The sequence below is a fragment of the Artibeus jamaicensis genome, unplaced genomic scaffold, assembly GCF_021234435.1.
Source record: "Artibeus jamaicensis isolate MK-2021 breed Jamaican fruit bat unplaced genomic scaffold, CSHL_Jam_final contig_585, whole genome shotgun sequence".
In the NCBI taxonomy this organism is placed as follows: Eukaryota; Metazoa; Chordata; class Mammalia; order Chiroptera; family Phyllostomidae; genus Artibeus; species Artibeus jamaicensis.
In genome coordinates, this window is record NW_026521894.1 from 16,793,121 (window position 1) to 16,865,209 (window position 72,089).

Genomic DNA, 72,089 nt, shown 5'->3' on the forward strand with positions numbered 1-72,089 from the left:
CCAAAGCACACAAAGGGCCAGAAAAAGTTCGTTTTCAAATCAGTGTTTAAAATCTCATAAATGAAGCCTCATTGGGTAGATTACTCAAATTTTAACTCAGTAGTTGAAAAATATTAGCCCTGAATTAAACTGTCTCTGGTCCTACATAACAAATCTTAGAAATAAAAATAGACACCCTCAATTGTACCTGAGTAAAGGGAGAAACAAATGTAACAGGGTGCAGAGCATGGGTGACCTGACATTAGAACACCCCCCACAATCCTGCCTTCAGGCAGGATGTGAGGCAGGGTTGGAGGCAGGAAGAGCAGTATTTAGGTACAGTATTTAGGATACATTGCACAACAAAAGGCAAGTTAACAAACAGCTTGCCTTCCTGAAAGGAAGAGGGCTGCCACCCAGGGCTAATTTTGTAAGTGACTCTGAGAACCTCATGCAGTGACTCATGACATAGCCAGGGAGGAGCTCATACAGTCCCTGTGTGAGAGATGGAAGGGGAGATGCCCACCACAGATGCCCCTGTGTCACCAGGAACTCCTGCCATGACAAAAGATGGCAGTCAAAAGGGGATAAAAGACAATGGAGAACTGACAAAAATGGTGGACACTAATGCACCATAGGAGTGGCCGGATGTGAAATCACATAGGAAGTTTTGGGCCAATCATTCAAATTAGGGCAGGATGAAGAGCAGGAGTGGGAGAGCCACAGGGTCTGCAGTGAGAGAAGAGGTCTGTCTGGAGAAGATGATGGCAGAGATGATAGAATTTCAGGAGCCTGCCTAGCCACCCAACTTGTGAGAGATGCTTAGAGCTGAACTGTGACCAGAAATGCCGAGTTGCAGACTTCTGCTGCTCCGAAGGACATGTGGAGAAGTCACTCTCTTGGGACATGAGCCTCTCTGGACTCCTCCATGATCCAGTGTAACACAGTGCATGTTTTCATCAACCACTACATGGAAGCTGAGAACAACTCATCTCAGATTGTGAAGGAAAGAGCAGCTGTGAGAGGATGGTGACTCTGAAACCCACAAGTACACATTCCAAAGGGGATGGAGGTCTATTTGCATCATAAGCTAATGGACAAATAAAGATATGGGGAACCTCCAAGCATAGTTTAAGCTTATACCCTTTTAGGAAGTAAGGAAAGTTCTGGGTCTAATGAGAGAGGAGGGTTCTGAACAGGAGTGCTCTCAGCACCACCTGGTTGGAACCCTGTCAGTAAAAACCTATTTCCCTCAACACTAACGGTTGGGTCATGTGTAAAGGCTCCAGGTGGCCAATCTCTAGTTTGCTCGGTAACACAAACATACAAAAAAAGCAATAGGGATAATACTGGTGAAATTTGAATACTGCTACGTTTAATTAATACAAATTTACAAATCTTATTTTAATTTTTATAATTATGTAATCATTATGTAACATGTTATTCTTGGAAAATAAATTAGAACTAAATAGAAACACTATTATAACTTTGAAACTCTTTAACAAATCTAAAATCATTTATTTAAAAAGTAAACAAAATAAAAAGATCCAAAAAACATTCTATTTCTAAGTAATTGAACTGAATTCTTTAAAAAGCGTAATAATATTTATATAAACAAAATATATTGTACCTAAAAAAGCTAAAACAAAGATGAGCATCCATGCAAAGAAGTGGAGAAATATCACAAAATCCATACATAGGAGAATTATAAGAAGCTCAGAAATTTCACAAATAGAATCACTAGACAAGGATGGCGATGGTTATAATAACTCTATTTTATATGTTTAAGAATAGATGGAAAAATCTGAATATAAAACTTTGAAAGTATAGCTCTGGATGGTGTGGCTCAGTGGATTGAGTACTGGCCTGTGAACAGAAAGGTTATTTGTTCAATTCCCAGTTAGGGCACATGCCTGGCCTGTTGAGGGTCAGGTCAATGGTTGGGGACATGTGACAAGCAACTAATCAATGTTTCTCTCACACATCAATGTTTCTCTCCCAGTCTTTCTCCCTCACTTGTTCTCTCACTAAAATCAAATAAGTAAAATCATTTAAAAATCTTTGAAAATGTAAAGATTAACCATTTCACAATTCAATGGATTAAAACCTGTCTTAGTTCAGACTGCCATAAAAGAATCTCTCATAGGCCAGTTTGCCCAAACAACAAACATCTGTTTATCACAGTTCTGGACACTAAGAAACCCAAGATCAAAGTAATGGCAGATTCAGTGTCTGGCTGGGGTTATAGTTGGCCACCTTCTCACTGTGCCTTCACATGGAGGAAACAGAGCAAGAGAGCACTCGGGTTTTTCTTAAAAGTGCACTAATTCCATTCATCGAGCTTTACCTTGTATCTAATTTACCTTGTATCACTACCACAGTGAGGATTGGGTTTTGCATATGAATTTAGGGAAACACAAACATTCAGTCCACAGCAAAAACTAAAATGTCTCAGATTAAAAATACACTGAGTTCAATTAACAGTTCATTTAGATTTGCAAAGGAAAAGATTATACATTAGTACCTAGCAAAAACAATCCCAAATGGAACCTAGAGGAAAAGAGAATTTAAAGAGAAATGTTACTAGAACATCAGTGAATGGACAAAAAAATTAAAGCAGCCTAATAAATTCGTCATGTGGGAAATGACAGGATAAATATCTGAAACAAAATAACCAAAATTCCAAGGATCTCAGCCAACCCAAAGCTCTAGACTTAAGGTGAGGGAAAGAGGAGGATCTATAATAAGACATAGGACAATTGCTGAAAACTAATGATAAACAAATCTAAAAAATAGCAAAGTGGGGCAAGGCAGCCAGAAGGGTAAACACAGAATGTGTAGAAACTCCGAGATAAGCAGTAGAGTTGACTTCTTGCTGGAAACTATACAAACCAGAAGGCCATGGTCTTTAAAGTGATGAAAAACAAACAAACAAAGTCAAACTGTCAACCTGAATTCTATACAGTTAAGATATATTTCAAAAAAGCACAGAAAATAAAGTTATTTCCAGATATACAAAATCTGAAAACATAATCACCAGTATAATCCCACTACAAAAAACTTTTAAAACAACTTCATAGAAAACAAGATGACTGATAACAAATAGAAATCAGAATCTACATAAAGAAAAGAAAAACAACAAAGATAGTTACTATTTGGGTGCATATAAAATAATTGTGAATGTATAATTTAAATCTCTTTTAAGAAACAACTGTTTAAAATAAAAGTAATAATAGTGTACTATGGAATTTATATGACTTTGAAATGATACATATGACAGTAAAAGCACAAAGTCCAAGAGGGTTACAAAGAAAAGGAACTAACTATTGTAAGGTGTTCACACCATGTGAGAGATGGTATAATATAACTTCAAGGGAGACCGTGTTAAAGAAAACATGTGCACCATAGACCCAAAGCAAACACCACTAAACCAGCACAGCAAATGTCCTTACCTAACACTCGAACAAATGAGATGAAAAAAATTATGAAAATACCCATTTAATCAAAAGCAAGGCAGACAAAAAAACAAAACAAACAGTTTTGACAAATGAAAAACAAATAGCAACATGGTAGATTTCCATCCAGCCATGTTAATAACTAAACAAAAGAGAATGGCTACATTAATATCAGACAAAATACATGCTAAAGAAAATAATATTACAAAATAAAAGAAGGTTATTTAAATGTGATACAGGAGTCAATTCATTTAAATGACATTCATCATAAATACCTATATACCTAGTAACAAAAACTTAGAATACATAAATTAAAAATTAGATATGCATAAAAAAGAAAATTCACCATTGTAGTAAAATATTTCAACATTCTTATTAAATAATTGATAGAAGCAGAGAAAATCAAATGTATAACACTATCAATCAATCTGAACTAATGACATAATATTTTCTGTGTCATTTATAACATGTTATATATATTTATAAATATTTTACCCAGAAACAGTGAAGTAAACATGATTTTCAATATTTGGAACATTTTGTAAAATATTCTTGACCATGAGACAGGTTCAATGAATGAAAATAATTCAAGTCATACACAGTAAATGTACATCTGACCACAATACAATTGAATTAGAAATAATGTAAAATTATATTAATATTTTCTAGATACACTAAAACTAAACATACTTCTAAATAATTTATGTAGAAAAAATAAAAATATTACATTGTAAATGAAAATAAAACATCAAAATTTGGGACATTTGACTAAATCAGTAGTTAGAAGGAAATCTATAGCACCACATTTATCAGGGATTAGTTTGTTCCTTAAGAACAATCAAACAATAGAAGCAAAATAAAACATAAAAGAAAATATACCCCCCAAAGGAGAAGAATATGGTAAATATCAGAGTAGAAAGTAATATTGTGGAAAACAAGTATTAAATATGGTAATATAGTACCTTCCAAATCATTCTTTAAAAACAACATTAGTCTAATACCCAATCTAGATAATACATTAAAAGAAGAAAGAAAAATAACAAACCAATATTACTCATAAACACAGCTGAAAAATTTGTATGAAACTTTCATCACATTGAACCCAGCTATACAGGGAAATGATAACTTGTCATACTCAAGTGTTGTTTGCTACAGTTTGCAAGTTGGTTTAACGATAAAAACAATAAAAATAAATCACTTATTACCAAATTTTTAAAAATCTGAGTATATATTCATAGTCGTGTAAATTGACATAAACTATCATTTGATAATATTCAACATATATTTTGGATGAAAAAATTACAGAAACTAGGAAGAAAAGGCAATTTCCTCAGCCTTAAACAGGGCATCTACAAATAATCTAGAGTTAATATCACATCGAGAGGTTAAACACTGTGTACTTTACTGATAAGATCAAGGCAAGGATGCCCAATTTCATCCTTGTAATAAGCATACATGTCCACTCACACACATGCATGTAGAACGGTGGATGAAAATAGAGATACAGATACATACATGTAGATACATATATAGTTATTTATATATAGATATTTTAACTAGTATATTTGTAATATATTTGCCATATTTTTCATAAAATACACGTCATACAAAATATTTGTATGAATCAAATATTTCTAAGTCATGGTTTGTTTTCAAGCCATGTCCTATTTAATCATCCCATTTTTTCCTAATTGGAGTCAGAATAATAAAATTAATAACCATAATTTATATTAGCATGCATTAAAACTTCCTTGACATTATTTATGAGAACTTTTTTTCTAACAACCATATAAATACCAGATGTAAATTTTGCCATGCTTAATTGGATTTTTATACTATAAAATATCTGCTTCAACTGGAAATTTCAAATGAAAGTAATAAAATTTAAAAAATATATATGTGTATACTGAACTTCTTAACAAAGGGAGAATGGAAAATTAAGTCCACAGCATTTGCATACTTCTTTTCTTTTTCTTTAAACTTACAGTATTGAAGATAAATGTGATGCGTATGAAATTATAAGGCTAAGGAAACAAACAAACAAAAAACAAAACCCTCTTTTTGATTTCTTTGAAAACCAGGTCAGAAATGTCAAAGGTAATCAGTACTTCGCCAGAACTGAAAGGGAGTGATGTCACTTGCAGATTTCAATAGTGAACCACCTCCTGGAAGTGATAGGTGCCAGATTCTAGGCCTATTGTATTACTGCTCAAACTCCAGAACAAAAGCAATGAAAACAATGTATTTAGTCCTCTTTGGAAAATGTGAGTACCTTTAATTATAAAAGAAAAGAAATGTCAGAATTGAAACCTGTTGCCTCTTTGGCAATCGCAACCTTCTGACCATTAGAGAAATAGCAGACTTATAAGAGCACACAGTATCTATGGCAACAGTGGCTGCAGTATTTCACTTTCACGACATTTGCAAAGGTCATCCTTTGCTTTCATCATTTTATAGTTTGCATTAATTATTTTTAAACCAAGCATTTAATAGTTATTAATGACAAGCCAAGTTCAGTTTGTTTCCACATTGAATATTTGCTTTTTTTCTAAATACTATAGTGTTTATTTTAAAATTTTTAGTTTTATTTATTTTATTGTTTATGCTATTACAGTTGTTCCACTTTCCCACCTTCAGCCTCCTCCATTTATTCTGCTCCCCAACTTCCAAGAATATTTCCTTTTTTTATTGTATATGACACAAGTTGTTTTATAGAAATTAAAGTTTAACATTAAACAAATGAAGATAATGTAAATATTTGCTTTCCAGGTAAATGTTTTTATTTACATTTTGTATTAAGCACTACATAAAAGCTGATTAAAAATATTTTTAATAACATACTTTAAGAATTGTAATCTTAGTCATTGAAAGAAAATAACACAATAGTTTAAACTATCGGGCTGGCCAAAAGTTTATTTGGTTTTTCTACATGATGGATTTAGTAATGTTTAGTTGTCTTTAACTTCATTCAAAACCATTTTGTTAGATTGCATTGTGACAGCTGTCATTTCAGGGTACATTAAAAAAATCTAACGGCGAATATTTGTGCAGTCATTTTAATATTGAAGATGGAAGAAGATACACAACAGTTAGGTATATTATGCTTTATTATTTTAATAAAGGTAAAAATGCAACTGAAGAGCAAAAAAGGATCTGTGCAGCATATGGAGAAGGTGCTATGACTGATTGAATGTGTCAAAAATGGTTAGCAAAGTTTCTTGGTACTACTGCCAAATAACTATCTGCTGTGGGACTGTCTTAAGCATTGGAAGATGTTTAACAGAATGCCTGGCCTCTACCCACTAGATGCTAGTAGTGGGAGATAGCCAACATACTCAAATATCTAAATCAATAAAGTTATTGGTGAAAATGAAAAATATGTCTTTTATTTTATGGAAAAAATATGGACTTCTCAGCCAGCCCAATATTAATAGGATGTGAAATATATTGAAAGATCTAACTTCAATTAAGCCAAATATGTTCATGTCATTCAAAGTGACTAAAATGAATAAAGCATTATTCAGAAGTTAGGAAGTCATTACCTTTATGGAAATTTATATTTGCATTGAAATTAATTTTTGACAGGAATCATTTGGGATCTTATCACTACCATCTGTTGAACACTGGTAATCATTTGAAGTGTCAACACATACTTTATCTCATTGTAATTTATCTCATTGTACATTATCTCATGTAATTTCCCTATAACCAACCTTGTTCGGTAGATACTCTTTAGCCAATGATGAAAATGAGGCTTAGCAAAGGCAAGAAGGTGGGTCAATATAAAAAAAAACAACAGATAAAAGTAATCAAACTATGATTTACAATTCTGATCCATGGAAGTAGAATCAGCAACTTTTTGCCCCTTTGCTTTCTTTACTCAGCTTCTTATTCAAAATAACTTTAACTCTTTATTCCTCCTTTCCTTAAGTCTTCCTCATTCAGTTTCAAAATATTAACTCTCTCTTGGTATTATTTTTCACTGTGATGATTTCTCTAAACTGTACTACTAAATCAGTCTACATTTCTTTTCTCCTTGAATATTGAAATGTCTTTCTAAATCTTAAATCATTTAATTATGTTTCCAATTTATCCAAACTATTGTCTACATATTTTAAAGCTTGATTTGGTCATTTCTCTTTTTTTCAGAGAAACATACTTATCCTTAGTATAAAATTTATGTCATTTATGACATAGTTAAGTGTATAAAGGAGAAACAAAACAGTCGCAGGATTTACAAATTTTGACTACACTGACAATTGTGAAGAATCTCTTGTTAATAAGCAACATAATACATATTTTATACACATTTCAAAATATGATAAACACTGTAGTGTTAAGACTTTAAATTTAAGATCATGGTGTCTGTTTTTTTCTTTTCTTTATTGTTCAAGTACAGTTGTCTTCATTTTTCCCCCACTACTTACCCCACCCAAGCCATTTCCACTTCCCACCCTCAATCCTACCCCCATTTGGCTTTGTCCATGTGTCTTTTATACATGTTCCTTGATGACCTCCTCCCTCTTCTGCCCTCTTATCACTTCCCATTTCCCCTCTGGCTACTGTCAACTTGTTCTTTATTTCCATGTCTCTGTTTATATTTTGCTTGCTTGTTTTTTTTATTAGGTTCCACTTATAGGTGACATTATTTGGTATTTGTCTTTCACTATCTGGCTTATTTCACTTACCATAATGCTCTCCATATCCATCCATGCTGTCATGAAGGGTAGGAGCTCCTTCTTTCTTTTTGCTGCATAGTATTCCACTGTGTAAATGTCATTTCTAAACACACACACACTCAAAAATGTATTCCTTCTGATGTAGGAGACAAAGTACATAATGAAGAAAAAGAAGTCAGAAGAGAATATTGTGGAGGAGAAACAATATAAAATTTTAATAAAATTTTAGCATTAGATACATTTTGAGTAAAGGAAGCCTATTTCTTACTCTGAGATACTGTGTGAATAAATTATTGACATATGTCATGACTACACAACATTGCTCTCTGCCCTTTCCTATTTCTATACTTAAGAAAAGATTTTCCAACACTATTTCCTTATTCTATTTTCTTATTGTGTGTTTACCACAGTAGAGCTATACTGAACCTCATTTCTAGGTAGGTCATTCTCATGGAGTTGTAGACAAATGATGAAAAGCTAGAAGAGATAATTATAAACTAATGGCACTACACAAAAATTTTACTTTGATTAGGAATAAAATTTCATAGGGTCAATATGATACTTACAAGGGGAGATACCTTTTGTAGAATTTATGATGAATAGATGCTTTGGAATGAAAAGGGAAACTAATAGAAGTATGGGAAAAAGTGAATTGTTTACAATCTACTTTCTTCTATGGCAATCAAAGGAGGAATTATAAGTTCTATTTACAGTGTTATCATTTACTTTGAATATAGAGTTTTAATCCCTCTTACCTTAGCCTTACCACTGATTCCTTTTAGTGAAATAAAAATAGCTACCAAAGAAAGGAAATTATGAATATGCATTAGTTTTGTAATTGTACATATAGGAATGTGGACAGATACTTACTAGAATTGTCTTTAAAAAACCATGAATGGTCAAAATAATATTTGAAAATAAAAATACTTTAAGCAAAATATTTAATATGTAGGAAATGATAATCATCATTAATAATATTGAATATGGATTTAGTACTTATTATATAAATGATAATATTTGGATATAGCATTTGAAAAATGTCTGTGCATATGTGTGTGTAATTATAAGACTGAAAAAATAAATAATTTTAGTTACATTTAAGTTTTTGGTATGTAAAAATTGTACTTGAAACTGACATTTTACATAGAATTTTTCCAAAAGCTACCTGTATAAAATTTACTACCAAATATCAATTTTAGATAGCATGCATTCTAGAAAACAATAATATTAACTATTGGGAATTATATTCATAAAAATATTCTACACACCAAAAAGTAATTTTATAATTTTTATTGGTTATCAAAAATAATCTTAGAATTTTTATTGTTAGTCTTTATGTAAACATTTTTCCTTTTAGTAGAATTTGTCTGTTTTTGTCCTTTCAGCTTTTACTTACTACTCTATGCTTTTCATCTATGATGTTTATACTCAGTGGGATGTGTTACTAATCTTCTTCAATTCCCCCCAGTAACATTGATCATTAGCTCCTCTGTCTTTTTGTTGTCCGCTTTATCTATAAAGTACTTAGAGTTGTTTACTAACCTGCTGAAAGGCAGAAATTATTATAGACATTCAGAGAGCAATATGAATAGAAGTCATTTAGTTTTTCACTCCTCCAGTGTCTTCAAAAAATATTTGCAATAGTATTTGTCCTAAATACTCTACAACTGGTATCCCAATGATATATCAAATTAAAATAAGAAGCTAAAGTAAACTAGCAACACAGGTAATACCACCTATACAAAGACACTCTTTATGTTACTATAAAGACTAAAGTCTTTATTTTACTATAGGGAAGCAAATATTGAACTGTGGTTATTTACTTCACTTATTAAAGTAGTATATGTTATAAATTATCAAATGAATAGGTTTTCTGTATTTGAGTAAATGAGTAAATATATTGTACATAAAGTTAGTCATATTTCTCACTACTGGGAAGGGGTATTGTAATCATGGGAAGGAGGAAGACTAGAATATACCTTTAAATACTGAAATGGAATTGGATGTATTAGAATAACATCATTTTTTAAAGATTTTATTTATTTATTTTTTAGAGAGATGAAAAGAGAAGGAGAAAGAGAGGGAGATAAACACCAATGTGTGATTGCCCCTTATGCACCCCCTACTGGGGATCTGGCCCACAACCCAGGCATGTGCCCTGATGGGGCATTGAACCAGTGACCCTTTAGTTTTCAGGCCCTCACTCAATCCACTGAGCTACACCAGTCAGAGCACATCATAACTTTTAAGGAATATATATTAATTAGTCTATATCTATCTGTCTGTATTCATCTATCTATTTTCTAAAGACCTTGGATCAATGCCATACCAGGAGTAATGGACATACCCAATACCAATAACCAGATTTATAAATATCATTCTTCATGAGAAAAAACAAAACAAAACTCCTGGGGAAAGAAAAGGATAATTTGATATACAAGAAAAAAATGAGACGTGTCTGGAACATACTGCTGTGAAGTAAGATGAAGAGTTCATAGAATATGGGGATTTGTCAAAAGTGAACAGAGCCAGACTACAGAAGCCCCCATTGCCCACATCTGGAACAACTTGAGCATCCAAGTAATAATGGTGGTAATGGATTATAACAAACTGAGTAAAATGAAATTGCATATTTATATATGAGGGGGGAACTCACAAAGGCCCAGAATTTATTCATAAAAATGTGTATTTATTCTTACATGTTTAAACTTTGGTTACCTTCAAAGTACTCTCCATTTGACGCAATACACCTATTGAGATGTTTCCACTGCTGAAAACAGTTTTTGAATTTTTTTACTTTGATGCATTTAGTGTTTCTGCCATTTTTTGTTTCATCTCTTCCACATTGGCAAAGTTTCCCCTTGAGGACTTTTTACATCAACTGAAAAAAAAATTACTCAGGGTGAAATCTGGTGAATGGGGAAGGTGGGGCACAGGGGTCACAGCCATTTTTGGTCAAAAACTGCTGAACACTCAGTACAGTGTGGGCAGGTGCACTTGTTAATCACCAGCATGAAATGGGCAAATGCACTGAAAGAGTCTTCAAAAAGTATTCACTGAAGCCGAACATAGCCTTTCATAACAATGCCACCTGGCACACTGGTACAGATGGGTTCCCAGCACACTCAGCTAGTGAAGTGGGGAAGCCTGTACTACAAGGGGCCCGCCCGCCCTCCAGAAGATAATTCTGTTTTGGGGGGTCCCCCATTGAAAAGAAGTAAATGAATCAATAAATAGATGAGGAAATAAAACTAACTAGGAAATAGAATAAATGATGGAGTTTAGTGTTATTAATGACTGTTAAAATGGGTTAAGGATTTGATGAGGAATTGGACATTTATATAATGTTAATGTGGTTTACCTCAAATAATAATAAAAAATAATAGTAAAAAATAATTATTTACAAATAGAAATAGTAGTGGGAAATAGAGTAAAAATAGAAAGCAAGTAAGTGTAAATATAAATAGTTAGTCTGGGAAATAAGATATGCTTATTTTAAAAATATTTGTCTTTTTACTTATATCAATAAAATATTAGACATTCAGGTTATGCTAGTAGTCAATTACTTATACCAGACAATTGCTCACTTAAAGCAAAACTAATAATAATGAATTTAATGTTTTGAAATAAATACAATTATAATCTAAAATTTCATTATATGAGAAGTAGTAGTGTAATACTAATTCATGATAGATTATGATAAATTAAAAAATTTATTTTGTTCATGATACATTGTGATAAATTAAAAAATTTATTTTGTTAACCCTATAGCAATCACTTTTTAAAGGAACAAAATGATATGCTATAAAGTTAATAGTTTAGTTGGGATGGAATTCAAAAAGAATACACGATTAACTAAAACAGAAAGAATAACAAAAAAAGCAGAAAGCAACTTCAAAATTTAAAGATTATTTGGGTCAAATATAGAAAATCTAGTAAGATATTATATTTAAACCTAAATGTATCTCTATTTGAATTAAATATATATACACTAGCTATTTTAATTTTAAAAGACTGAGATTATCAACTAAGGATAATTGCAAGCCCTAAAATACATGATTACTACCAAAGATACTCAATAAACACAGAAACAGACTATTTAAAATAGAAAAATGAAAGATACTATCATGTAAGCACAAAGTATAAGAAAGCTGAAATGGCTCTATTAACATTGGATTAAGTTCAAGAATACAGTTAATACTAAAGCTAAATAGAGTATTCTCATAAGGATAAAAGATCTGGTTGAGCCAGAAGCTAGTACAGTCTTAAATATGGTACTGCTTCATAACAGAGCTTCAAAACACACAAAGTTAAAACTGATAGAACAAAGGATAGAAATAAAAAAAAATTATCCATTCTCTCTCTGAAGTTGATAAAACAAATTGACAAAAGTGAGAAGGAATATAATATAGTTGAAGAAAACTAGCAATTCTAGTAAAGTGAGGCAAATAATAAAACTAACTAAGTAAATAACTGCATGGTAGAAAATGCTAGAAATAAGTCCTAGAGAGAAGAAGTAAAGGAACAAAGGGGCATGGTGAATACCAGAGGGATTAAAGGGGAGCAATTTTTATAGCAATTGTTATGAAAGACAATTGGAAAGGAAATTTAAGCAAAACTTTAATGAAGAGAGATTGTGTAGCTATATGAGGATTTAAAGAAACACACCACATTCAGAAGAGAGAGTAAGTGCCAAGGTCTAAGAAGAGAATATGTGTGGTGCTGCATTTCAGTCACAGCAAGAAGGAGTCCCATGTAGCAGGAGTAGGTGAGAAAGGGGAGAGTAGTAGAAAATATAGTCAGAGGGGTAGAAGGGGCTGGCTCTCAAGGTCACAGACTATTTGAAGGTCTTAGTCTTTCATTTTAAAAAAGAGGAGAACTCTGGGGGAAGTTGTAAGCAAAGAAGGTATCTTTCATCTCTAGAAGATGATTCTGGCTCCAGTGATGAGAATAAATTATAAAAAGGCAAGAACAGAAGAGAGGAGACTGTTGGGAAGCTATTATATTAATCCCAGTGATAAATCTGGGTATCTTGGACTGCCGTACTACAGTGGAGAAGTTGAGAACTGGTCAGATTTTAGATATGTGGGATGTTAAAGAAAAAATAAAATTTTAATTCAGGCAACTGTACATAAATTTGCTAATGACGAAAATCGGAAAAATTACGAGGCAATCAGGTTGGCAGCTGGATCAAGAATTCAATTTGAACAGGTTAAATTTGATTGCCCATTATATAGTCTAATGGCAGTTACTCCTGTGGTACTGGATACAGGAGAAGAATGAAGCAAGTGGTATGTTTGGTGTACATGCACATATGTGGTATTTAAAGCCATGGGGGGGGATGACATATTCCAGAGGATGATCGAATATAGAGAAGAGAAAAACTCTGAGGACTATGCAAGGAAATGAACATCAAAAAGGAAGTGAAAATGATAAAAGTGGTAGGGGATAGTCTTGGTAGGGTTAAAAACTTTTGATTGGATTATTAGAAGTAGTGATGGAAATGGGATAGTGTGTTAATCCAGACAAGCATGCAAGACATTTATCGTGGAAAATGTTTGCTATGGAAACTAAAGAGGGAATTGGGGGAGTCCATGAGAGTGACGAAAGCTCAGTGTAGCTCCAACACGTGAGAAATAGAAAGGGAAGAGAAAAGACTGGATGGGAGCATCACAGACTCCACTGCCATTCTAAGAATACGTAGCTAAGCTGATGGGGAATCCTCCTGCTGAAATTACTCTTTAGAGGAATTCCCATGATGCTCTGGAAAGGGTCTGCCTTGATATCCCTGGTAGGCTCAGTTATAGGCTGGAAGATGCCTATGGCCTTAGCCAGACATGATGATGGTTTTGAGACGGTGGCAGTTGGGGCCTTAGATCAATTATACTTTTCTCACTTGGATATCAGAGAGGTCCTGAGGCAGAGAGTACTCCTAAGTAAATGACAGAATACTAGGTTTGTGATATGACAGAAATAAAGAGCATGAAGAGTGTTCTAGCACAGGTTTTCGGGCAAGGAGAGCCTTAGGTAGAAATTCTATGCGATAGGCATATTGGGGAAGACCCTTGGGAAACTAATCTATACAAAGTGAGGGAAACAGGGCTGGGCAGGAGGGTGGTTGAACTACTATGCACTTGCCACCGAGGCCACAGTTGATCTTACAGGAAGTTCTGGAGCTGGAATATGCCTTCCAGTATCATCTCAAATTGAGGCACAGTGGAGAGGGCAGGTCTTTTCAGAGGAGGAAAAACTATGAGCTTAGGGAACAGAAATCATTAAAATAAGCAGTGGACATGGCTGCCCATTGTTCCAGAGGGAAATTCAATCTCTCTTTTACAATGGCCTTTTACAAGGCCATTCACTTTACACATATGTTCAGACTGGAACAAAGGCTGTCAGTACCTGTTCTCATAAGACTTATAGAATTGTGAGAAATCCATAGAGAATTGTTTTTCAGAGGTAGGAAAATCAAACCCTATGTAAGCTGGCTAAGGCCCTAGGGGGAGAAAGTCCAATTAGAAAATCCAAAGTGCAATTTAACCAGTCTGCCAAAAAAAAATGGCTCTTTTTTTTTTTTCATGTTGTTCTTTTAGAATCGGCCTCTGCTGGGATGGATGGAGATTCAGCAGCATCGACATCAAGATCCACCTTGGGGAGCGGCAGCCCCGGGTACCAGGCCTCTGCATACCTTCCATTCTTTGCCACAGTGGCCCCTCTTAATGAGCTCATTTTTTTCAGCTGCAGGTGGTTGTGTCTTTGATTGTCCAATGACTCTATCATTGTGAATATTTTCTAATAGTCTTTCCATGCCTTCTAAAGATCTTCATATTTCATAGCCTTTCCCATAGGTCCGTCCATATTCCTCTTTCACAGATTTTTGTCTCTGGTGTCTTCCAATATTTTTCCTTCTAGAATTTTAACTAAGCAGCAAAGCTATTTCTCACTTCCCCTGTGTCGATATATATTATGACCTTGGAACACTTTTCTTTCTACATACTGTAGATGGACATATTCATGGCTCCCAGACCTCTACACATATGGAAGATTCTGCCTGATCCTTGGTTGTGAGGTCCACATTTTGTGGAACTGAGACCCAGAGGAAGTACATTTTTTATCTTGTATCCATATAATGAGACACTCCTTGTGTGAATCAAGTAGGACCTTTTCTTTTCTGCCAGCTGGTGTCAAGGAGACTTTCATGTGACTGTTAAGTGTTAGTGATGAGAAAGTTACAGTTGCATGAACAGTGGATGACTTTGGGATCTGCCCAACTTCCTCATGAAGTTCTGTGTTACCTTCCAGCTCTTGTGCCTGATGGGGAATGGCTAACACTCATAATGGAGTGAATTTCAGTTGCCTGAAGTTTCCACTTGTGTTTGAGAGACACAGCACACTGAGTAGCTCTGACTGTGTGGTTACTTGATATCTCATGATCAAGTTCTCCATCTTAATTGAGGTCCAGTAGCATATCAAGGCCGAGTTCTATGATTATCTTTTTGCTTCTTTACAATAGTCTCCCTTTGATTCTCCTATTTTGTTTGCCACAACCTGCTATGACACCTATATTTACCATACACACTTTTAGAGCCATAGAGTCTGCAAGGTAACATTGCCCAAACTACAGGCTACTTGTATCACAAACTAGCCTGCACTAGAGTTTTCTTCCCTTGTCCTCATACAAAACGAATAAATGTAAGTACAGATTGATAAATAAGTTAGCGGTATTTAACCAAGTGTGGAATGTGCCACCCTCAGAGCTCAAAAAGTTCAAGATGGCATTGTATTTATTGTATATTATTGGTAGGAGTGATAAATACAATAGTTTTGTTACTATTGCTGTTGTTTTTCTTTGGACACAATGTTCTGGCATGCCCCATTAACCCACAAGACTAAAACCTAAAAAATTATTTTAACTAATAGATATTGCCCAACAACTTTACAGAACACAGTTTTTACTCTATCAAGTACATGTGTATTACAAAAGACTCTAGAATTCTTGCTATAACTTGCTCATACAGCAAAATGTCATTATCTATCAAATAATGTTAGCTCTACAAAGTCAAGCAATGTTCAATGTGTATAGAATGTCTAAGTAGTTGAATTCTTTTAGTGCTAGCTTATTACAGAGTAGGGCTGTAAATGCATACTGTGGTAAATACCAAATGTACTAGGTTGAATAATGTCCCCCTACAATTCATATCTACCCTGAACATCAGAATATTACCTTATTTGGAAATGGAAGAGCCCAATCTTTGCAGATGTAATTGGTAAATTAAATGAGGTCCTAACTGGATTAGAATGGGCTCTAATCTATGACTGCTGTGGGTGTGAAAACAGAGACACATGGGAACTGCATGTGAATGGGAGGTCGCCTTGGCAAGACTGCAACTACCAGCCAAGGAAAGCTAAGGCCTGCAGTACCCACCAGAAATGGGAGACAGGCATGGAACAGATTCTGCTTCAGAGCCTTCAGAAAAAAACAGCCCTGCTGACACCTTGACTTCAGACTTCTGGCCAGAACTGTGAGAGTATACTCATATATTTCTATTGTTTTGAGCCACCCAGATTGTGGTAACTTGCAGCCCCAGAAAATTAATACACCATGTGGATGCAAACTGCTTCTGCTTCTTCTCAATCACTTGATTGTTATGAGAAAGAATACATAAGTCCAATTAATGGCTGTATACAAACTACCAGAATCTGTGAAAATAATTGGTACTGCAATTGAAGCTACTGTTTGTTTGAGTTTGTGATATACTACATTTTCATCTGCCCAATATAGCTGATTTTTTAAGGTGCCAAACTAATGAACGAAAGGGAATATAATGAGACCACACTTTCAGCATTTTTTAGTTCTAAAAATTGGCTCTAACCTCTCCCATTCACTCCAAGATATTATATTGCTCTTAATTTACTGTCTTTGGGGTTTGCACTGGCTTTTTCTTGGCTTACCTCACAGATCAAGGAATCAATGTGGGGATTCTGCAAATAAACGAGAATACAAACCACCAAGTATAATGCATTTGAATAGCATAGAAATTACCATCAAATTATTCTGTAGCCCTATCAGACTATTAGCCACCAAGAGCCATGCCTGGTCTGGGGCTTCATTTATTATACAGCCTCCTATGCCTTGGGCAATGACCTTTGCCAATATTCATGGGGAAGATAGTTATGATAACAACAATTCACTTCTCCAGGTGACATTTTCAACCAAGGTCATGCTTCTATCAATTTTTACTATGTTTTGAGTAATCCATTTTCCTGTATTATAGTTAAATAATTAAATAGCTATAGGTTCCTTTGAGTGAGACAGAGATTAAGCATTATTACATACTTTTGTTAAAGTGTTCTACTCTTCCATGTAGGGATCCAGTCTCTTCTTCTTTAAGGAATTCTAAATGTTCGTATAGAGCCTATAGTTCCTTTTGGTTTTCAGTCCCTGTACAACCTAAGATCATTCACATTTTTATGAGGGTGATGTTGCAACTTGATTCTAGTTATTATTCTGATTGCCAAGAGGAAGTGGCATTATGCTGAGGAGGTCATATGTGTTCCCACAAGAAAGAGATTTCTGTATGGTCTTCAAGCAATGAAGTAAACAATCTTAAATAGGGAGGAGCAAGCCACTTGTGTAGGCCCAAATGGTTCTGACAAACCTAGAAATTAAAGGTCTTTAAGTGCATGGACCCATAGGTATATATATCAATTCTAAGAGTCCAAACATTTCTTAATAAAGTCTCTGGTCTTGGCTGAGCACATTTTCTGGGGTTGAAATTCGACCTGTGCAGGAGTTCCAATACCCAAATAATAAACTTTTCCTGGCCTCTAGCTATAGGCAGTAAAACTCTTTTTATGCTGTTAACCAGACTCAATGGCTTATTAATCATTCATATCCTTTTATTGTGTTTCTTCAATGAATCAATAACATCCAGCAAATGCCATCCATTCCATATTCTTTACTCTTACTTCTATTGAATCTCCCAACTGTTTGAAATTTTGTACCATTCCACACATTTTCTACTATATGTATTTCACCTTAATTCAACACTGGAAAAAAATTTTAATAATTCCATCTCTACAGCATGCCAAAGAAAATTACTTGATTGGATTATTCATTAGCATATAAAGCTGGCAGTTGATTCAGCTTCAAAATTCCATTTAGGATCAGCTTCCTAGTACAATGTTTAATACCAATAGACTTAGGTCATATTCCCCAGGAAACAGAGATTTGCCTGCCAGGATGTTGTTGATGAATGTTGTTGTAAACACTATTTGTAAAGGGATTAAGGGAGCAGGAATGGGTATAGAGAGACGTTGAATTGGAATTCAGTTGTAATTGAAGCCAATTCTATGGAGACTTTTGAACTGAGATAGTCCTTCAAAGTTACCCTGAATATATATAAGGGGGCTCAGCCTCTGTAATCCCTCATTAGTCAATCATTGGAGGTGAGCTGCCCTAGGGTTGAGGGAAGGTATTAGGTAAAGCAACCAGCTCCCTTTAGCCCAATTGCTGGAAAAGGACTTGACTGAGACATCAGAAAGCAACAATTCAAGCAGCTGCAGAAATTAGTGACTAGGTCTTTAAATGGTGATCTGGCCAGTACTCCATAGCACTCACTAGACAGTACTTAGGTCTGATGCCCTTCAAGTATATGAATATCTATGGGTATTAAGAGAGAGGACACATTTAACCCAGATACCTTGGAATTCTGGGCCCCTGCTACACTCGCACCAGTGAAAGTGCAGGTGTCTGGAATTAGGAGTAATTATAAGACTCACTGTTCCTGGGGGCAAATCCAGAGGCAAGGAAACAAATTAAGATGTTATTGTGATAATCCAGGAAACCATGAAAATATTTTACTCAAATGAGTCCATGAACTTGATGCTGTTTCTCTCTTGATTTAAAAGTAAAACAAAACATAATCATGATGTCAAATATAAATTGTCTATGGAAATAAAGCTCATCAAATTCTCAGAGACAAAATTTTCTCTTTACAATAGTATTCAAAGTAATTCTTAGAGATGTACATAAAACATGAACACACACAGATATATCATTGACTCTGCTGAAATTTATCCATCTAAAGGGCTTCAAATGTACTTGTCAGCTAGCCAATGGTAAAGAAAATATGTCTTACAGCTACAATAAAAATGTTTTAACAGACCGTCTTATTTTTTTCTTTTTTTGAGATGTGACACAAAGTTATATACTATTTTTCCTGTTTATTGCTAAGTGACCACCATTGTGGACTCTAGTTTACTAAAACAGTGTTATGTAATTTGAGTATTTATAGTATACTTTTTCTATGAGTAAGATTAATTCTATGTTTAGTGCACCAGAATACCTGCTTCTTATTTTGCCTGTAAGTTATTAGAATGCAGAGATAGTAGCTGCTTCTAATGCATGGTGATAGCCGTCTCATTTATTACTACTTTGCTAAAGTACTATCCCCATTGTGTTTTATTTCAGGCTCCTTGTATCATTCAAATAGATCTGGGAATTACTGTGGATTTGTTATGTCTGCATGTTTGGAATGCTGTATTATGTAGGTTATTATTATGCTGTTTTATTAGGTATTTTCTTACTGGGGTCAGAAAAGTTGGCACATGTTCATTCCACTCTCAGTGCTATGCATTGGATATGAGTTTGTAATACATTTTTATTAGTCCTACGTTAATTTATTTTGAGGATTTATTTTGTTTATGATGCTTATTCTCTATGAATTGTTTGCTGTGTTGAAATTTGATTAATCTGTACTTCTGATGATGGGCCAAATTATACAAAGTAAAATGCCAAACTCATAAATATATAATATACATTGCTGGAAGACTAGCAAGTACTTTGCCTTAAACTACATCATTAAAAGGTGAAAATTAAAGTTAATTAGTGTATTGATTTGAGAAGAAGAACTGTAATCTGTTATTTGTGAATTTAATAAAGAGGAACATTTTCAAGGTTTTATTTCTTTTTTCTTTTCTTTAAATGATAAGGAAATAATTTCTGAGAATAAGTTGCTTTAAATAATAAGAGACAATGACAGAGGCAGATTCAACATGAAACTAATGAAGTTGAGCCTGAAAATTCCTACTTAGCATGAATTAACATAGGAGGCTCTGGAGGAGGTGCTAGCAAGATGTTTTAAAACATATTTTGCCCTGGCTGGTGTAGCTCAGTGGATTGAGAGCGGGCCTGCGAACCAGAGTGTCGCGGTTCGATTCCCAGTCAGGGCACATCCCTGGGTTGCAGGCCAACTCCCAGCAGAGGATGTATGAGAGGCAACCATACATTGATATTTCTCTCCCACTCTTTCTCCTTCCCTTCCCCTCTCTCGAAAAATAAATAAATAAAATATTTTAAAAAACATATTTTAATGATTTTCTCAAAAGTAAGCTATTTTAATTTCTGACCATTTTAATTCTGACATCTCCTCCACCATACTTTCCCCAGTGCTAGCTAGTGTGAGCTACTAAGTGAATTTAGGGGATATGGCTAAGGGGAGATAAGTCAAGGCTACATTTATTTAAGATTTAGTGTGATGTTAATATGGTACACAGTCACTTCTGATAGAATTACAATATTGTCAGCTATCCCTATATATATTTTAATGGTCTCCAGGAGTACTCCCAAACATGGGTCCAGAAACGTTTTGGATCTTCTTTAGAATCTTTCTGTTCTCGGTGACATTCAAAGGTGGCAACATAAGATGTCACCCAGTTTACGGGTCAGGGCAACACTTCAGGGTGTGGAATCTGTTGCTTTCAGGAGACCATGACCAGGCTCTGAGCTGCTTTCTTTTCAGGAGGAGAATCAGGTGCAAAAATGGTCCCTCCCCTCTGGAAAGGATATTTCAGTGCACTTCCGAGTACCGGTCCAGACAAACGGTTACAAAGTGTTAGGATTATGAAACATCAATAAATTCATCTTCCATTCTCTGAAGCCATTACATTAAGAAAGCTGCCAAAAAATCACTGCTCACTCATCCTGCCCCAGCATTCCTGCCATCAGTGTGATGTATTACTATGACATTCTGCAGAATTCCCGGTAGTCTTGCTCCCCTTTATTTTACATTAGGACAGAGTAGAAGAATTAATCTAGCCCTAGGACATATTCATAAATGAATATTTTGTTTGTTCCATGTGAACTCAGATTAGTTATAATTTAATTAGAATACAAAAGAATACCTATAGCAAGGCCTTAATAATCTAATCCAGTGTGAGCACAACAACTCTCATTGGGACTACTAATTCACTGAACTCTCCATACTTTATAGTAATAATTAAATGGCAAATTAAATGGAGATATAATAAGATTCCAGCCCTTCATTCTTTAGGTCTTAAATGGTCACACTAATCTCTACAACCCCCAGAAAGCAATATTGATTTTCATGTATTATCTTGAGTGGATGTAGCACAGTTTTAGAGACTTCTACTTAGAATTCTTCTCTGTGGCAGCACTTATCCCCAAGGCCAAGGACACAGTGTGGGCTGACTCTTCCCGTCAAGTGTGTTGATCTAGTTGTTTATTTAGACACTGAGAATGTGACCACTGGGCAGGTTTGCTGATCCGGAGAACCCACTACAAATTAAATGTTATCCAGAACTCATTGCATTCCCTGCCACTTACAAGAAATGCTATTTTACACCTCTGAGTATCATTGTGAACTGAGGCACTTTGTCCAAGAGTCATCCAAATGCCTGTATATTCACTCTGTCCAGTGTACATTCAGCTTTGCGAAGGACCCTGTGTACTTTTGTGAGAATTATAGGGTGCATAATCAAAACATACACTTATGGTGATGTGGCATGGTCTTTTCTCCTATAGGTTTGCCCATTTCGTTAGCCAAAAGATTAGAGTTAGAAAAGTAACTCAAGTCCAAGAATTGAGTAAGGAATGTGACTCTTATTGGTAAAACTGCCTTCTTCCATCCACTCCATTCTGGTCTTCCCCTAACTGTAAATGTATACTAGAACCCTCCGTGACTGCTCATGTGTTGTCACTAAGAATGTCGTGTTATATTGGCCATCTCCATAACTGCCTGTGGGTCAAGTCCCCCCAGGTGACCCCTCTGACCTTGCCAGCCATCGTTGTAAATGTGCCCCCTTGCCTCTGGTGGTTAAGCACTGCTGTCTGGCTTCTATCACCTCAGGGCTTCATCGTTGCCATTGATATTAATGAGCGATGATACCTGCCCCCCTCCATCCATAGCCCTGGGCTGCAGAGAAGGGCCAGCACTGAAGGTCTTAGTTTGTTGGGACTTCAGACAGCTTGCTTAGAAGATGCAATCTTTGACTTACGGTTTGATTCTTTGAGTTGTACTTCTAATACTGCTTTACAGGGAACTTAGCATACTGCTACTGAGAAGAGTGGCAGCAGTCTTATTCTCTCACTCTGATAAATAACCTGTGCTACTTTTTACCTGGAGACACTGAGGATTTTTATCACGATGCTAAAGTCTAATATTTCTGCTAGGTTTGGTATCAAAGTGGATAATTCTGTGTCAGTTTTCCCATGTATGGTGTAACCTTTCAGAATGTGGATTTAAATTTACTCTTATTTTTCCGATTTTCCTTGAATTCTGAGTTTAAATATTCGATTTCTTTTGTCATTGGCTTTGGCCTTCTTGAAAGGACTTCAGTAACACATATGCTGGATCCTTTTGGACTATATTCCTCATAACTGCTTTTTCTCTGACCCTTTTTCCTTTCTGTGGCACATATTCATTTTCTTGGTAATTTTCTGACCTTTCTTCAATATCATGCATTAGATATTGATTGCAAATTATTGTTCATCTGAAACTTTGTAATTTTTTCTTATTCTGCAATGCCTTTGTCTTTTTTTAAAAAATGTTTTTGTGACTTTTTTTTTTTTACCTCTCCTACTTTTAGTTCATGACCTACATCTGCCCTTAGTTCTGATTTTCTGGTTCCATTTTTAATCTGCAACTCCAAATACTGTTTAAAAATATTTAACAAATATTTGTTTGGAGCGTGATGTCATACTTTTATTCCTGAATTATTTTCTCTGGAGGAGTAGGGTTCTAAACTTGTTTTAATTCTCACTTCCTTTTTTTTCTTTTAGTTTTATATGAAACTGGTCTCTGTTTTTCCTTTTTCCTTTTTTTTTTTTTTTTTTTTTGCTCCTTCATTTTAGGCATTGCATGAGCAGTATTCTTAGTTTAAAAACATCTTTCCATGTTTCCCTAATAGCTGATTTGCATGTGGATGATAGTGATGGCAGGAGGTTTGAGTTTATGTTACCAGACTGCAGGGGGCCATCTGCCTGCATGTATCAAAGCCCAGTAGGAGAAAAACAGGTTTGCTGCCAAGAAAGAAAGACTTTTATTAAGGAGGTGGCAATATACAGGAAGTCACAGGTGAGCAAATGTTTAAAGACCTGGTTCTTGAAGGCCTCCAGGGCATGGATTATTTAGAGGGAAAATATTAATGGTGATTAATTATTTTTTCTGAAATAATTAGGATTGTGGTCTCTATTGACTGGTTCATGTTAGGGTAAGGGGTAATTGATCACTGCATCTGGTCTTGCTGTCAGCCATGAAGTTGTTCTTTTTCATTTTGCAATAGTTTTTTAGTGGGATAATTCATCTTTCTTGAGCCTGGAGCTAAAACACAACTGAGGCCAAGATATTAACTTTAGTTTGATTGGAGACTCCTGTCTCATAGTCAAGACACCCAGGGCATTGTTCCTAAGACTCCTGGTTGCTGATTACAGCTTCAGTGCCCTGGGGCTTACTGATCAAGCAAGTGAGAAGACAGTGGAAGAGTCAGGTCACTGAGTGAGGCCTATCTGAGTCAAAGGAAAAAAATCAAAAGAAAAGGACCAGGTGAAACAAGATAAGATTTCTGAGCCATTATACTTATATTAAGACTTGTTTTTGTCTTTTATTACCTGGCTTATTTCACTTAGCATAATGCTTTCCAGTTCTATACACGCTGTTGCAAAGGGTAGGGGCTCCTTCTTTCTTTCTGCTGAACAGAATTCCATTGTGTAAATTTACCAGAGTTTTTTTAATACAATCATTTACTGGTGGGCACCTAGGAAGCACTTGGCTATTGTAAATTGTGCTGCTATGAACACTGGGGTGCATAGGTTCTTTTGGATTGGTGTTTCAGGGTTCTTAGGATATTATACCAGCAGTGGAATTGCTGGGTCACCTTTAACAGGAATCTAATCAAGAAAACAAACAAGCAAAATACAACCAAAGACACTGAAATTGAAAACAGGCTGATAATGACCAGAAAGGAGAGGGGAAGGAATTTTAGGGGAAGGGGAAGGGTTTGAAGTTTCTTATAAAGGACACATGGATAATAACAAGGAGGGGGGTGGAAATTGGAGGGAGGTTGGAAGAGCTGAGGGGTTGGGCTGGGATGGGGGTAAAAGGCAGAAAACTGTATCTGAGCAACAATTAAAATAAAAAATATATAAAAAGAATTGTTTTTGTTTGTGCCAAATACTTAGCTTTCTCACCTTATTTTATTTTTTTCTGCATTGCAAAATCCCCAAGGGGCATTTCTTCTTTATCTATCCCTTTATCTTCTCAAAGCAATACTTCTGGAGGCTGGCTCTTTTAGTTCCTCCTTCTTTTAAGTTCTTCCCTTTACTTAATGCTATGAACTGGCAGATGCCTCACTTGTCTCTATTTTTAGCACATCATTGACTTTCTCTTTCTTTGACTGGTTTTGTTTGCGCTTCATCTAGAAACCGGTCTTTCTTCCTTTCCAGGGAGTAACTTTGGAGCCCCTCTTCCTTAGTTTCTGCATCCATCTTACAACAGCAGCATTTCCAGTGATGACTCCGTTAAAATTTGTCAAATCGTTCCACTTACAAGTACTTTGAAAACTATGGCTTCTCTCTTTCTCTCTCTATATATATCTTAATGGTGCTAAAGATTTTGTTATTCATGGTTTTTATATGCAGTTCTCATTCATCATATATTTTTAGGCTGTCTGAGAGATGCCAATACAATCAGTCAATATTATCCTAAAGTCCGTTTAGTCCTTTGTACGTTTTTAAGTGATAACTGTCCTAAAATAACTTTTCCTAACAAACATATCTATGTTTGTACTTACACTTACATGTATCTATATCTAATCAATATTGTAACAGAGGGCTCAGGCCAGATCTCCAGGAGAAGGCAAGAGGTGAGGAGAAAACCCCAGCTGGACCTGATGATTAGAAGTGACTTGTCCTCCCCATAAAGGGGGCCGCTGCCAGAGAAGGGAGATTGTTACAAGCAGCCGGACAGCTCCAAACTCCGCTGAAGGAACATTGTACAGAGCATGCCTGTGACTGGCGACTTTACCCTCTTAGGCAATATGGCAGCTGAAGTCCAGCATAGGCAAACATAGACAACCTGGCACACTTTGGTTGTAAAGCTGGACACTCCAAGTGGCTTCCAGCACGCACAGGATTTTGGGAGAAGACTTTCAAACAGGAAGCAGGCAGAAGCTGCCTCTCTTGATTTGCCCCACATGGGTGGGAATGGCAGATGCCAGGACTTCTCCGAGCTTAGGTCCCACATGGTTTGAAGTCAGCTTTCAGAGGCAGGGTCCCATGCTGGGGCGCGACCCTTGCTGAGCTCCGGCCCTTGGGATGCTACAGCCCACTGCAGCTCGGCACATGGGTCCCAGACTGCTTCCTCTGTCTCGCCCAGACGGCAGCACATGGAAGCTGAGAGCAACACACAGAGGTGGGGGGGGGGGGGCATTTCCCCACCAGCGGAGCTTCTCCTGCATGACCATCTGGAGTGATTTGGCAGTGTACCCCAGACCCGGGACAGAGGAACAGCTGCTGTGAGGCGATGGTAACTCTGGCATGGACGGACAAAAACCCGTTCGAGTAACATCCTTGAGCTACAGAGAAGCAATAATGGGAGATTTCTGGGCATGGATTTGGACTCTAATCTTCCTGGGGGTGGTGGTTTTCTCTGCTTTGCAGGACAGATCAGCTTGGAGCAGGAATGCTCCAAGTCCCCTCAAATTGGGAAATTTGTTAATAAAAAAACTTATTTCCATTACTATAAATCTTCGTGTTAATGCACATACACGGCAACAAGTGGCTGGATCCCATGTTGCCCAATTACAATATGCTGTTCTAAGTAATTTTATTAAAAATAAAGTATCTTGCTCAGGCTGGTGTGGCTCAGTGGTTGAGTGCTGACCTGCAAATCAAAGGGTCGCAGGTCAGATTCCCAGTCTGGGGTGCAGACCAGGAACACAGTAGGGGGCCTGCCAGAGGCAACCACACACTAATGTTTCTCTCCCTCTCTTTCACCCTCCCTTCCCCTCTCTAAAAGTATAAATAAATAAAATATTTAAAAAACAGTTTTCTTAATTAAGAATTAAGAATAAAAATTTCTTAAGAATAATATTTCAGATCTATGTAGTATACACATAATCTGTGTGTGCTCGTTTCTGTATACTTATGTGGACCCCAGAAAGGGTTCTATGGGAAGTAATCTCACAGGGTGGTGTGATAATAAATTCCTAAATGGGGGGTCGTGGTGGGTAATCATACCCCTGGCACATAACTTTCTTGGTAAAAGGCTTATCTTTACCGTAAGCAAATCCTGTCCATCCATTCTGTGCATGTAGGTTAATGCCTCTTTGAAATGCCCCTTTTCAGACCTCTCATTCTAAAGGCTGACCACCCTCAGGACAGCACAGAATCTCATTAACCATCCTGTAATGCGATCATCACCCAGCTTTCTTTTACCTTCCTCCAATTTTCCTTGTTTCCCACCCTGAACTCCAAGTACATAAATGAAGCACAATGATATTCTCCTCTTCCCTGGAAGTATTTGAGATCTCGCTTCCCAGGACATATCATCAGTTTGGTCCAAATAAATTCATAAAAATTTTCTGTAGATTTGAATGTTTATTACAATACATAATATATACACTGATCTAATAATAGTTTTCCAAATATATAGGTGTATTTTTATACTCATTTGTCCTCTGTGATGTGAACAGAGAGGTGTGAGAATATTATTTTATGTATTATGCAACTAGATCGAAGAGTAACTACTACAGGTAAAAAATAGGATTGTGTATAATTATCACCAAACATTTTTTTAATATTTCTTTTTTAAGTGAATTTTTAAATTTATTTATCTTTAGAGTTGAAGGGAGGGAGAGAGGGAGAGAGGGAGAGAAATATCAATGTATGGTTGCCTATCATGCGTCCCCAGCTAGGAACTGGCCTGCAACCCAGGTATGTGCCCTGACTGGGAATCGAACTGGGATCCTTTGGTTCGCATGCCCATGCTCAATCCACTGAGCTACACCAGCCAGGGCACCAAACATTATTTTAAATTTACACAACAAAATTGAATGGAGCAAATGTTAAAAAAAAACATCATCTACTGTTTTATTAACTGTTTGTGTGCAGTATTTTGTCTGCCAGACAAGTATTGCATGGGATGATTTATCATCAGACATTTAAATCTGAGCCCTGGCTGGTATAGCACAGTGGATTGAATGAGGGCCTGAGAACCACGTGATCACGGTTTGATTCCCAGTCAGGGCACATGCCTGGGTTGCAGGCCAGTTCCCAGCAGGGGATGCACAAAAGGCAACCATACATTGATGTTTCTCTTCCTCTCTCCTTCCCTTCCCCTCTAAAGATAAATAAATAAATAAATAAATATAAATTAAAATCTGAAACAGAGATTCGAGATAAATATATTTCAGTTAGTCTTATGTAGATAATGTCTGAACTTTTTATCATATACTTAACTTTTCAACTGCCTTGTGGCCAGAAATATAATAATATATAATTCTTAAAGGATTTATTATGATGCAATATTTGCCATGCCTGACCTTTAGGTAGATATGAACCTTTCCCCAAATAAATAATTTTTACTACAGTTAATATACTCATCCTAGTAATACTGTTGAAGAAGACAACTGTACATTTAATATATATTTCACTCATAACTGAACATTATTTAAATGCCTGTTCTTGGATTCTTAAGAAAAATTGTGCCTGCTACAGAGAGAATCACAAAACTGGAAGGATTTTAAAATAGTATTTTGTTCAGAGTCCTGATTTTATCCTATTCTATATGCTATTGTAGAAAACGTATACATTGCAAAACACCTGCATTTTGTATCTAATTAAAAGAATAGTAGCCTTGAAAATGAGGTTATTTTCTACAATATAAATAATATACAAGAAAACTATGAATATGTTATTTCTGCAAGTAAGACACTCACTCAGATCCACCAGCTGCTTTCATCCTTAAACTTTTACCTTTGAAACTTTATATTGTAGGCTTTGATTTGACGCTTCCCCCTTAAAACTGTACATCTTTAAGGCTCTTGCTGACCAAGGAATAAAGGTTGAGTAGCTTATGATATTTAGCTAATCTGTAATCATGTATTGCTTAACTTATACTTGAGTGCTTTCAGTGTAGAGTGGGATAATCTAGTCACCCCACCAGTCACAAGGTAGTCAAAGGCAGATAAATAGCAAACATTAAGAGCTTCATCTATTTTTGAATGCTCACTAATTATCCTTTTGCAGTCATTATTCCTTCCTGAGGTTAGATGAGAAACTTTCAATTTGTCTTAGTTGATTTATGCTGCTATAACAAAATTTCACAGACTAGGTAGCTTATAAAAAAACAGAAATTTATTTCCATATTTCTTGAGACAGGAAGCCAAACATCAGGGCATCAACATTGTGCTTTTGGGTATAGGTCCTCCTCTTGGCTCACAGCCTGCACCTTCTTGTCGTGGCTTCACAGGGTTGAAGGGGCTAGGGAGATATGTGAGGTTTCTTTAAAAGCACACTAGTCCCATCTGTAAGTGCATGCCACCTACAGTACCTTCCAAAGGCCCTACTCCCTAATTTCATCTTCGAAGATTAAGATTTTAACATGTGAATTTTAGAAGAACACATTCAGAGCTTAGCACAAACCACATATAAAGCAACACACGATCTGTCATAAACATCCAGCTTTGTTGATAAGAAACAGTGCTTTCCTTACATTTACTAATTTTCTCATCCCTGACATGTTTTCTATTGAGAAGGAGTAAAAAATTTATTGTTAATCATGTAAAAATTATATCAAATTGAAATAACAGTGAATTTTTATCTGGATTCATATAACTAAATGAATACAGTATAAATCAGTGAATAAGTATTGAAAATTCTTGTTTAGTGTCAGTCAGAAAATAAATGATCTATGTCCAAGGTCCACTGCAAACCATCTTTGTTTCATTAGCTAGTTCATAATTTCTCCGTTTTTGATTACTCTTTTTTATCAAAAAATAAATTAATTAGCTGACTAGGTTTTGCACTTTTTTTCATTTGTAAATATATAGATAAAGAATTAGTTTTCCTGGAATGGAGTCATGTGTTGGAAACAAACTAGGTGTTCATCAGTGAATGAATGGATTAAAAAAACTGTGGTACAGGCAAAGCTACAGTAATTAAGACAACTTGGGGACTTCCAGCCAAGATGGAGGCATAGGGGGAAATTCTGTACCTCCTCACACAACCAAATTTAAGGACAACAAAGATTTAAAAACAAAAACACAACCAAAACGGACAGAAAATTGAACTGTACCGAAGTCCCACAACAATAAACTGTTCTACCTGACTGGTAAGAGGAGCAGAGTTGGTGGCCAGTGGAGAGGGGTCATGGCAGATAAAAGCAACACCTGCCAGACCAACCCAGGTGTGAGGCAGTGGCTGGCAGATCCCAGGCGTGGGATGGCAATGAACAGACCCAGTGAAGGCGCAAGGTGGCTGGCTGACCACAGTCACACATTCACGTGCAGATAAAGCAGGTGAAAAAATGAACAACAAGACAGACTGCGCAACCCAGGGACCCAGCGCCAGGAAATAAAGCCTAAAAATACCAATTAGAAAAACTTTCATGGGTTGAGGCATTGGGAGAGGCTTCCAGCCTCACAAGAGAGTTTGTTGGAGAGACCCATAAGGTCCTAGAACATACACAAGCCCACCCACCTGGGAACCAGCACCAGAAGGGCCCAATTTACTTGTGGGAAGTGGCAGAAGGGACCGAAATCCGAGAGAGAGCAGAACAAATGCCGTTTCACCTTCTCTGACCCTGCCCCTAGTCGCAACCCAGCAACTAGGTTGACACGCCCCAGTGAACACCTAAGCTTTCGCCCCTCATACATAACAGGGGTGAACAAACCAAAACATTATGGCTCAAGAAGAAGGACAGCTCAAAGTCCCAGAGCCAATACTTAGAAGCGACAAAGATCCAACCTATCGGATGCACAGTTCAAAACACTGGTGATCAGGATGCTCACAGAACTGGTTGATTTTAGTCATAAATTAGATTAAAAAATGAAGGCTAAACTAAGTGAAATGAAGCAAAATGCACAGGGAACCAATAGTGCTAGAAAGGAAACTGGGACTCAAATCAATGGAGTGGACCAGGAGGAAGAAAGAAACATCCAACCAGAAAAGAATGAAGAAATAAGAATTCAGAAAAATGAGGAGAGGCTTAGGAACCTCCAGGACATCTTTAAGCACTCTAACATCCAAATTATAGGGGTACCAGAAGGGGAAGAGGAATAGCAACAAGTGGAAAACTTATTTGAACAAATAATAAAGGAAAATTTCCCCAATCTGGCAAAGGACATAGACTTTCAGGAAGTCCAGGAAGCTCAGAGAGTCCCAAAGAATGTGGACCCAAGGAGGAACAAACACACCAAGGCACATCATAATTACATCAAGAGAAAAGGGGGCAGTCACCTACAAAGGAGTTCCCAACAGACTGTCAGCGGATTTCTCAAAAGAGACCTTACAGGCAAGAAGGGGCTGGAAAATATTCCAGCTTATGAAATGGAAGGACCTACATCCAAGATTTCTCTATCCTGCAAAGCTTTCATTTAAAATGGAAGGGCAGATAAAGTTTGTAGGGGTGACTTCTCCCTGAGTCCCCCCAGTGCCACAGACATGCATGAATAAGTAAATATGGTAGAGACAAGATGAGATCTGTTTGGGATGGAGAAGGTGGGCCGTGGCCAGTTTCTCCGGGGAAACAAAGGCCAGCAGTGGCCAGTTTCTCTGAGGAGAAAAAGGCCCCGAGTGCCCTGTTCCATAGCCTTTTATTGGGTTGTAATACACAGGAATACAGGGCAGCAAGGATCAAACAGTAGATAACATTTCAAAGAGATCTGAGGGCTTCAGAGTCTGGGTCAGTGTCTGTCAGGAAGAGAGTTGCAGAAACTTTGAGACATACTCATTTCTTCTCGGTCTCTTATCATATGAATGAAAGCACTCTTAGCAGAGCAGATTTCACAAGTTTATCAGCAAGTCTTTATGATGCCAGATTTTTCCCCAGGACACACTCTAGCAAGGTAAGGAGCTGCACCTCTCCCCAACAGGTATTCAGGCTTAAGGGAATTGGAGCCAGGAAGTGTTTCTCCCAGAGAACATAGGGACTCGGGCTTTGTCAAAGCCAGGGGGCGAGAGTCCATTGCTCTTTGTTGCAGCACCCCTAGTCCTTCCATGAAGGCCTCCCAAGTTATTGAGTCTGGCTTAGGTTGCCCCCCCCCTGCTGTGAAGGGTCTTACCCGTCATTGACTTCCAACCAAGCTTTGGGGGCAGGAAGAGGAACTGAGGCAGGGTTTGCTACCAGAGACAGGCTTTGTCTCCTGTAGCTGGCATTCCAAAGGTCGCCTCTCGCCCTTAGCCACAAGGGGTAGAGATACAGTTCTTAAAATCAGGCAGATCAGTCTATAACAAAAGTTCTTCTCAGATAAGGTCAAGTTCAAAGAGTTCATCATCACCAAGCCCTTATTTTATGAAATGTTAAAGGGAATTATCTAAGAAAAAGAAAAGAAAATATGAACAGTGAAAAGACAGCAAACTCACAGTTACTAACAGCCATATCTGAAACAAAAGCAAACTAAGTGGACAGCTAGATCAAGAGAGGAACCATAGAAATGGAGATCATATGCAGGGTTAGCAACAGGGGAGTGGGAGGAGGAGAAGGGGGGAGAAAGTACAGAAGATAAGTAGCATAGATGGTAGGTAGAAAATAGATGGGGGGGCAAGAATTGTATGGGAAATGTAGAAGCTAAAGAACTTGTGATACATGGATATGAACTAAAGGGGGAGAATAGGGGGTAGGAGGTATACAGGGTGGAGGGGAATGAAGGGGGGAAATGGGCAACTGTAATGGTATAATCAATAAAATATATTTTTAAAAATGTGGTACATGTACACAATGGAATACTATGCAGCAGAGAGAAATAAGGAGCTCCTACCCTTCCAACAGCATGAATGGAACTGGAGAGCACTATGCTAAGTGAAATAACCCAGGTGGTAAAAGACAAATGCCATATGATCTCACCTCAAGTGGAACCTAATCAACAAAATAAACAAGCAAAATATAATCATAAACACTGAAATAAAGAACCAACTGACAGTAACCAGAGGGGAGGGGGGAATGGATAACGGGGAGAAAAGGGAGAAGGGCCATCAAGGATATCTATAAAGGACACATGGGCAAAACCAAAGGGTGCAGGATTGGGAGTAGGGAGGCAGAGATAGGTGGGGCAAGGTGCAGTGGAGAGGGAAACATAGAGACAACTCGACTGGACCAACAATTATAAAAAAGAATTTGTTTTCTGCTTGATATTTTAAAAACAAATACCCTTATTATATTATAATGGTGTTTTGATGGTAGAATAAAAATGATTAAAATATTTTTAAATTTTTCAAAGTAATTACTTGTTATAGGTAATTTTTATGTTGTATTTTGCTTCATTTATTGTGAGGAAACATTAAGAGAATATCAATTTCTGATTTTATCAATTTATAGTAATTTTCCTCTAATATAATATAATGAGGTCTTTGTTTAATAGAGGGTGTGAAAAAATTAGGGGTAAGTTTTTATTCAATCTTATTATAGACGATGTATTCATTTACTAGGAAATTGTTGGACTTATAAACAATAATTAATTTAATCCAATGCTTTTATATAAATATAGTGTGCTTCATAATTGTGTGTAAATACAGTATTTAAATGAGCAAGAAATTAATCTAGATGAAGACTAATTTTTTAAAAAAGATAATTATATTTGGATTAAAATCTATTCAAATGAAAATCAGTAAACTAAAACATTGTATAATGCTGTCCTTCTTTTCCTACTCTAACTTCCAAAATACTGCATACTTATCAACCATCATCAAATTAGTTAGCTGATACAATTTTTAACATAATTTACACGTCCATGGAATCATACCAATAAAAAATATGTGAATAACAACCTAGACAATTAACAAGAGGGGAGGTGGGAAAGGATAATGGAGGAAATGGGGGAAGGGTTTTCAGGAACAACTATAAAGGACATGTGGCTAAAATCAAGGGGGTTGGATCAGGGGAGGGAGGTGGGGATGGCTGGGGTGGGGAATGTGGGGAAAAGGCAGACAATGTTCTTGAACAACAATAAAAAAACTAAACAGTTAAAATGGAAAGTGTCTGAATAGTTTTTCATTTCAAATGCAAGTCAAACCCTTAACCAAATATTTTCTTACATGTTTATTGTTTCTTACACTTTCATAAAATCTATACTGCCTGAAAATTCATTGTTTTGCTTACAACGTATTGATAACAATTTGAATATAATATATGTAATAAACACATATTTTTCCTATCTTACCAACCTACATCTCATATTAAAATGTTAACCTTTAGAGCAGCTCAGTAACTTCTCTCACCACCTTCCATTCTATTTATATGAAAGGAAGTATGATCAAATGTAAGAAAAATAGCATCAAACACTACATAGCTAATAGAATGCCCAAGATTAAATTCTACTTTAAGACACATTTTCCCTATAGGATGCACTGCCTTTTTTTTTCTGAGTGCAGTTGTCAATAGGGTTAACACACACACACACATACATACACACAGGTACACAGTGACATCAAAACCAGTTTTATAATAGACACGGAAATTGTGTAGAACATTTTATATTTAAATCCTCAAAAAAGATATGCTGATAATAATAAAATGTAACTCAAATAATCAATTCTAAAGATGTATACATGATTGATGTCCAAGTCATTGGCCTTCCTGTCTTCTAAACTAACATAAGGGAGCACTTCAAACTCCTAGGGAAATGTGTGAAAGGCAAGCTCATTAGAGAAGTTCCTAGAAATAGCCATTCTCTTGGGATTCTGCCATTAAAAAGTGCCATCCTGTTTCTGCTAAAATCTCTAGTGAAAATATAAAATCCTTTTATGCAAGATATAATGTGGAGAAGTTTTGCTTAATGACTAAAGAAGCTTCATATATCTTTTGTAATTAATAAATGGTAACAAGAATTCCAGAATAACAAAAGTGGTCCAAAACAATTCCTCTAACAAAGAAATTAGAACACTAACAAAAAATTCAGTATGAACTGTAACAGAACTCTTGAAATTGTCATTGCATAAAAACTTGTTTTTAATACGATCCTTTCTTCTTCCTGCCTGTCCAATCTCTTCCTTAATCATTATGCACAGAGGACTCAGATTCTGTTGGGCATCATACCCTCTTAAGAGTATGATAAGATCAAACACTCCAGTCTGTTGACCAGAGAAACAGTTTGAATCAATTAAAGTTGATTTAAACCTCTTGGCTTCAGTTGGGTTTTAGCCCCAGGCCCATAAGAGCTAAGAGACCCCATGGAGTACACCCTCAGGAAACAGAGACAGAGCCAAGCCCTGGTTTACACTGGGACCTGCTACGGTGATCAATTTACTACCTACCCTGACCCCAGCCAATCAGTACAGTCCTTGACCCCAACTCCCTTAATAATTTTCCATATATAATCTGTTCCCATGTGGGCCATCAGGAAGCTAAATTTCAAACACTGGCTTACTGTCTCCAGGCTTAATGCTATTTTCTTAACTAATTAACCTCTCCTTTGCTGCAAACTCCTGTTTAAGTTTTATTGGGCTTTGATGTAGGAGACTGTTCTTCCTGGCATGGGCCCAGCTCCCAGTCAGAGATGCACAGGACTCACGCCCACAGACAGGTTCTCCATGGAGAATGAGACCTGCAATACACCTAGGCAGCTTTGAGGCTTGCTTTTTGCTAAAAACCCCCTCACCCAGATTTGTGGCAAACATTTACTGCAAAATAACTTCCTAAAATCCATGCTAAATTTTCTTAGCACAAGTCTAACTGGTTCAACCACTTTTGCCCTTTTCATTTGCAAATCTCCCTCTTCTGTGATGTGATTAGCAGCACTGGCTCCTTTGTTTTCTGCCTAAAGCAACCTGTGCACAGTAAATGAAGACCATGATGTAATGTGCTGAGAAACCCAATAAAGCCCAGTCAAGGCAAGTGCCTCAGCTTTCGCTCCCCTTGAGAGAAAAGCCATGCCATTCCTTTTCCTCCACAGGACTCAGTAGTCCGTGCGAATGTCTCATTTCATCCATGAGGTAGTGTGGACAGTGCAGGCTGGTGTCCACATCACTTTGATGCACCCAAGCAAATGTACCCCTCTAGTTCAGTAACAAAAGTAACCAGGCAATTATACAACCAGAGGGGCACTTAAAAAAATAACAAAAAACCTTAAGTCTTGGGAAAAACAGGGAGTTTTGAGGCTATTAAAATCATCCTACTCTGTTATACTTTTTTCTAGCTTTCTGTAACATTGAAAATGAGGAGTGTCACAACCACTGCTGATGTGAAAAGAAACCTAAAAGCCAATGAAAGGAGAAAACCAGGCTTGGAGCTATTTTACAAGTCCTATCTCTGGAGCATTGTCAGAACAACAGCTTCTAAAAGTGTCATTCTCAGGGCTGCTTTATATTAGAAATGATTCAAAACTCCATTAATGGAAACACCTATATGGGGGGTGTCTTGATAATTAGTAATCATGAACAATTATTTAACATTGTAGCTGCCTCTGGCATAAATCCAGATGGGGTAAACCAAAAAAAAAAAAAAAGAGGATCTTGGGAGTGATATGCTTCTATGCACTTCTAGAAGCTCTGACACATTTATGAGGAAAAAGAGGGCCTGTGCACATACCAAAGAAAGACTGAGGAAGCCTTAATATCTTCTCACTTCTAGTTGACCTTGAGATGCTGCAGCAGTATTAAAAGTGTTCCCTAACATATGTACACACAAAACTCCTAGGCAAAGAATGTAAGACTTATTTGTTCATCATTTACAGAAGTATCTGTCCAATGAACTGACTATCATACTAACCAGGCACAGATTTCATTCGTCACAAATGACAAAGAGTAGACTTTACAAATTAGTCAAGACAGTCATTAAATAAAGGACGGAAAGTGTTATAGGAAAAACGAAGCAACCAGACACCGAGGGATTCTGGAGTACGAGGTTTATTATAACGTGCACGGGCCCAGAGGAGTCAGTCTCCAAATTCCGAGCCCTGAACAAAGGATTCTTGGGGGGTTATATAGCTTAGGGGTCTTCCTGTCTATGTGACAAAAGCGGGATACAGAAGCAGAATGTGATAATTGGTTCTATCAGCGGGGGTGCTAGTTCCAGTCCTACTGACTGTCCTGCTGTTTGCTCTTCCCAGACTGCCTTATCACTCTCCCAGAGCACCTGGGGTTTTGGGTGAACAAAGGTTTTCCAAAGCTTCCCACATTAAAAGAACAACTACAAACTTTGAGGGGAAGATCATATTTCCAGAGTTGTCACATGTTATTTGAATTGCTCTTTCAAGAATAATAAAAAAATCAAGAAATGCAAAAAAACAACTATAACAACATAAAAGGCAGTTAGTAGAAGCTGTCTTTGAGGAAGTCCAGATGTTGCGTATGGCAAAGAAAAATTTTAAGTAACTATTTTAAGTTTCTTCAAAAAACTTAAGAAAACCCTATCTAAAAAACTAAAAGGAGGTTTTATCACCAGAGTGACATAGGTTCAAACTCACTGTCAGTGCTGGTTCTGAGGCTACTCAGCCCCGGTCCTGGGAGTACACCGAGTCTGGCCGCCCCCCGCTGAGTGCTTGCACACCTTTGTGTTGGGTCAGAGTCTCCGGGAGTCAGCGGGGTGAGTCCAGCAGAGTTTATCAGGCCCAAACAGACCACATTTGGCCATGTGAAAGGAAGACTCTGCAGGGATTGAGTGCGTGAGGAAAAATGACATCATCCTAGAGCCACACAGCTTAGTCTGTCCTGCACTCTGCCAGGAGCCCAGTCTTAGTAGATAGGGCCACCGGCAGTCAGAAATATGGGGCTGGTGGACTTCCTGTGAAGGGAAGTTGCAGGTCAGGTTGGGAAATGGTGGCGGGAGTGGCCCTCACCCTGGAGGCACAGAACTCAGTGTCTCAGATTCTGCCCAGTCCTCAGCAGGGTGCAGTCACCAGGAGTCAGGAGGGTGAGGATCCAGGAAGCCTAGAGGGTGGTCCTAGTGGATCTCCCCTGAAGGAGAAATGCCAGTCGGGTTCATAGGAAAGTGGAGGGATGATTCCTGACCAAAAGCCACATAACTTTGTCATTCACATCCCCAAGTCTGCTCAGAGCTCTACACTTCAGCCCAGGCAGCTGACTGCTCAGCAGTCACACCCACAGGGTGGGGCAAGAGGAAGCTCAGAGGGTGGGGCTATTGCTTCCTACCAGGTTGACGCCTTATGGGGGCATGCTCCACCCAAGAAAAATAATGTCTTGTTTCAGGTGGGAGAGGGACTAACATAGGTATTGTGGCATGGTGACTGTCCCTCCAGCTGTCTCCCCAGAAACACAAGCCCCAGTGCCTCCTCGCAGCTCTAGTCCACTCCACCCTCCCTCTGCCAGAGCCCCAGGTGAGTGGCTGCAAATGAGATTTTGTGTGCTGGCCCTTCAACAGGGCACCTGTGTCTCTAGCAAACATCTCTTTCTGGTGGACAGAATCTCCTGATTTTCACAGCCAGATGTTATATGGTTGACTCTTCCTGGCTCTGGTGCTCTGGGATGAGGGCCCAGTTTGGGGTGAATCTTGCAGCTGAGATATCTCTCCAGAATCTCAGCTGCCACTCATGGGAGAGGGGCCAGCCTTTTCCCGTCTTTACCCTTCCTACTGGTCTTACCCTGCCTTTTTCTGTAAACTCTCATTATAAACCTTCTCTGCAGCTAGAGTTCAGTTGGTTATTCAGGTTGCTCATTCTGTATTTTAGTTGTAATTCCAGTCTGGCCCTGGGAGGAAGTGAGTGCAACATTCACCTACTCTGCTGCCATCCTGGATCTCCAGTTGATTTCCTTTGTAATCATTCTTAAAGGGCCACATGCACTATAGAGAAATTTGGTGACTCCTAGTTTCACCCAGACTATCCTGCTTTAGAATTTTCTAAACTTCAACACTCTTAGTTTAATTCTTTCAGTAGTGGTATAGCTGCATTTTAACTTTATTTCATAGTTTAAGATATGGGAATTTTGTACTATTTTCATGTATTTTCCTTTTTGGGAGGATCACAAATATCAATATTAGGATGATATGATGACATTCTTTCTGATTAAATGCATATCTCACGACTTTTTATGGCTCTATGTTAATAGCATTAAATTAAGGATGTATATATACACACACATGTTTGTATATTATATGTCAGTGTGTCTAAGAGGACAAGTTCTCAAAGTAGATACTTAGTTTTGAATCTTAGCACAGCTCTCAAATTTGATTGGAAAAATGTTAACAAAAGATCTGAAAGATAAGTAATATAATACACAATTGTGCTTAGTTAATAAAACCTTAGACATGTTAATAGTAATAACTTCTGTAGTCAAAATTCCTCTTGTTAACTCCCCCCAAAAATATATATATGTATGTATTTATTCTTTATTATTTTACTATTTCGCTTATTTTCTTTTAGTTTGTTAAAAGAAAATAAAACCCATCTTCTTTTCCCCAATTATACATAAGGTCAGAATTCATAGTCTCAGAAATAGATCTGTTACAATTTGAAGAAACAGTGTAGTAGAAATGTGCCTTCTGGGTATAGGCTTTGTGTAGTCTCTTAATATTTTAATTTAAATTTGAATTGGCCTCTTATCCCAACACCTTGCTTTAAGTTTATTTTTTCTTAGATGCCACGCAAGTTAGAGAAACATTTAGCTAATGTCTCATTGATACAATTGTACATAAACCTTTAAAAGGTATTCAAATGCTTTTTATAAGAGTGAAAAAATTAAGCTGTCCATTGCAGTGCAATTCATGTTGCATTTATGAGCAGCACAAAAATAATTTTGTAATCTAAAGAATTTTTAGAGCTGCATTTACATCAACGGTTTATTGTTGTTGATGGGTTTGCTGTTTTTAATGATAGCTTCTAACTAACAACATCAGAAACTTCTGCAGTATGTATGGAAACCTAAAGGCAAATCCGTTTCAGTACACTATCACCTATATTGTTTGGCAAAAGCTAAACCAATAACATCTATACTGTCTGTGGTAGAAAATTTTTATTAGAGATTTACAAGGTTATAACATCTGTTTTATGGCATTGTAATAGTGTTTTTGATACTTGGCACTTTTCAACCTCCTTTCCAAACAATAATACTTAAAATTTTAATTGAAAACTGTTTTTTTGAGTCACTATGTATCACAGGGATGTGGTTTTGTATTTACAGCAGTCTATCCTCCCTAGAAGTGGACCCTGAAGGCTTAAGTTTATTAACTTATTTCTTAAACCTAATCAAATGATATGTTTGAAAATGAGCAGAGCACCTAGTTTTAGCCGAAAAAAAAAAACCCCCAAAAAACAAAAAACGACATTTTCTATGGATTCTGGCAAGGAAAGTTTCCTTGCCTTTTTCTCAGTTACCACAGAGATAGACTGTCATTCCTTTTTAAACTTGATCTTGGAAGGTGTAAATCTGAAAGTGAAGTAGGGGCTGTTACTAGCTCTACTTTGTGAGAAGTAGCTGAAGCACACAGATCACTTATTTTAGTCAGGATCACTCAACAAGTACATGTCAGACCAGGGCATGGGAAGTGAGGCGGTCCAGGGCGAGAGCCTACCATTAGCTGCCACACCATGACATTTATTAGTACCTCCTGAACTTGGAAATGTACTCAACATTTTTTAGACACTCTCATATTTAGTCTGCATTTTTCTAAAGTAGATACTTATCACGCTAAGTTTACATATGAGAAAAGTAAGAATCAATGAATGTAAGGCAATACTGACTTCAAAGTCTTAGCATTTAACCACATGTGCCGGCAGGGGGACCAAGGTCAACCCCCTGTGCTAACAGTGCTTTGTAGGGGCTCACACACCTTTTTGTGAGCATCAGAGAAGGCTGCTGCTGCTACATACAAATCTTTCAAGGCTTCCTCTAGTTCTAGACTTGGCAGTTCCTCCACTAACATGAGTTACTGCAAGTAACTTTGCAAGTCTGCAAGTCTTTTCAAAATTCATGTCCACTTCGACATGGCCCATTCATGCATTCTCTGGGACACTGGTTTTGTAGGTATACACATCAGTACCCATGTAGGACATGGAAGTGCACATATGTGCACATGTAATTACATACACAGGATACAAACACACATCTGAAAGTTCATCTATTTTGCAACCACAAAGGTAGAGCTGGTGAATGGATGTAGTCACCTATATGCTGACCAGAGAAGGCAGATCTGGTACCAAAAGTATGCTTGTCCTTGATGAAATATTTGAGATGGTGAACCAAACCTTACTTGAGTTATCTTTACCTGTGGTCTCTTCAGTTATGAGTCACAAAATCTCCTTTTATATCTAATAGACAATGAGATGGATTTTGTGTCACTTATAGTAAAAAGCTCCCTTGGGATACATCGATGCTTTGAACTTCTTGCTATTCAGAAGAACTAAACTAATGATAACAGTAGTGTTATTTTCATGAGTGAGTAATACAAGAGATGGACTCATTGGTAGCAATAAAAATGTTTCATCTTTTTAAAATTTGAAACGAGTTGTCTCCATTAACCAGATTTTCATTGTTAAAACTTTGTTGTTTTTAAACTTAGTTGTGCGAGAAGGTGCAATGCTTCCACCTACTCCTCCATCTTGGCGGAAGTCCCATTAACCAGATTTTCAATGCTGTATGCATAGGCTAAGAGAGTACTCATTATCTACATGCTAAATTCTTGGAAGAGCACCACACATGTCACTCATATTGATTTTTACCTTCAGAAAATATTTCAAATTCTCCTCCTCATCTACATCCCTGTGCTTATCTTTGATTAGGCCCTCATTGTATCATGCTTTAAAAATTATAATAGCTTTCTAACTGTTTTCTAACCATTATTACAAACAGTTTTCTATCTCTCACTATTATTGTTTAATAGTTTGTAGCTATTTAAATTTACTAACTCTGAGAGCAAGAGTGACAAAGATAGGCATAAATATAAGTTACCTGTTGGTTTCTTTCCTCTGGAGATTCCAGACTAATACATTGGTTATGATGGGTAAAAGCTTATATAGGAATGGATACATTTCTGATGGGTGAATGTAGTGCCATGAGCCAAGACATACCTGCTGATGACTTAGCAGACACCTAGTCAAAACAGAGTGTATCATTTGCATTGGTTCCAACCTGATAGGATTCCTCTTCTCTGCTCTGAGAAATGTGTGCCAAATACTTATACACCAGCCTGCAGGAATTAAGCAGGTCTACACGGCTGCTACAACCTGGCATACACCACAGCTTCAGGGGAGGCCTTTGCCAGGACTCCTAAGCTGCAGATGTAATGTAATGGGTATGTTTGGGTCTCACATGTGGCCTGAGTGGGGTTCCAAGGGCGGGTGTCATATCAGTATCAGTGATCTGGGTACGAATCTGTCACTCAGTAGGAGCTTCTTTCTCCATGCATGGTCTTGTTTAAACCTCTACTGGAATATGAGCTTGGTATTCCAGATTCAAAACCCTGAATTAAAAACTAAAGTTAGGACATAGAGAAAGGACATAGAGTTAGGACATAATGCCTGGGTTTTGCAATAGTTTAACTCTGAAGAATATCCTTTTTCTTTGTTCTCCCTCTATGTCTTTAGATTGAATCTGGGAACTCATAGCATATAAAAAGATACTTTTCCCCCCTAAAATAGATAAATAATATTAACATAGTACATTCGATATGTTAAACATATTTTATATTTGCAACTGTCAAATACATTAACCCATAGTCACGTATGACTGTTGAGCTAGTAAGGTGGCTAGTAAGAATGAAAAGCTAATTTTAAGTTTTACTTATTTTAAAATGCACTTGTTATTATTTCATGGACTTAATTAATTGAAATCTAAATGTCAGTAGCTATAAGACTAGTGGCATCCAGATCGAAGTATCCAAGAACACAAAACATTTCTAAATACTTAAACACTCTCTAAATTCTGGGTTAGCTGTATCTCACCATTTCACAAGTAGTATTTTCATTTTTATTTTTGCTTTAGGTTCCAGCGTTTAGGAGTCTTTCTTACGTATCATGCATAATCAATAGATAATTTGGTGATGTAGATGGCATATTTGAATTATATGATTTTTGCCTTTAAAATGTTACTTTAAAGTATTGTTTTCAGCTCATTAAAGGCACCACAGGCTGGCAGAGCCTTGGGTGGTCCCTCGGTTCTATCTACTGCTTCAACAGAACAGACCCAGGGGTGCCCCTTCTTCCAGCCTCCAGCCACCCTCCAAGCACCTTTGGAACCACCTCAGCCATTCTCAACCTCCAAGACCAGCCAACACCAGTTTCTGACCTTAACTCTTTATTGCCAAAAAACCATGATCTCCCAAAGTCATCAGAATCATTCCACCCAGGTGGAGGCTGCTGCCAACTGCCAAGTCAACCTGTATCTGTGAGCCTCCTACACCTACCTCTCTCTGGGCTTCCATTTCCACCGCGACAATGTTCTGGAGGTTCTGGAGGGTGTGGGCCACTTCTTCTGCAAGTTGGCTGAGGGGATACAGGAGGTCACCAAGTGTCTGCTAAAGATGCAAAACCAGCTTGGTTGCCACGTTTATTTTCAGGACATGCATAACTCTTTCCATGATGAATGGGCTAAAACTCAGGATACAAAGGAAGCCTCCATGCCTTGGTGAGGAACCTGAGCCATTCCTTTTTGGATTTGGTTGCCTGGGTTCTACCCTCATAGATCCTCATCTCTGTGACTTTTGGAGAACCACTTCCTGGGTGAGGAGGCGATGAAACTCATCAAGAAGTTGGGTGACACCCGACTAACCTCAAAGTTTGGCTGGCCAGCCCCCCAGGCTGGGCTGGGCCTGTGTCTCTTCAGAAGGCTCACCCTCAAGCATGATTAGGAGGCTTTGGAGACCAGAGACCTTTGAGGAGAGAACACAGTGGGGTCCAAGTAGATTTTTTTAATGGCTTAGGTGCATTATATTGGTTTTCTTTTAAAATTCTTTTTTAAAAATGTGAAGGTAAAATCCTTGTTCCTAGTAGGAGAGTAAAAACCCTTTCTTTCTCACTCCCCAGAGCCCTCCACCTTTCCATGTTCATTCACTTGGTGTCTGGCTTTTGCCTGAGCATCTCCCTGAAACCACTAGGCATACTTTTAGTCACCCTGCATCCCACTCCCATGCATTGGACCAAATGGAAACAGTAAAACTTTTTGCAGAAAAAAAAATGCACCACAGGTCATGATAATTTAACTCTTATTCTGAAAAAGATAAAGAGCTATCAAATCAAATTACTGATCAGAAGATAGTCACATGGCCAGGCATGTTTTATTACAAATGTCATTTCGTCAATTGGATTATTGGACGAGGATAAGGATTGATCCAAGGGAAACTAGTTAGAAAATTACTCTAGACTCTATTCACTAAAATGGGAAGATTTATCCTCTTATATTTGCTACAGAAAATTCATCATCAATCTGTGGTAGTTTTGACTCTCATTAGAGTCTTCGATTTTTCCTTAGCATTTCCCTTTCTATACTTTTTTGCCTCATAGTTTCCTGAACCATGGGTTTAAAAATATATCCTATTTTGGACACCATTTTACAATATGCACCTTTGGAAGTATTAGCCTCACCTAGACATTTAAGAGACCCCAAGAGGCCAAATCAAGCAGGAAGTATACAAATCAGAAATATGGTGCACTCACAAGGAAGCATCAGGAGCATCTTTAAAAAAATCCTCACCCAAGAATATGTTTATTGATTTTAGAGAGAGAAGAAGAGAAGGAGGGAGGGAGGGAGAGAGAAGAAGAGTTACATTGATGTGACAGAGAAACATGGTTTGGTTGCCTCCTGTACATGCCATGACTGGGGATGGACCCACAACTTAGGTATGTACCATGAACAGGAATCAAACCCACAACCTTTTGGTGTACAGGACGATGCTCCCATCTACCAGGCCAGTAGGCTAAGGCAGGGCATCTTTTAAGTGGGTGCCTCTATTTCAGTTAACAAAGCAGATCAGGAACTAATTTTTTTTCCTTCCATTCACACTCTCACATGCCTGGTGATAACTCAGAAACTACACCATAAGGGTAAATATAAAGCCTCCCTTCTTACAGGCCAAACGTTTAAAAAATAAAATCAATGCCTCAAGAGCAGCTGATGGACGTAACTTCAAGGTATGGCCAAGGTCATGTCCAATGACAGGAACAGCCACACTCAGGGAAGCACAGAGCCTTGGCTTACCATAGTACAGGATGGTACGGCCAGTAATATAGGAATAAAAATATATACAAGGGTTTTGGAAATTTCTTAAGGAGAAAACAACATTGTCATTATTTGTAGAAGTTATTATAATTTCATAAAAATCAGCAGTCCATTAAAACTAGTTAGAATAGATCCCTGGGTGTGAAGGCAACTTAAAACAATCAATAGCATTTATGTCCAACAGAAATAATTAACTCTAAACATAATTATAAATAATGTATCTTTTGTATTAGCAAGAGGAAAGTATAAATTACTAAGATTCAACATGCCAAGAACTCTACAGAAAGAAAATGTAAAAACTCTTGTATAACATATTAAAATAGGCATAGAGAATACTACAGGTTTTTAGTTGAGACAAATAGTAAAAAATATGTCAATTCTCTACAAGTATATATATTAAGCTATGTAGTTCAAAGTAGATTTCATAAAAAATGTAATAATTTTGTCCAAAATGTTTATTTAAAAATAAATGTCTATAAAAAAGTTGTCAATTCTAAAAGAAACAAGGGCAAAGATGGCTTGGTCTTCCATCTTCACATGTTTTGGTAACATATTTCATGTCTATATGAATTCTGCCGCTATGATGTATCAAATTATTAATTGACATTTTTTGAAAAATATTTTTTGTGTTCCTTTTTATAAGCAATGGCTGGCTTTGGAATTATTCAGTATTTTTTCACAATATGTATTGATTCAGAAGCGCCCCCAGCAGAAACTGATTTACCCATTATTAGCTGTCAAGTGTATGTCTTCACGATTCCATGTTCAACCCTGCCTGCAAAACAAGAGCCCTCATCGCTGGGCGGTATCCACTCTTGTTGTTACAGACAAAGGCCTGGTGATTTCTTTGAAGAACCATCTGGTCTGAGGTCTGCACTCCAATCATTTATTTCTAAATACCTTTTCTCCCTTCAGTCTGACTCACTGTGTGTAGCGGGAGCCTTTCCTGGCCTTGTTTAGAGTCACAGAGGCTCTTATTTTTGTGGGACATGGCAATCGCTTTGCTCATCCTATTTTTCTTTGTTGTCATGATGTGAGTTCTGAGCAGAAAAAAATCTTATTTTATCTTTGACATATTAAAACTTGAAGCTTTCCAGCTTCAAGACCCCTTGTCACATAGTCAAATATAAATCTTCAATAACTGCATATACTCAGGTTATTAACCACTTTAATCAGAACTCTTTTCTTCACGTAGTTCCATTCAATGCAATAATCAACTAAAATTCTATTCTACAGTGAAAGAATGGTCAGTTCTTAATTTCACAATGAATAAGGTTGAGAAAGATTAGACAAATCATGTCTGTTCCTGAATTTTCTTTTTTGCATCTGGAGACTAATCAAATTGCAGACTTTTATACTGGAAAAATCCTGGGAGAACGTCCATTTTTCTTCCTTTCCTTTTCTTCTCCTTTCATCTACCCTCCTCCCTGCCTGAGGCCTCTTTAGAGCATCTTTATTTTTACATGAGTGCACTGATGTATTGCCTGAATATGAAGTGAAACTCTCTAATATTTTGAAAAAATACAATAAGTTTCTTAATAATTACTACTAAAGTTTTTATTCTCATTAATACATACAGTGATTGTCAAAAATGAGTTATTTTTATATGTGCCAGAGTACAACAACTACTAGTAATAAAAATAACACATACATATTTTTGTTAAGATTGTGCTAACCCCAATTTAAAATCCCTTACATAACCCTGACTGGTGTAGCTCAGTGGTTTGAGCACAGGCCATGAACCAAAGGGTTGCGGGTTTCATTCCCAGTCAGGGCACATGCCTGGGTTGCAGGCCAGGTCTACAGCAGGGGCCGCATGAGCAGCAACCACACATTGATGCTTCTCTCCCTCTCATTCTCCCTCTCTTCTTTTCTCTCTATAAATAAATAAATAAAATCTTCAAAAAATTTTTTACATAATTAACATTCAGTTTTTGTTGGCACCTTGTATAATGTATACAAAATGTGTATCACCGTTATGCAGATTAGCAAACTAAGGCACAGTGAGTAACTTACCCTAAGCCAACTGTTGATAACTGGCCAAGCTGGACTCAAACCAGGCAATGCTTTACTCTGTTTCCTCTCTAAGCACCATGCAAAATGCTTTAAAGGAAACGTGGACTCTCACATGTCACACCAGAACTGCATTTTACAGACAAGGCAACTAAACTTAGAAGTTAACTAACTTATTTATAGTTACACAATTCGAAAGCAAACCATTTTATATTCCAAACAAATCTCAAGTTCTGTTGCTTTTATTGGTTATAGACAGACAGATATCCTTACCTACTTTGTAAATGGATTATTTAAATATTTGGATGCAGCTTGCCTAAATCTAGAGGGTAATTTATATTTTTGGTGAGTTGGCCCAGATCTTCATTTTTATAGGAAATAGAACATGGACTATATCATCTTGCTCAAATATATGTATTTAATACTAAGGATGAAATAAACATTCATTAGAAAGTTCATTTGTACATACTGCCTATCCAGTTATATTTTTGACATCTGTAATATATCTTTCTTGTGAATCTGAACAAAACATTGATAATTTTATTCAAATATACTGTCTTAGATTCTTAAAATAGTCCCCTTGATAAAAAGTTCATCTTTCATAAATATGGAGCATGTATTTCTCAACAGTAAAGTTAAGAGATTAAGGGTATTTGTTCCTAAGTTTTTTCTTTATAATGAATGTGAGACTAAATAACCTTTTTACAAGAGAGTAGAAGGGCAAAATCATTTTTACTTTTTGCAATAAAACAATTTGTAGCAATAATTCTTTTCTGTCTTTCTAGCTACAATGTCAGGCCTTAAAGCACTTTTGGGAAGCCACTTTAAAATTCCGCAGCTGTGTAAAAGCTTCTTGGTTTGCTATGGGCATCTAAATGAGGAGACCTCTGGAAGGGAAATTGTTTCAAACTGTCTTCCATTCTGGACAGCCACATGGATTTAGTAGATGAAAAATAGTTGAAAAAATGTTTCATATTTCTGTAAAAAAAATGGACAGTTGGCCAGTAAAATCCCCTTATTTAGAAGATACCAAAAGATCATCTTTGCTCAGGTTTCGAAATGAAGTTATATTAAACAAAATAATTGTATCAGTTTTGCATTTAATATGATAGTCTGGATTAAATATAAACTATCACTGTTATTTCCAAAGAGTATTTTTAGGAGGTAAGAATTTTAATGATCATACTAGTGAATCACATTCTATTGATTCACAGGTTTACTAGTTATCATAGATTTCTGCTTAAAAGTTAATTACGTGTCAATACAGAGCATTCTTTCATGAAATTAAAAATGACAGGTTTTAGGAGTTTTTTCCTTTTAAAGAAGTTTTTATGACTCCATGCATTATTTCCTAATTATTTTTCAGTATTACTTTTTAGTGCAGGCTTGATAGTCATAAGACAAATGATGTTTGTAATTTATTTTTAAAAACTCTTGCCTTAGATTAAGTTTCTTGTCTCTACATTGATGCTATCTGATGGTTTAATTTTAGGGATACTTAATTTAAGGAGTAGGGGAGAATGTAGTTCCATCTACACAAGAATAGTGTGATATGTAATGAATAAAAGGAGGGAAGGTCTTAACATTGATGAATCCACATTTTTATTTCCATGGATACAAGAATATGTGCCAGACAATCTTCCAGATGACAGTTATATCTGCTGATACTTTGGAATTCAGCCTCTTACTGAGATGCTCCTTTCAAACTAGTCACTGTCACTAGGAATGGCACATTACCAAAAGCATGATTCAAGTCATAGCTGAGAAAGATTAATGTACAATGACAACTGGGAACTCTAGGAGACTTTGGGGATAGAGAAGGTTAATTGGAAACGCTGAAATTATTGTTCATTAATTTAATAAACTGAAGTGCTTTTCATTGTTAAGAGTAGATTTCATTACTTTTTCCACCTAAAAATGCCTGCAGTTGACTTAGGGAGATTCATTTTATATATGAAAATAAATGGATATATAAAACTATAAAAGAAAGTGAGAGAAACAGAAGTGACATCTGAATTGCTTTCTAATTCTAGAATAAATAATTCATATTTATTTGATAACTAATATCTGGAGCTCATTATGTTTTTATAAATTGTGTTTGCAGAGTCTAATTATTCTACAGTGTTAAACACATAACAACAATTAGCAATAAATTGCACATTCCCTAAGTAGACTCTATAAAATGTGTTTTATAAAACAAGTGTCAGTGATCATATAAATATGAGAAACATTGAAACAATGCCTTTCTTATAAAAAGTTACAATGCTCATTAACATTCATAAACTATATATAATCCCAAATTTCTTATTCTCTCACCATTGAATGTGTTTTCCTATCAACATCTAATGAGAAATGAGAAAACACAATTTGATAAAATTAGATTATTCAAACTAATTCAAATATTTCTATCAATTCTCTTTAGATAAATCTCTTCAGAAAAAGTAGAAGAAACAACACAAATAAAACCTTTAAATCTAAAATGCTTTGACTCATTCAAAAACAATAAAAAGAACACATAAACTGAGATTGCAACATAAAAACTTTTTATAGATTATGGGTCTTATTTCATTTTAATCAAATTAAAAGAAAAAGATAAAGAAAATCTTAATAAATCAACTTCTGTAAATATTCAATTTACATTTGGAATCAAGGCTAGCTAATTAAAATTTTAATTTGTTTTGTCTAGTTTATCATTTGTATTGGCATCATCTAATGCCTCTAAGTTTAGTTTCTGTTTCTAGAAACTCAGTTGACACTGATTATCATAAGACAAAAGATTTACATTAAGATCAACTGAAACATACTTTCAGCAATTCCAGGGCTATAAACTTATTTTCTGTCTTCCCTTAAAATGTCTTTGAATTTTAGTTTGTGTAAATAGCACAAACAAATAATTTAAAATCTCCCCCAAATATCATGAGCTAACTTCTTGAATAATCCACCTTTGTGCCACATATGTGAAGTTTTACAATGAAGTAAATATCCTTATGTATATCTGCCTATTTCTGTCCTCTCTGAAATCCCATTTTTATGTTCTGCTCATTTGTCTTTCCCTGTGATAACACATACATTTTATTATCATAGATGAATAGATACTTTGACATTAGAATCAGAAAACTTGTATCTTTGTTTTTAATTTCCTAAATTGTTCTTTTTATTTTTGAATATATTTTCAAGATCAAGTCAATATCTTCCAAAATATTTTGTTTAATTTCTTATTAAATTATCATTGCATTTATTGATCAGTTTGGATAAAGATAATGACACGACATTACTGAAGGAGTCTCAGATGTGAAAGGATACATAAACATAATAGTAAAATAGTAATTCTTTCTTATTGACATCCTCTTTACATTCTTCAATAGAGTTTTAAAACTTCTTTATACAACTTTAGTTAATTTGAGTTTCCTTGAGTATTGGTTGCTATTATAAATGACTACACTTTTTAAATATACACAGTTTATTTCTAATATAAATGCAATTTGTTAATTTTCCCATATTTGATCTTTTATTCATTTAGATGACTAAATTATGACCTACAATAGCTTGGCAAATGATTGTTATGTAAATAAATAAAAATTGAATATCAATTTTTATAAACCCTTTTCTTTCCCAATATTTAGTATTTTTATTATTATTCTTATCTTATTGTTTTGGCTAATTTTTTTGCCTAATTAAATGCACATTTATTTTTACATTCTTATATCTTTTTAAACTATTTTATTGATTATGCTATTAAAGTTGTCTCAGTTTTTCCCCTTTTGATCACTTTACACAGTACTCCCACTTCTTCAGACAATCCCCACATTATTGTTCATGTTAATGAGTCATGCATGTAATTTTTTTGGCTACTCCACTCCCTATACTGTACTTTACAACTCCATGGCTATTCTGCAACTACTTATTTCCACTTCCTAATTGCCTCACTCTTTATCCATTCCCCGATACTCCCCTCCAAACTGGCAACCATCAAAACGCTCTCTATTTCCATGATTCTGTCTCTGTCCTTCTTTGCTTAATTGTTTTCTTTATTAGGTTCAATTGTCTATAGATATGTAAAGTTATTGCCATTTTATTTTTCATAGTTTTGATCTTCTCCTTTTTCTTATATAAGTTCCTTTAACATTTCATATAATAATGGTTTGGTGATGATGAACTTCCTTAGTTTTTTTCTGTCTGGGGACACTCTTAATCTGCCCTTTGATTTCAAATGATATCTTTGCTGGGTGGCACAATCTTGGCTGTTGGTACCTGCTTTTCATGACTTTGAATATTTCTTGCTAATTCCCTTCTAGCCTGCAAAGTTTCTTTTGAGAAATCAGCTGACAGTCTAATGGAAACTCCCCTGTAGGTAATTAACTGCTTTTCTCTTAATGGTTTTAATATTATCTCTTTATTTTTAACCCTTGTCATTTTAATTATGATGCATCTTGGAATGAGCTGTTTGCATTCATTTGTTTGGGACTCTCTCTGTTTCCAGGGCCTTATACAACTATTTCTGTCATCAAGTTAGAGAAGTTTTCTTCCATTATTTTTCAAACATATCTAATTTCTTGCTTTTTCTCTTCTCCTTTGTAATCCCTATGACGCTAATGTTGGAATGTTTGAAGTTGTTCCAGAGGCTGCTTACACTGTACTCATTTTGGGGGGATTCTTTTTTCTTATTGTTATTCTGATTGGCTATTTTTGCTTCCTGATGTTACAAATCATTGGTATGATTCTCAGCTTCATCCACTGCTCTGCTATTTTCCTATCAGTTGTTCTTTATTTCAATTAGTTTATCTTTAATTTTTGACGGGATCTTTTTCATGCTGTTGAGGTCCTCACAACATTCTCTGAGCATCCTGATAACCAGTGTTTTGATCTCTGCATTTTATAGATTGCATATGTCCACTTCGTTTAGTTCCTTTTTCTGGAGCTTTGATCTATTTTTTCATTTGGGCTATGTTTCTTTGTTTCCTCACTTTGTCAACCTCACTCTGTTTCTATCTAGTAGATAGAGTTGCTATGACTCCTTGTCTTGGTAGTATGGCCTAATGTAGTAAGTGTCCTATAGGGTCAAGTGGCACAGCCTCCATCATCACTCAAGTTAGATACTTGAGGTGTGCCCTCCTTGTGCGCTGACTATATGCTCTTCTTTTAGTTGAGCCTTGGTTGCTGTTGGAAGGTCAATGAGAGGGATTTACCCAGGCCAGACAGCATCAAGGACTGGCTGTGTCCACTGACCACCAAGCTCTGTCCTCCTGGAACGATCAGTTCTGCAGGGGCAGGATAATGGTGCTCTGATGTGGTCTGCAGGTATCCACTGAGTGTACAAGCTCTGGGTTTCCAGGGTGGTGCAGGCCAAGGTCAACCCCAACCTATGGTCTGCCCAGGGCCATCCTTCATGAGCTATAAAGAAATTTGAGACGGTTGCTACTTGAGCTGGGCTTGGAGTTTCCCAGGTGAAACCAGACTGTGAATCTAGGCCGGCTGCTGCCAGTGCTGTGCCTGGGGCCACTTAGCAAGAGATACAGGGTCTGAGGACTCCCTTAGACTGGCTGTTGCTTGTTTGAGAGGATTTAGGAAGTTCTGAAGCATGAGCCAAGACCATTTATATGAAAAAGTCCCTGTTAACAGTTTGGGTGGGCCCATGAATTGGATGGAATGAAGTCTCAAGAGAATCTTCAAGGTACAGCAAACAGTGTTAGCCAGGTTGAAGGAGTCTCAGATACGGTACATGCCTGCTGGCTCTGTGGCTTTGCCAGGGTGGGGAGAGAGTTCAGTAAAAGGGCAATGGCCTCTGCCCACCTTTCTGTCTCCCAGTTCTCACCTTGATGACAGGCACTTGCTTCAGTTCCTCCCTGTATGCCACTGTTGCCTATGAAGCTGGTACCTCTGTGCTGGAGCCCAGAAAGAGCTAGTCTGAGTAAATCTGCATGTGGGTCCTTTAAGAGGAACTGCATGGACTCCAGTAGTTTCTTCCACAAGCTCAATCCCCACTGATTTTTCAGCCAGACTTTATAGGGAATTATCTTCCTGTCTCTGGTACCCTGGGCTGGTGGGACTGTTGTGGGACTGGAACTCCTCGCTCCCAAGACAGTCCTCTCAAATTTTTAGCCACCACACATGGGTGTGGGACCAGCTCATTCCACGTGCCTGCCCTTCCACCTCTTCTAGCAGTCTGGATGGATCTGCTTTCTTTAATCCTGTAGTTGTCAAATTTCCTTTCAACTCGATTTCTGTTTGTTCTGAGTGATGGTTGTTTTATAATTTAGTTGTAATTTTCATTGGTTGTTTGAGGAGGCAAGCCATGTTTACCTAATCTGACATCTTGCCTGGAAGATTTCCTTATATAACACTAAAAGGTGAGAGATAAAATCAAGAATTCCTATTCTGATCCAGATTCTATGGTCACCAATTTAATGTCATAACTAAACATGATATTTGCTTTAGATTTGGGGTTTTAATCTTTAGCATGGTGCAAAATATCTTTTCCCTATTTCTATTTTCCTAAATTTTTAAATAGCAATAGAATATTAATAATATCAAATGTTTTTGGTATAAAATGACATGCTTATTTTTCCTTTCCTTAGTCTAACCTGTAGTAAATTATGAGTCTATTTTCTATGTCGAGACATCCCTATTTATCAGATAAACACTACTTGCCAAATAAATTTGGGTAATGTTTTATTATAAATTTAACTTAAGGCGTTTTTGCCTCATAAAGAGATTTGATAGTTGCTTTTATTTTGGGTCCCCTGGGTATCTTTGTATAAATAGGAAATAACAGGTTCTACATAGGATATAATAGATGAGTAACTTGATACAACTCATCTAAAACCGTCCTGTTTCAGAAGCTTGATCTTTAATTTCTCCTCTGCTTTTTGTTGGATTTGTGCTCTTTATTTCTCCTAAGTCAATGTGGCATTTGTGTGTTTCTGGGAAGAGGACTAATTTATCTTAAGTTTAATACTTATTTTAATAAAATATTATAAATAACTTTCTTATATGATTATTTCTTTTTTCATAAAGGTGATTTGTGCTTACCTTCTTTATTATTTTCAGTAGTCAGTCCATTTTCTGAAGGAGTCAGAGAAGAAGTTTTGGTTCTTATTGATTAACTTTGTTCTCTTGTATTGCACTATTACTTTTATTTCTGTTTTATGTTTATTAAACATATTTCTGTTTTATGTTTATGTTTTATGTTTATGTTTATTTCTGTTTATGTTTATTAATCTTCCCTGATGTGTGGGCTTTTTAAAAATTTAAATCTTAGGTATTTTCCTCACTCTTTTTGTTTTTGTTTTTATTGTGTTTTTTAATCAAGGATTTCAGGGTTATGATTTTTTCACTGTGTATTGCTTTAGAAACCCAAAATAGGTTTTCTATTTTGGTCTGGGTTATTTAGTTATGAATGGTAGAAACTTATATGTATTTTTAAATGAAAGATTTTTATTGTGGTTTAGAATTGTGGATATTTAGTCAGGTTCTCTATAGACATGCAATTTTTCTAATTTGATTTTATGTTTTCTGAAAAAGATTGTCGGTTACATTTTACATTTTATATCAACTTTTGAATTGTATATTCTGAAGTTAAATTGTTAAGAATATTACTGTTTATTATCAAATGTTTTTTATGTATTTTTATTAATTTAAAATAACCCACTTTATTCCTTCTGAGAATTTGAATTAATCCTATTTCATTTGACAGTATTATTATTGCACTGAAATTTTTACTATTATCATTTATTTTCCCTTTAATTTTAAACCATCAGTGGCATTTGTATTTTATTATTATGTCTTCAAACAGCACACAGATGAAGTACATGTGTATAATATGATAGTATATAATGTAATGTAGTGCAATTAATAGAATAGAATAGAGTAGAATAGAATAGAAAATACATGCACATACATACATATAATTTCTACAACTTTAATAGGTAACTTTAACCCCGGTATCTTTTGTGGGAGTCTATTCTGCCTAAAACATTTAGCTATTTAGTATTTCTAGTCATTAAATGATGGATCTTTGTGATTATTTTAATATGTTTTTTTTGTGCTCCTAAAATTTGAAGGTTAATATCTTCAATTAATTTGAACATGTTCTAGACATAATTTCTTCAAAGTTTTTTTCCCTTTCATTCTTCCTTATCTTTGCCTGGAACTCTGCCACTTACTTGTTGGGAGGCTAATTTGTCTTCACCCATTTGTCTTTCTGTTCCCAGGGCTGGATCATTTTTATGCATTTCACTTTGAGTTTTCTGAATTTTCTGCCATTTCTAACCTGTATTGAGGCTATGTAATGAGTTTCCACTTGCTTCTTCTTCATATTTATCAATTCTATATTGAGATTCCATATTTGTTGAATCATTACCCTCATAATTTCCTTTCTCTTTTTATCATACATTTCTTTAATTTTTTAGCAGATTTATAAAACATATTTTGCAATTGTTGTTAAGTAATTTCAACACCTGAGCTTCTTATGGTCAAATTCCATTGACTATTTTTTTCCTGAGTATGCTTCACATTATTCCATTTTTCATATCTTTGTTGAAAATAGGACATTTTAGGTAATATGTTGAAACAACTCTGTATTCGCAATTTTCTTTCTAACTATTATTGTTATTTTCAACAATTGCCTGCACTAAAACTCCAAAGTCTGTCTCCTCTAAAAAGTAGATGCCTCCAATAATTTGATCTTTTAATTATTGTTGTTCTTTATTTTTCTTTTTATAGCTATTTTCTGAGGTATTACCCTTTGTATCACTTTGTTCGGTTATTACATAAGGAATGGAGCTGAAGTTTTCCTGAAAACTGAAAGGCTTCCATACAATACTGATTGATCTGTGTGTGCACTGAGAGCATATTCAAACTTTATCCAGTTCTTAAAATATCCTTTTACTTTGTCCACTGGTCTTTTTAGTGCCTCTACAGTGCAGGAGTGCTGTTTCTCGAACAACCAGGTAGCTGGAGCTACCATTACAAAATACCATAGAATAGATGGTTTTAAAAAATGTTAATTTTCTCCCAGTTCTGGGGGTTAGAAGTCTAAGATTAAGAAGTTGGTAGGTTTGGTTGCTCCTGGAGCCTCTTGCTATGGCTTGCAAATGGCCACCTTCTAACTGTGTCCTCACGTAGTTTTTTCTCCGTACAAGTGCATCTCTGGTGTCCCTCCCTTCTCTTATAAGTACATCAGTCACATTGGCTTCTGATCCAATTATACGACTTAATTTTACTTTAATTATCCCTTTAAAGTCTCAGCTGAAAGAGAGATTTCCACTTTTCCTTTCCAGCTTAGCCATTTATGAATTCATGTAAAGAGGGAGTAATGGTGGTAAAGGAAGATGTTGACATGCCTAAATAGCCCGAGCTGGCAGACAAAAATGTGCTTGACCTTCATGTCATGGAGGCCATGCAGTCTCACAAAACATGCGTCTACACAACACTTTGCCTGGAGACATTTCTACTGGTTCCTTACCAACAAGGGCATCCAGTATCTTCGTGATTACTGCCACCTGACCCCTGAGCTTATGCCTGCCACTTTGCTCTGTAGCTGGCCTGAGACTGGCTATTGTGAGCATCTGTTTGTGATATAGTCTTTCCTATAAGTCAGCCAGGCATCTGCTTGGCTAGCTGCCTACTGAGCAGCCCAGCACCAAGGAACAGACAAGAGTCACACAACATAACTATACTATTCACTCAGCTTTTATTGAATGTAGGTTCACTCAGAGAATTGATGTCCTACTAACCCTCTAACAATCTTAAGAGAAATATAACACACACACAGCAATCAATAGGGCATAATGAACCTGAGTCCCAGAGTGTCAGTCAGCTTGTTCAGGTGACAGCAAGGTAGGCAAAGGAGTCATTAACATCTTGCAAGAAAAAATTTCCAGAGCCAGATAAGCAGCAGGGCAGATGAAATCCTCAATCCAGCAGGGCAGAGCATCCAGCAGCCAATGCCAAGGGAGATCAGTGTGGAATGGGGCAGCCCTCTGATGTATGGAGCAGTGGTCTGGAGTCTGCCTCAGCTAGACTCTTGAAAGTGATGCACTCTACCCTTCTGGGTCTCTTGATAGTTGCCTTGGCACCCCTGATGGCAAAGGGGGAACTTCCCCAGGAGCCTGTCTATGGGTGGTCCTGCTCTGCAGACACAGCTGTTCTGGTCACGTGTGCAGATATCATAGATGTGTCTCCTGGCCAGATGTGTCTAGCATGACTTAGGTAGTTTCCCTCTTGAACCAAAGTGTCATGGCTGATGTCAGCCATCTTGGTTGACATGATTGATTCCATTTTGTTTTAAACACATTATGCTAACTCGATTCAACATAATTTTCTGGTCCTGCTCTCCACACTGGTAGGCCAGGGCTCAGAAGTCTGGAGGGTGAGTGGCCTGCGAGACAGACTCACAGGAGGGGGAGCCCACAAAAGCACCTGTAGCAGGAGTGCTGTGCCCCACTGGTGCTGACAAGAAAGCCATGCTGGGGGCTGGGTCAGCAACTGAGTTCCAGTTTAAAGGCAGATTAGGTCATAGATATGAACCACCTCAGTAAAGTTGGATGACATTAATTTAATTTGGGCCATGTCAGGGTTCATGAGTATGTGACACACTCAAATGGGGATATAAAATAGACCCTGGACTTTATTTTTCTTAAACCAAGAGGAGAAGCCAGGGCTAACATAAAATAGAAGAGGAACCTATAAAATTAGTAAAGATGATGTGGAAAAAAACTATATATAGAAGAGAAAATAACCTAGGACTTATGTTGAAGAAATTAAACATTTAAGAGGTGATTGGATGAGAAACAACTAGCAAAATGGGTGAAATAGAGCAGCTAGTGAAATAGCGATAGTAACAAGAAAACAAAACAAAACCTTCACATAAATAAAGAGGAAAGTGTTTTGCTGTGAAAGCCAGTGAACAAGTTGGCTTAAAGAAGAAGCACGTGATGAGCGAACGTAGTTACTAGAAATCCACAGGAGAGTCCTTGCGCCAACCATTGCTACCAATATTTTCTTACCTCTTGCCTAACCTATGTAATAACCATGTAGAGGTGGCAAAGTTTTACCCCTGTCCTCAGAATCTTCAGCTGCACCTGAGAACTACATGGACATGAGCCAGGTTAACAGGGGAAGAACATACAAATCCACACAAGATTTATGAGACATTGGAGTCCCCAAAAGGAAATAAAGCCCTAAAGAAGATGCAGAACATAAATGATTTTGTATCAGGTCAAACAAAGAGAGTCAATTGTGGAAAAGTAACTAAAATATATGAATGGCTAAAGGAAGGTAAGATGATTTCAATAAGGTCTGCTTGTGCAGAATTCTTTCAGTCTCTATTTCTGACCCTTGATAATAAGAGTATTTCTTTTCTTCTGGTAGAGAGAGGGAAGCTTTCCTGTGGGAGTTTATCTCCTATTTTCAGGATGAAAAGAAAGAAATCAGAGTGCCATTTTCCTATCAGCTGTTTTCCAAGTACCTTTAGTATTGGGGACCACTCTGTGTGGTTTCAGAGATTGTAGCCCCATGAGATAAAGCTCTGAAAGGGGCTGGTAAATCTCCCTGGAAAACCAGGTAATAATGCAGATGGCAGGCATGACTCAATTCTTATACGTGAGGATTCCCATGAGAATCAGGCCTAAAATGTACATTTATGTCCTTTGAAGCCTGCTCTGCCCAGCAATAAGCCCTGTCAGTATAACCCAGATGTTTCAGTTCAAGGCATAAGGAGTGAAACTCCCTACTTGATGATATATGCCTTTACAACCATCTGGTATCTGCATGTCTTGCAGACCATGACCTGAAAAGATTTCTGTGTTTCTTCAATTGTTTTCTATAGCTAGTGTTAGTTTTTTCTCACTATAGCCTTTTGGACATTGATTGATAAGCTATGTACGTGTGCTGTATTCCCCTGCAACTTGCAACCCTAATAAAATACGTGTTAGAGAAGGGCTCCGGGCATTCTCCACTAGAGGGAATCACCACCCACTTCTCCACCAGAACAGGAAGATTGTGTCTAGGAGGACTCTTTATTCTCATCCAAGGTGGCTGGGAGAATTTTGCTGGCCAGAGTTCCCCACACTTTAGATCAAAATAATTCAACTGCCAAATGACATTTTGGGGTGGCATATTCTTCCACCCTTCAGTTGCCTAACTGGTTACACTGCTTCTACTCTAGGTTTCTCAGAACAAATTTTTCAAACCAAGCAAGAATGATATTTTAATAATGTCAATTTTTTAAATGTGAATTAAATCAGTTTAATCACCTACTCTAAACCTTCAGTGCTTTCTTGTGACACTTGTAATAAAGTACACACTGCTTACCAGGAACTTTCTATCCTTTGATATTCTCTCTGAATTTGTTTCTTTATCCCCTTTGCTCCCTGTGTTCTAGCCACAGTGATCTCAATGCTAGTAATGGACAGGCCAATCACATTTCCAGCTCTAGCCCTTTGTACATAGTTTCTTTGCTAAACTGATTGCAAAAATGGCTGCAATTGTTTACTCCTCTCTTTGTATATATGCCCTTTGTAAAATGATCTGCAGCTCATTTAATTAAGAGATAGATCCTCTTTCTTTCACACTTTAACTTTGGTTTGACTTCGTGATTTTCTTAGGCCAAAAGAATGTAACAAAAGTATGAAAGGGTGCTCAGTTAAGAATCTAGGTACCTTTTGATGTGCAAATGCTTTTTGGTTTGATGTAGTCCTTTTTGTTTATTTCTTCCTGTATTTTCCTTGCCCCAGGAAACATATTGGTTAAAATGTTGCTATGAGAGATGGTTAGATTTTACTGCCTATTTTTCTCATAGGATCTTAATGGTTTTCAATTTAAGACTTAAAAAGTCTCTTTTTAATGAACACTTTTATTGTTGTTCCAGTACAGTTTTCTGCCTTTTCCCCTCAGCCCTCCCCACCACCCTCACCTGTTTCCACCCCCCTCGTTACTGTCCATGTGTCCTTGACAATTGTTCCTGCAAACCCTTCACCCTTTTCCTCTATAATCCCCTCCCCTCTCCCTCTGGAAAGTCTTTTATCTATTTTGAGTTTATTCTTGTGTATGGTATAAATTGCTGGTCTGGTTTCATTTTTTGCATGTACCTGTCCAATTGTCCCAATACCATTTATTAAAAGACTCTTTAATCCATTGCATGCTCTTGCTTCCTTTATCAAATATTAATTGACTGTATAGACATGGGTTGGTTTCTGGGTTTTCTATTCTGTTTCATTGATCTAAATACCTTATGCCAGCACTAGGCTGGGAAATCTTACATTTTGCAACAGCATGGATAATTTGGAGATTATAATGCTAAGTGAAATAAACCAGTCAGAGAAAGACACATACCACATGCTGTCACTTATGTGTAGAATCTAACGAACAACATAAACTGATGAACAAAATGGAAACAGAGGCATGGCTCATGAAACATACCGACAGCTATCAGAGAGGAGTGGGGACCAGGGCACAGGATGAAAAAAGGTGAAGGGATAAGCCAAAGAGCATATATGCATAACCCATAGACACAAGCTACAGTGGCTAGAGGGAAGGAAAAGGGGGCCCGAGTGAAGATGAAAAGGGGGGAGATGTGCACATCTGTAATAGCGTCAACAACAACAATTAAAATGAAAGAGGCTTAGGGTGCCTCCCTCTCTTCGTTGGATTTCTTTTTTTTAATAATTTTATTTAGTTATTTTTCAAGCACAGTTTTTTGTCTATTTCTCCCATCCTAGCCCCCCAACCCCGTGCTCCCCCCCTCCCTCCCATTTCCACCCCCCTTAGTTCTCATCTCTGTGTCCTTCCTATTTGCTCCTCCAAATCCCTTCCCTTTTTCCCCCTTAAATTCCCTTCCCTCTCCCCTCTGGTTATTCTGAGATGATCAGGTGAGCAGTCGTAACTAGGCTGCTGAGGGACGGGAAATCACAGGGAGCAGAACGGATCATACCAGTCACCGCTACATCAGGCAACCACTCACTAACCTGACAACTGAAAACAGGTGCGAAGGTTACCTTAGATGAAACCAGCCCAATACAAAAACAAACAAAAACCGCATAGTCCCATGAATCAATTACATCCTTTTTGTTTTAAGTCATAGAGTTTTATGATGATTTTTGGTATATAGCAATAACTAACTGGTTCAGTTTATTTTCCTTGGTGTGGTAGTCTACAAGAGATTTTCAGCAACTGGTTCCTCACTTCCTCCAGGAGTTTCTGTCCGTGTGCCACCCTCGGGATAGTTCTCCGGCCATCTAGAATCAATATCTTTTATGCTACCTCATTTTTCCTCATTGTACTTATTAATTATCCATACATCATACATTTATCCTTAATCTCATAATCTATTTTTGATACTAAGTGTGCAATGCAAGCATAGTCCTTAATAGTTTATCTGATACAACAAAATGGATCTATAATTTCTTTACTATTTTGTACTATATAAATCCATACTTACTAGTTTTGATTAATTATTTATCAGGTCAGTCAGTTACTCACTAACCATTTCATGTGATATATGACATATTAAAATTCTAAGGTGACTACAACTTAGGAAACTGAGCTGAGCTATCTCCTCATTGGGTAAATCTCAGAGGACAATTGTCGATGTGAATACAACTTAAATCTGAACTACGTGAAGCCACAAAGCTTTGTATTGAATTTAAAGACTGGTTACAATTGCGTTCTGTTAATGGTTGACTTTGTTAACATATTAGTATATTACTGATTCAGCAAATGAGCAATGTGATTATTAACATCTGCCAAGCCCCTTTCCCTTTGCTTTCTGATTTTTCATAAAGTTTGACGTGCTCAATAAACACTGAAAGCCAATGATTCACTCTTACTCTTTTGGACTTAGTTCGTATGGCACATAAGCTATTTTCCATCTCCCAGTAAAAATACATGTCTATTAGAGTACTCCTTTATTTAGACATACTAAATATTTCGTATCACTGCTCCTAAATCAAGATATGCAATGATCTTTCACATTAATTAGTACAAGTTTTATGTCTACAAGACATAAAGCCAAAAAAATGAGGTAACAAAAAGCCAGCACCACCTTCTCCTATACATCTTCTCCTATACATCTCCATATGCACGCTTATTTATGGTCAGGGAGATGTGGTCTGGAAGAGATGACACTCCAGGGCACCTTAAGTGAGAATATGCATTTGATTTCTAGTCCAATAGGATAAACAGGCCAGATTGCTAATATATGGCTTTTCAAAATAAAAACTAAGCAGGTCTCATCTTTTTAAAAATATTTAAACTTTAAATAAAAATAAGATATGAATAAAACAAAAAAAGCTTTTAAAATCCATAGACCAATTTATATAAACCAATAAAACTCCTGGACAAGGTGTACACTGTTGAAAGTGACAAACTTTACCTCTGACATAATAAAAACTCAGCTACCTTCTTTCTTTGTTAGAAATACCTACTGTTTCTGATAAAGAGCCGTGAGGATTCCAGCCTGGTGATGTGAGGACCTTTTTGCAAACACTCCCCAGTGAAAAGACTGTATATATTGTGTATCACATAATACATTGTATTATATATTATGATCACATATACTTATACATAAACATGTAAAGCCTCCCTCGAGATGGTCATAAAAACAAGTACCAAATTAAGGAAGATCTCCTTGTGGAAATCTATGAGAACTTAGTGTTAAAGTGACAGTCTGTGGTATTTGAACCGAACACCTTCCTTCCTCCAGCTGCCCTGTGTTCTCTTCCCTTGGGGCTTAGTTGGGAAAGTAAGCTCTCCTTGTAGGTAAAATGAATTCAAGTTAGTATAGATCAAACAATCAAAATAAGAGTAACATTCTAACAAACATTTTAAAAGCATAATTCAAAGTATAATGTAAGAATTAAGTCTAACAGGATAGAGATAAATTACCCACAATATAGTAATTTTAGGATGAAATCGAAGTAAGTCCAAATTTGTGAACCTTTCTATGTTATCTAAACCATACTATACTAGAACATAAGAATAAAGTAAGAAACTTTATTTCAGCAGATGTTTAAAATTAACATAAGAGCAAAAATAATTTTTAGAAGACCTAGAAATAACACCTGCATTATGGTTAAATCTAGATTGATAGTAACTAGATAGACCTCAATATCTTTGTGTCGTCTTTTTTTTCATTTCTTATAGGTACCATCCTAAAACAAATATATCTTGAGAGCAGAATCCACCACCTGCATTCTTTATGATAATGTGACTAATTCTGGATCCATTTTAATACCTAGTATGTTATTAGTGCTCAATTACAGATTCTTTAGTAAATTGTTAAATCAAGTAACTACTATAAGTAATTTCTCCTGTGTTTCTTTTCCTTTCAATCTAATACTCAATTCAATTATTTTGTTTTGTTTTATTCACAAAAGAAAATAAATAACTCATTTCCTGTGTCTGTACTTTGGCTTATTCCAGAAATCCTCAACAGAGAAAATGAAAATTAAAATAATTTTAGAAATTTGCTTTTCTCTTGGGAGAAAGAAAACTCAGTACATAACATATAATTGGAATGAGACCCACTTGTTTACTCCTATTGTGATATTAAATGCATTAGAGCTGAAATGAGCACTATAATAATCATTTACAATATTTTAGTGTTCATCCAAAGGTATTACATATACATATAAAACTTATTTTCTGATTTGTAATAAATTCTCCTTGAGTCCCAAAGCTCAGATACCCATTCTTTTGAGTTATTATAAGGAAATTGAGTAGGAATTTAATTTTCCTGATAAGTGATCCCCTCTTGCTGAAATGGCATTCTATCACCAAGGGTAAAATGAATTCTGTTACAAGGAGACATAATCGAGCAGTAGGAAATGTCTGGGGGTTCCAGTGTAAAGCACACACTGTATTTGCCACTGTGCAGATATCCATCATAGGTACATAATGTCTAACAGGTAGTCATTTTGCATGAGGTGGATGTATGTAGTCCTTTTCACTTAAATATAACTAGTATTTATTTAGTTACTTCTCTATCATGTCGGGCATTATTTGTAGTTTTTTTGTGTGACATATGCTCTTATTATAGAGTTTATTTTCTTCATCTAGGTAGAATTACAAGAGCAAATATAATGAGCTTATTTCTCAATGTTTTATATCTCTTGGATTTATTATTTTGCAATATTCGAGATTTGAAAAAATACATGCTTCTGGCAAATACCTGGATTAAAACTTAATTTCTTGAAAATTTTTCTATGCAAATTGTTTTTAGATGTAGAGGAAAACTTTCACTGTGTGTGTGAGAGAGAGAAAGTTTGAGTATATACGTATGTGTGTGTATATAGGACATGCAAGGAGGATGCTCCCCCAAAGAATTTATTTATATAAAGTTATGTGTATATATTTTTACATTTTTAAACTTCAGTCACTTTCAAAATACTCTCCACTTGATGCAATACAGCTATCGAGACTTTTTTCCCACTGCTCAAAACAATTTCAGAATTTGTCAACTTGAATGTCTTTTAGTGCTTCTGTGATTTTTTGTTTTACCTTTTCCACATTGGCATAATGTTTCCCTTTGAGAACTCTTTTCAACTGGGAAACAAACAAACAAAGAAAACTCCTGGGGGTGAGATTGGATGAATAGGGAAGGTGGGGCATGGGGGTCATATCTTTTTTTTTTTTTTTTTTGGTCAAAAGCTGCTGAGCACTCAGCGTGCTGTGGGCAGGTGCACTCATAAATCACCTGTCATGAAGTAGGCAAACATTTTGAAAGAATCTTGAAAAAAAATTCACTGAAGCCTAAAGCAGCCTCTCACAACAATACCAGCTGGCCCACTGATCCAGATGGGTTCCTAGGACACTCACCTAGTGGGGGAAGCCTGTATACTACAAGGGGTCTGTCTACCAGTAGATAATTCTATATTTTGGAGGGTTCCCCCTCAAATGCACCCATGCACATATGTTGGTATAGACAGGTGGTCAGGTAAAATAATGCTGAAAATATTATTTTATGAGTAGCCTCTTTTATTTAGGACTATTATAACTGAAATTTTGGACATCCAATTGATTACAAAAGATACAATAGAGAAAAAGGAAATGAGCAGGTAAAAGAATGACCATGAATACTTTCTTCAGGGAATTTTTTCCGAACATAGTCCTGGAATAGTTTTCGAGTATCACACCCACCATGTTTTCTCTTCTTTACAGAAGAACAAGTTACCAGCTTTCAAAATGTAAGCCAAATAACTGCAGGTAGAAATGTAATTGAAACATTTCTGTAGTTCCTTACAATTGTTATACTAATAGTTTAATGAGTTTTCAGTGAAATATTTAAGAATATATAGCAAGCAGAACATTCACCTTAAGGATCCTATTTTTGTCCTAAATAGAATGTCATGTTTAAAATGCATCTCTTAAATAATACAACTTTCACAGATAACATGTTAAATATCATTGGTATAGTTTATTAGGGAAGAAAACAAATATGATATTTGTGTTTCAACATGTATTAAGATGTTATCATACACCTGCATCTAAAATATATCTCTTTTTATTTGTATTATTTTTTAATCTTTGACTTCTTTATTTTTTAATTCAATTTACTTTTATTTTTTTAATTTATTTTTTTGTTTATGATTTTTTAAAATTTTATTCAGTTATTTTTCAAGTACAGTTTTCTATTTCTCCCATTCCAGCCGCCCCACCCGGTGCTCCCCACCTCCCTCCCATTTCCACCCCCCTTAGTTCTCATCCTTGTGTCCTTCCTACTTGTTCTTCCAAATCCCTCCTTTTTTTTTCCTTAAATTCCCTTCCCTCTCGCCTCTGGTCACTGTCCCCTTGTTCTCTATTGACAGACATATATAAATAGTTACACAAGTGCATATGTAGTGAAAGTGGTGACAAGTACTAGGAAAAATGTTGGCTACTTTACATGGGGGATAAGAAAATATTCCTCAGAAGATTAACATTTGAGCTGAGATGAGAAATAAGTGTAGGAGCAGCCAGGTAAGGAGTGGGGAGGGCATCTCAGAGAACAGCATTTGCATCGACACAGGTCTCAGAACAGAGGTGTTACTTTTGGAAAATAGAAAAAAAGCCATGACCAGGATATATTGGATGGAGAATAATAAGCAAATTATTGAAACAGTTTCTATGTCTTCTCTACTCTTTCTCCCTATATGATTTAATCTATTTCTTCTCAACTGAGAATTCCCAGTCTGAACTTGTACATAAAATTTGGGGTGGCAATAACCCCCAAATTCTGTTTTCTGCCTGAATGGCAAGTCTTGAAGTTATTCTAAGCTCAATATATCTAAGATTAAATCTTTGGTTTCCCTTCTAAAACTATATTTTCTTCTATCCTTGACATCTTAATATGTGGGTCTACTAGAAAGTTGTTTCAGATTCCTGCCTCACTTTGAACCCTCTATTCTGGGGCCATAAACAAGCCCACAGTTTTTACTATAATCCATCCTCCTCTCCCCACTCCCACTGCCACCAACCATACTGAAACTATGTTCTTTTGCCAGAGCTGTTATAATCTTTGTTTTTTTAATTTATTATTGTTCCATTACAGTTGTTCTACTTTTTTCCACATTGCTCACCTTTACCCTCCCCCTCCCCCACTCCCACAGTCTACACCCCCAAACAAAGGAACATGAATAGAAGACTGACCAGGCCCAAACAAAGGAACATGAATAGAAGACTCAGGTTATAATCTTTCTCAAAATCACCTCACTTCTATGTATTCCCAACATAGCAGCCGTGTTAATAATATTAAATTATCTTAGGAAATTTTCAATGTTTAAATTAAAATTATTTGGAGTTTTCTAGATAATTTTATGTTATTGATTTCATTTTTAATTTCTTCAATTAAAGCAACATCCTCTATATGATTTTAACCCTTTTCATATTCACTGAAATTTGTTTTATGTTCAATTTATGGTCTATTGTATTGAATGCTGCATATGCACTTTAAAAAATGTTTATTCTGTCATTGTTGAGAAAGACATTTTAGAAATATAAAATAGCTTAAGATGTTCATTAGTGTTACTCAGCTCCTCAGTGATTTTGCTGATTATTGTGTCTGTTTTTCTACCAATTATTGAGAGAATATGTTTTAAAAAATTCTCTACATTCATCTAATTACCTAATTTTACCTTTATTGTGTTGTTTTCTTATTATACTTTACATTCTTATTCTTAAAATGGGTTATAATTGTTATGTTTTTCTGATGATATGTCACTTTTAACAAATTCAATGATCTTATTTATCTTTGGTGATGATCTTATTTTTAATGTTCACTTTGCCTAATATTAATATAGTCACTCATGCCTTTACATGCTTAGTTTACAAAAATATTTTTTCTATTTTTTCAATCTATCTTATTTAAATTTTATTTCTTGTAGAAACCATACTTCAGCTATTTTTAACAATTTTGAAAAATATCTGCATTTTAATTAAAGTTTTTAGACAATTAACATCAATGTAATAATTGATATGAGTAGACCTAGAACTTTATTATTTTATTATTTATTTGTTTGCCATATCTAGTTTTAATTTCCTTATTCTCTCTTTTTTTGGATTATCTGAATACTTTTTAATATTTTATTTTTATTTATCTATTGACTTTTTAACTATTCTTTTTGTAAATGTTAGTAATTTTCTCTAGGGAGTAAAATATGTCATCTAATATTTCCACACACTACTAAATATTAATATTGTACGACTTCACATAAAATAGTGAAACCCGTTTCATCCTTTTCCAGCCATCTTTCACGTTATCATTGTCATATATATTGGTTTTGCATATATTTAAACTCCATGTTAATACTACATATTTTGTTTTAAATAGTCAAAACAGTGTTTTGCTTTAAATACTTATTACTATTTAGTCTTGGATATTTTCTCAGGTATTTATAATTTTCAATATTTTGTTATACAGGGTAGGCAAAAGTAGGTTTACAGTTACTGATATGGAAAATAATGCAATAACTAATAATAAATAAACTATTAATAAATGATTAATAATTAATAAACTATTTCATGTATTCACGACTGTTGCCAACCCCTGTACATTTGCATGGAAAATTTCCCCCAGATAATTGTACTACTTATTATTAGATTTTTCTCTATACTTCTTGCCTTCATGTTTACTTTGCCTACATGTTTTTTTCCTATCGTATGGCATATATTTTTATCTTTTTCTTTCAAAGTTTAGTATTCTTATATATTTAAACTTTGCTTCATGGGGGGATATGGAAAAGTGTACGGGGGGATAAATTGATGATGCAAGAAAACCTGGGGTAGTAAACAAGAAATACAATATACATATGATGTATTATAATTACACACCTGAAAATTATATAATTTTATTAACCAATATCACTCCAAATAAATTCAATAAAAAAGAAATGAAAGATAAATAAGATTTGCTTCATGTATACTGCATAGAGTCGTTTTATTTAACTAGTCTGATAAGCATTGTATTTTATTAGAATATTGTATTCTATCTAAATTTAATATAATGACAAATATAATGAAGTTTAAATTTACATTTGTGTCGTTTCCTTTCCATTTTTATTTATTTGTTAGTAATTCTTTGTTTCTCTCTGTAGCCTTCTTATAGCTTAATCAAATTATTAGTTATTTTATTTTATCTTCTATACTTGTTTTTCAAAATTGTATTTTAACAGTATTTCTTCTTAGATGAACCAAAAAAGCATAATAAGCATTGTGCTTTATTAAATTCTATGTTAAGTAGCTTGTTTTACTAGCTCCTGCAGAATGTAAGACCGGACAGTCTACCCCATTTACTGTATTTTCCACCTGCCGTTAGTTGTACTGTCCTCACATGTCACACTCAGGTCTTGTTGGATAAATGTGATGCTTACATTACTGCGGCCCAATTCGTAATGCAGTTATACAAAGGGCGTCTGTCTCATTGGATTTTTCTAGCACATACTTAATTCCAATCGGTTTTCTCAAAGGGAGATTTGATTAGAGTGGTCCAGAGCAGCATTTATCCCAGATTTAACTTAGCCACACAATATGATGTGACCTTTTTGAGGACTCTAACAGTGCCCATGCATGAAGAAGTCTCTCCACTCTGGCTGCCTGGTAACAGGAAATGTTCCCAACTGTGCATGAGCTTCTATATTTATTCAGCGTGCTGTTTCCTAGCGGTTCTTCCCCAGCCTCATGTCCTTTCACTTTAGTATATCACTACTCAGAGAAAGCCTTGAAGAGAAGACACTTCCCACCAGGAAGATCTCTAAAGCTCTCTCTTTTTACAGTTCCCTCTTTTCTAGTACTCAATTATGAAAATATGATCTGACTGTTCTCCTTAGGAAACAGGAGTTTCCTAAACTCAGTAAGACGGCTAGACTCAATTTGACTCTCCTTTCTACTGTGTACCCTGCAAACTGCCTCTAAACATTAAACTAAGACAATAGATTTTTAACTTCATTTCTTACTCTCCCTTAAAGATCATAGTCTTGCATTGTCTATTGTGATGTCCAGTATCTGAAAAGAGTGGATTCACATATTTTGTTAGTTTTGCTAGTTGGTTATGATGGGGAGGCATTCCTGCACAGTCATGGTCAAAGCAGAAGTCCCCTCAGATTCATTTTCCAAATAAACAGTATAATAGACTAAAAATGACATTTCTGTGAAACTGAACAAAGTGATTGAGTCATTCGTTCATTAATAGGATATCCCTTTTTGATATCATGAATTGACTTCTGTGTGACTGTATGCCATTATCTGGTTTCGGTTTAGTTGGCCAGATAGGCCCTGTCCTAGATGATATTGAACCATAATAATACCTGAAAACACTCAATAAACTTAATCCTTTGTTGCCTACAAAAGGGTGTAGTATTGTAAAGGACACATGGGCGATAACCAGGGGGCATGAAAACAGGGGAGGGAGGTAAAGAGGGCTGCTATGGTTGGGGGGGGAGGAAGAAAACTGTGCTTGAACAACAATAAAAATGTTAAAAAATAAAATAAAAATAATCCGAATTTTAAAATCTTCCATGTATATCAAAGAGCATGCCCACCCTGCTACTGTACTGACAAGCTATATCTCCATGCTGATGGTCTAAGGATGGCAACCTGTCTGGCTGCTTTTGTCAAATGGAAAGTAAAAACCCAAATTGAAAACTTTTTTCCCAACAAACATAGTATGGGTGCCTTTCACCAACTAATTTAAAAAAGTAAAAATATTTCGTTTTGCCAAATATATTGTGTTAAAGAATGGTAGATTTCACCAATATCTCCCCTTTTCTACTTCTTCCTATACACACGGCTACATTCCCCACACTCCTTACAGTTGAGAAGGAATGAAGGACTGATTACTGGACAATGAAACCATGGACACAGCGATGTACTCCACTTCTAGCTCTGGTTTCTAAAATATCTCCTGTTATGCTCTGCATTCTCCTTCTATCTAATCTTGTCTCCTCAGATGCAGAGAAACTAGTGGATGGTCTGATTGATGCAGAAGGTAAACCCTCTACCACCAACCTTCACCATCTTTTTACTGACTTCTGAGGTGAGTGGGAAATAAACATTTATTTTGTTAAGCTACTGATATTTTGAGCTGAGTATAAGTTATTTTACTCAAATGCATGTGAAAGTACATTAGCTTTAATATATTTTTCATTTAACATAATTTATTGAATACCTTACTATTAGAGAGTATGATAAGTAATACTGTGATAAAGGAGAGTTTTTTAATTCTCTCAAAGAACTCACATAGTAAGACATGCAGGTATGTTCACAATGGAATACAGAATTATAAGTACCATTATAGATATCTTTACAAGTTCTGGTAAAAAGGAATATGTAACAAACTATGCTTTTTAAAGATTAGAGAAAATACAACTAAGAAAAAAAGAAGCGAGCTGGATATAAACAACAGGCAACTACCAAAGCTGAAAAGTATGGGAAAGGCCTTTCAATACACAGAGAAACATTTATGCGGAGCCACAGAGATGAACAAAATATGGGGAAATTGTAAGCATTTCACCATGACCAGAGCATAGTATACAAATGAGAAAGAGAGGAGACAAGCTTGAGAGGTGGGCAGAAGTATTGCCCAGCCACTTGCAGAAAAGAGGTGTCAGATACATGTTCTCTTCTTCAAAATATTATAAGGCACACTAAAATGCAAAGGATTGCATAGTCTTTTAAAGACCTGTGTTGTGGTTTTTTTTGTCTCCTCAGTTGACTTTGGGCCTCCATAAGCACTGCTCCCCAGACGAAGTCTGTGTCCTGTAGCTCTGTCAGCTCTAACCCACTGTTATTACTAGAGATCTGTCCGTGTGCTGCTGAGGTGCTGGGGACGGAGGCTGCTCTGTCTTTTAGGCAGATTTGTCCCTGGTTTGTGCAATCAACAAGTGTTTCAAAGGTTTCTGTTTCTTCTTGTTTTAAAAATTATTTTATTGTTGTTCAATTGCAGTTATCTGTATTTTCTCCCCACCCCAACCAAGAGAGAGGGTGGAAGCAAGGGAGGGAGGTGGGTTCAAAGGTTTCTGTTTCTTCTTTAATTGAGATAGTAGAAAGGGAGAACTAGATTTGGAAAAAAACGCTGTACCCTCAAGTGCAATAAGGCACCTAGAGCTTAGATGTTCTTCTGCAGAATATACTAAGCATATTTCAAGATAGTTACTTTTCCACTCCTAGGGTCACAAGGGAAATGATCTTGGCTCTTTAATGTGAAATTGTGGTGGGATTCCTGGAGGTAAAACTCATGAAATCTCAGGGGTCCATTTAGATTGCAGCACCTAGGAGTTTCTCAGTAATGGTAGAAACTCCATTTCCAGGTAGTCACCAAACTACATTTTCTGCCAGTTTATGGTTCCAGTTATTCCTGTTCATGTAATCAGAGCTTTTCTGTGACTTTTTTGCCTTTCTCTTCAAATTTCAAGGTGGAAGTTTGTCTAAAACCAAAATTCTGTTATTGATCCAAGAAGAGTAGTCGATTTAGGTTTATTTATTTTTCTTTTGTTGCACTGATAGGATTGCTGACTTGTCAGCACTTTACCTTGTCAAACTGAAACCCAGTGGCCTGGAGTGGCATTTTAATAACAGATTTGAAAGTAGACTTCTACAAAAAGGATAGTACCCAAAGTAAAGGTGCGCTTCACAAGAACAAGTGGGACCCAAAAACACATTCTTGTGCATGCATAGCCCATGGACACAGACAACCATGCGGAGGAGGTCCAGGGTGGGGCTGTGGGGGGTGGCAAAGGGGGGAGGGAAATGGGGAACATCAATAATAGTGTCAACAATAGAAAGAATAAAAAGAAGACATGTTCATTGTAAAAGTATGTACAATAATACCTAAGATTCCAAACACTTGAAACAAAAATTTGACAGAATTGAAGA

At 36.3% G+C, this 72,089-nt stretch overlaps 1 pseudogene; it reads left to right on the forward strand.

The window, feature by feature from the left end:
- Positions 1-13,928: 13,928 nt before the first annotated feature.
- On the forward strand, positions 13,929-57,286 carry LOC119050102 (40S ribosomal protein S10-like; annotated as a pseudogene).
- Positions 57,287-72,089: the final 14,803 nt, after the last annotated feature.